We start from the raw sequence: 72,089 nt of genomic DNA on the forward strand, positions 1-72,089 counted from the left end.
GAATCAGCATTTTGGTTTGGAAAGGGCCCTTCAGGGAGTTTTTGCTGCTTGCTTTCTCTTCCTTGAACCTCTCACATGGCCTTCTGATGCTGTATTTGTTCATAAATTTCTATAGCATTAATTCAGGTAATATGAGATTATTTTAGGGTTCAGAGGTTTGTTCTGATGATCTTTAAACCTCTTAAACTCATTGAATCTGCTTTCTCAATGGAAGAATATAGGTGGTTATGACTGAGCATTTTAGGAATTGTAAGGAATAAGGGATTAATGTTCAGTAGTGCTTTCTTAGGTTACACACAGACAAATTTTGATATTTGCATTTCAGAGTTGGGTAATGACATAGTTGTAATTTTTTGGAAACCTAGTCAGATTTTTTCCCTTGCCCTATCAACATAGTCCCTGAGGTTTCACTGCTGACTAGGGAAGTGCTGAGGCTGGCTGAACATGCCTTTGATGCTGGGTGAGGTAGGGTCCTTCATAGAATTGGATTCTCAGAGCCACCCTAAAATGTAAGTCTTACGTGCTTTTAGGAAGAATGTTAACATTGTGAGTTGTCTTCCTTTTCAGGGAATTGGAATCAGCTAAATCCTAGCAGAAAAGAAAAGTTATAACCATGCTTTAAGTTTTTATGAGGATTAAAAATAGTAAATTTATATCCAAGGCCTTGGACAATGGAGTAAGTATTTTATAAATCACCGCTATTATAACCATGTCCCAAGGAGTCACCTTTCTTTACAGGTCATGAATGTGGGTGGGGAGGTTTGAGGAAATAGACTTTCTGCCCCTTCTCAGCCTTGACATGTGAGGAGGTTTGAGAACATGGACTTTCTCTTATCAGCCATGAGAACTTTGGAAATGTGGTTGTTCACTCATCCACAAGCCAGTCTCCTTACTTGAAAATCAGGGATAATGATACTACTACCTGTGTCATACAGTGCTCATGAGAATTAAATGACCCTATCAGTGTTAGAAACTAAGGCATGGTGGTCTCGAAAAGGGAGACATGCTGTTTCCATGGCTACGCTTTTAACATAGGAATGCAGCAATTAAGCCTTTCCAGTCAGCAGGATAGAGCTGTCCGGGCCAGGGAAAAATACAAGCAAATACACTTTGTAGTTTGAAAAGAATACTAAATCTTTGTACTTTGAGATAAGTTCTTTAATTTATGAGTCTTGTTAATGTGTAGCTACACTGCTTGTTATCTTGATAGTTGGAGTATATATAATGCCACATGTAGAAAATAAAGTTGTCTGAGGAGTGATTGCTCGCAGAACCCTGATCCCAGCTCTCTCTTTCTTTCTTTGTTTCACTCTCTCCTCTTCTCTTTCTTTCATTCCCGATACCCTTCAGGTCCAAATCGCCAACATATCAGACTATCTTATGCATACTGTCTCACATACCAACCTATCAAAACATTTTAGTGGTATAGAATATCTCTAGAATGATGCAAGTTGAGGAACTGAGGCTAGGGTGGAAAGAAAGCATTTCCCTGTATAACTTTTCCTCCTTTTGCATTTTTCACACAATTCAGGTATCTCCCATTCAAAAATATTTGCTTGTTATTAGCTTTATCCTAACACAGATTAGATTTAAGTCTAATTTACTGACCATAATCTTTAATCTTTTATTCATTGTCCTTACTTTGTAATTTGTGTGTCCTTATGGAATGGAGGGAAGAATGATTTAGATAATACCTCTTGAACAAACTTGAAGCTGATTCCTTTTCAATAAAACTTCCTGAAAAGCCAGGCATTCTGAAAACTCACAGAGGAAGATCTAGAATATAGATTACAAGGGGATGAGCGTGGGGGTAGGAAAAATGGAGTTAACGCTTATAATGTACAGAGTTTCTACTGGGATGATGGAAGAGTTTTGGTAATAGATGTTCATGATTGTAGCAAAACATAGTAAATGTTATTAACAGGACTGAGGTATGTATTTTAATGAGGTTGAAGATGGAGGTTTTAGGTTGTATATATGGTAAACAATTTAAAAAAGACATTGTGCTGACAGCACAATAGCAGGTACTTACATTTTTATGGGAGGAAATGGTAAAGTTTTTTGTGTTGGAAAGGCTTTCTGCATTTTGTTTATTAGTTAAATCAATTGTGACAAAATGTGTCCTGATATTTTTGTTTGGAAAATAAGATCATTTCATTCTGAGGGCTCAGGCTGTGTGTGCAAGCAAAAGAAGTAAAAAGAAGGGAGAGATGAGATGAGATTGGGATCATGATCAGGTGGGAATGGAGCAGGCAAAAGGAAGAAATATAGACTGGGAGAGGTGGCCAGGAAGAGAACAAGGCACCCTGGCCTAGGGAGTGACTGCAGCATTACACATGGTGGCAGGGTGCCAGCTGGGACCTGAGCCTCAGCAGAGTTGCAGCTTCTACTCTCCAGTTTGTTGGACTTGCACAGGTCGGCTAACAGGGAGGTGAAGATAATCAACCACCACACCTGGAAACCGAGAGTCCTACAACTACAGGCAGGAGAATCCCATCCATCAGCCATGTAGGATCTAAGCCCCCTCTCAATTTAGAGGTGGCATGGACATCACCAACCCAGGGTCCACAGGATGGAGGAATAAAATATGGATTAGAGTGGACTTATTGGTATTCTACTATAGAACTATCATGACTAGTAATGGAAGAAATGTAGCATCAGTCTGGAGAAAGTGGCCATGGTAGTTGCTGAGGGCAGGGAGAGGGAAAAAGAGATGAGGCGTGGGGGCACTTTTGGGACTTGGCAGGGTCCTAAATGATATTGCAGGGAAAGATGCTGAACATTATATATCCTGCCATAACCCACTGAATGTACTGGGGGAGAGTGTAAATTACAATATAAACTATAATCCATGTGGTTCAGCATGCTCCAAAATGTATTCACCAAATGTAATGCATGTGCCACAATGATGAAACAGGTTGTTGATGTGGGAGGAGGGGGGGTGAGGGGTGAGGGGTATGTGGGAAACTCTTATATTTTTTAATTTAACATTTTTTTTGTGATTCAAGTACCTTATAAAAAAGACAATTTAATAAAAAAAGAAAATTTAAACTTTAAAAGACTCAGTTCATAGATGTAAACAAATGTATAGTGTCATATATCTGTCATTGCAGTATCATACACAATAATTTCAAAACCCTAAAATGCTCTGTAAAATTATAAACTGTAAAGCACAATGTGCAAACCATAATGTAAACTATAGACCTTGGGTAGTAACAATGCTTCAATATTGGTTCATTCATTTTAACAAATATATCTCTCCAATGAAAGATGTTAATAACAGGGGAAATTGTGTAAGTGAGTGGAGGGTTATATGTGAACTGCTTCTAAAATTTTTGTGTTTTTCTTTTGGAATCCCATGTACTTTTGATGTAAATATTCTGTAATCTAAAACTTCTCTAAAATAAGTTTAATTTTAAAAATAAGGTAAAATAAAAAGCATTAAAAGGGAGGAGGAGGAGAAGGAGAAGGAGAATGGGAAGGAGAATGGGAAGGAGAAGAAGGAGAAGGAGAAGGAGAAGAAGGAGAAGAAACAAAAATTTGCATCCTAGGAAGCTCAATCTTATTGGGCTGTCACTGCTTTCAGTTCATCTCAGTGGACAGATATAAGGAATATATGAATATTTATACTGTGTATTTTTATATCTATAGATACTGATATAACTGTTTCTAAAGAGAATTACATCTACATTTATATATATGCAAAGCCAAAAATCCATCCCAAGGCCAACTATTTAATTTATAAGACCCAGTGCAAAATGAAAAGTCTGATCCTTGTTCTAAAAGCAGGAACAAAATGTGCCATTAGTGAAACTAAAATATAAAGCATTTCCCCTTCCCATACAATGTCTACTTTTCATGGTATTTATTGCTTACTACTTAATACCATTCTAAGTAAAGAAAAATTAAAAATGAAAATCATTTGCATGAATTTTTCTGTTCATTCTATTGTGCAGTGTCATTTTTAAATGTAAGTACAAGAGCACTTATATAACTTTTATGTGGAATCCCTAAATTCCACAATTCCTATTTCAAAGCTGTTATTTCATTGTGCATGTATTTTGTTCTTACTATAATAGTCAAAACTCTGCACAAAACTAACACAACTGTTTTTATTTTGCTTTTAGATATGTGCACATTTTACCAACACTCTCTATCTTTTGCTTAGTGATGAATAAGGAAAAACTGAACTATTAGTTGCCCTTTATTTCCCTTGTCTTTTGTCACCATTTTCACTGTAAGTGATGACTAATAGAGGGCAACATGATTAAGTAAGGATATGATAGGGGTCCTTGGTTGTTTTATGTTTTTTAGAAGGCAAATCTTCCTTCTATCTTAAAAGTAAGCTCTAGTTTGAAAGGGAAGTGTGGCCTCTTGGAGCTGTTGTCATCCCATTTACTAAAGAAGGAGATATGCTTATCTTTTTACTCACAATGAGTCTTGCTGGACTCCCACCCATCATAGGTTCATTGTAATTTTGTGCTGATGGTATGTTGTGAATGCTACATGCCAATAGGCAGGCAAAAAATGGTAGATATGCATATTGTTTCTATCTCCTCTGTTTCACTGCCCTGTTTGAGTTAACTTACAGAAGATAAAATGGTTAAGAAGTTCAGGATGATGAAGGCAGAGCATTAAACAAAACACAGAGAGTCCTGAACATGGTTCCCTGTGTATTTGAACAGTTCATGGGATCAGGGAGATGGCCTTAACTCTGGCTTCTGGCAACCCAAATAAAATCCAATTAAAATCTGCTATAAAAGATGCTATGGGTTTGGTAAGAAAAAAACCTCCTATCATAAATATATAAGTAGTAACATCCACATGTAAAAACCTCATTGTTAGGGAAGGGGGAAAAGGGAGAGGATGGTGGGTATAGGGGTCCCCCTATATTCTGTATGTAGCTTTACTGTGACCTAAATCTCCTTTGTAAACATAAAAAAAGAGATGAGACACTGAGGAAGAAATGGAAGACATTACCTTGCCACTGTACATCAGGACATCACATATTATAGTGATGAAATGCAAAACTTCAAAAATTTTTTGAAATATTTTTCATTTTTAATACCCCAATTTTTTACTTTATTTTTTTAAATTATGTTTTATTTCTAACATATAAACCTACCATTACAATTTCATTTTCATATTAATTCGATTTGGCAATATATAAGGCTACAATTTTTAAGAAGTTTTGGATCTCAGAGGGGTTCAACTATGGGGGCTGAGGAGAATTGCTGTGGGGTGTCATTGATGGGGGATGCATGGATGTGAGTTTGCCCAGGCATGCATAAAGTGTATATAGATATGTTTGGATGTTCATTGGGTATTGACACAGTGGATAGAGATTCACACAACTAAGAGAGTGCTGGATTCCCATCCTGGGAAGCTCGGTTGCATTTCCCAGTGGAACTGCAACAATCCCAAGTGTAAGGGTAATGACCAGTATAGAAGAATGGTCCAGTGATGGGCCCTTGATACTGATAACTATGATTATGAGCCTGTTGTGCTAGAAATTTCATCTTGGACTGATGTTGTAGGTTGCCTAGTATTAACCTTCTGAGAGCCACCATGTTGCCCAAATATGACCACTCTCTAAGCCAAATTCAACATATAAATGCATAACCATCCTGCCAGCATGGGGCATGACTCCTGGGAATGGGCCTCCCTAGCACTGAGAGATTACTACCAAGCACTGGCTGGTGATGCAACCAGAAAAAGACCTTGAATAAAAGGGGGAAATGGTAAAGACAAATGAGATCATACAGCTAAGAGACTAAAAAATGAAATGGGTGGTCATCAGATGGGTTATGTGTATGCACATCTCAGCAGGATCTCATAGTCTGCTAAAGTAGATACAATCCATGGTAGTGGTTTTCCTGAGGGCTCTGGACATACTCAGGTCCTGTGGTCAGGGCAGATGTCTTGGGAGTTAGGTGCCTTGCCACTGAGCCCTACTTTTGAATTTGTGCTCCTGCAGGTGATGAAGTGGAACTCAGGTATGAGTTTTCTACACATGCTCTGTCTGTCCCTTATAGTGAACCTGTGGTTGCTGCTGGGGTTGGCATATGTCCAGGAGACTTGCATCTCTGGGTTATCCATGTGGCAGCTGGGCCCTGAGCCTCAATGGTGTGGAAGCATGTACTTTCCAGTTTCTTGGACTTATCCAGGTCAGCTGACAGGGAGGGGATGATGGGAAACCACCACATCAAAAAATGAGAATCTACAGTTGTGAGCATGACAGTTCCATCCACCACCCATGTGGGACCAAAGCCCCCTCTCAATTACAAGGTGGAATGGGCATCAACAACCCAGGGTCCTCAGGATGGAGGAATAAAATATGGATTAGAGTGGACCACTGGTATTCCACTATAGAATTACTGTGACTCTAGAAATGGAAGAAATTATATCATTGATGTGGAAACAGTGACCACAGGGTTTTCTGAAGATAGGGAAAGGAAAAGGAGATGTGATATGGGGGCATTTTGGGGACTTGGAGTTTTCCTGAGTGATATTGCAGGGACAGGTGCAGTACATTTATATATGCTACCTTAATTCATTGAATGGACTGGGAGAGAGTGTAAATACAATGTAAACTGGCAGTTGGCTCTGGAGTTCAGTGCACTGTCAGTGGGTCCTACTTTGGAAATTGTGTTCCTGAGTGAAATGGAGTAGGATTCAGATATGGCCATTCTACACATGCCTCTTCTGTCACCTTTATTGAACCTGTGATTGGTGTTGGGATTGGTGTATACCCAAGAGACTTGAATCTCTGGACTGGCCATGTGCCAGCTGGGCCCAGAGCCTCAGCAGATTTGCAATTCTTACTCTCTGGTTCATTGGACTTACCCAGGTCAGCTAACAGGGAGATGAAGATGGCCAACCACCACACTAGGAAATGAGGATGCCTACAACTCCAAGCAGGAGAATCACATCCATCAATCATGTGGGTCTAAGCCCCCTCTCAATATAGAGGTGGAGTGGACATCACCATCCCAGAGTCCACAAGATAGAGGAATAAAATATGGATTAGAGTGGACTTATTGATAATCTATTATAGAACTATTGTGACTCTAGCTATTGAAGAAACTGTCTCATTGACATGAAGACAGTGACCACGGGAGCGCTGAGGGTAGGGAGAGGGAAGAACAGATGTTATGTGGGGACATTTTCAGGACTTGGAGTTGTCCTGGGTGGTAGTGCAGGGACAGTTGCTGGACATTGTATGTCCTGCCATGGCCCACTGAGTGGAATGGGGGAAAGTGTAAACTATAGTGTAAACCATTATCTATGTGTTGCAGCGGTGCTCCAAGATGTATTCACCAAATGTAATGACTGTCCCATGAAAAAAAATTCACAATATGATTACATGTAACCTACACTAGAATGTAAAAAATCCAAAATCATGTAGTAAGAAGTTTCATGAGGATGTTAAGGATGTAGAGCCCTCTTACATGGCTAGTGGAAAGGGAAATTGGTACAAGTTTGTAAAATCGTATGGCAGTACCTGAAAACGTTAAACATAGAGTTATTATGTGACCCATGCAAGCTCATTGTTAGAAATCTTCCCAAGAGAAAACATATGCTGATGCTAATCCTTAGATTGATAACAGCTTTATGCATAATAGCCCAAAGATGTAAACAAACCAAAATGTTCAACTGTTAAATGGTTAACAAAATATGACCTATCTCTATAAGACAGTGTTATATAAACTGGCTAAATGGGAGATTTTATGCTGTATATTCACTACTACGATAAAAAAGCATTGTATGAAAAAGAAAACTCTTTGAATAAATGAATGAATAGTACACAAACTCAGACCTCCAGGTCACTCCTGATTGCCTAGAGGTCTCTCCTTAACTAGTTTTGAGCAGAACAACGGGAAGTGCCTTTTATACTATGAACAAGAATAAATTCATCCTCATTCTATCACTAAATACTTAGCATTAATTTTCCTTATCTTGAAGTCATATAAGACTTGGAAAGTTGAACACTGACTATTCAACAGCCCTGACATAAGCTATGTGTTAGTGGTCATTTTCAATCATTTCATAGTCTCTTCCTGGGCTGACATTTCCTTTAAAGAAGTTGAACTTTCTGCACCTTTTCAGTTTGCCACAAGGAGGACATTGTTCTGTTGACTTAACTGAAAAAGCAAGAGCAAGAATGAGGAAAAGAAATAGAGATCAGTCACAAAGACAGCTAATCATGTTTTACAAAAGATTAGCAGAGAAGGCTAAGGTTGAGAAAAGTTACACTTGATAAAGCAGAATCCTATGATTGGCTAAGTGGTTGAGGATTAACCAGTCAAAAGGAATAAATGTGTAAAGAGTATTTATGATGCCTTTGAGAGGAAGACAGACCAGACAGGGGAACTAGATCACAAACAGATGTCTTGACACCTGCAACTAATGATGCATCTTCAGAGATGCATACTTATTAGCAAGCTTGGCAACACCGATGATAAATTTGAAAAAAAAAGTTCTATTTCAAATGCTTTATAAATAAACTTAGAAAACTTGCTTCTGTGTGATGTCCTTATTTCTTGCCCCCCAACCTGAAAGCTACAATTCACACAGAGAGTCAGATAGCCATATGAGCTAAAGGCTCCTTCCTCCCTTTCTCTTAGCCTTCAAAACCCCAAAATGTGTTCACTGAGTGCGATGAGTGTGCCACAACGATGGGGGAGGTTGTTGGTGTGGGAGGAGTGGGGTAAGGGGTGGGGGGTATACAGGAACCTCTTATATTTTTTAATGTAACATTTTTTGTGATGTATATATCTTCAAAAAATACAATTTACAAAAATGATGTGGTAGGGGGTTGGGAGTGGATTATATGGGAACCTCTTATGTTTTTTAGTTTTTTATGTTTTTTAATGTAACATTTCTTGTGATCTATTACCTTAATTAAAAAAAAAAAACCATCCCACACCACAGCCCCAGGAAGCATTCTCAGCTGCCCCCAACAGGCAATAATCCCTCCTCTGCACACACAAAATGCTTTTCCACACCAATTATATTTTGTCTATCTATGGTTGCCCCAAAGGAGCATGAGTTCCTGAAAAGCTGGGGGGTTGTGGTCTCTTCATTATCTTTGCATCCCCATTGCTTGGCCCCTAAGGAGGAATCAATGGTGCTGACTTCTTGATGAAGATGAGTTAGTGTAGGGAGCAGAAGACCTGAAGCCAGTGGGATGACACTAATTTCAGAGTCCTCACCCAGAGATGTCAGTTGAAACTGAAGGTGCACACTGGGGCAACCACCAGACATAGGCTGTCCTGTAAGCATCTCTCAAATAGTGAGAATTTAGCAAAGAAAAGCTTTCAGCAGGGAACAGCCCACCTAATTAACAAAATGCTATCTAATGAGTGCACTCAAGTACACCCCTCATTTGAAAACTAGGAACTCCCCTTTCATGTTTACTTAGCATGTCTAAAGTACTTTAGCATGTATTCTGAAGAGGCCCTGGAAGAGGCACAAGGAGACACCACATTTGATGGGAGTGATTTTTCCACCAACACTTCCCACAGAGAAGCTGGGTAGACTGTTGCTCCATCTGAAAGTGCATTACCTGATAAAGCCTCCAGTTTGCTTTCATTTCTAGGGCTCTCTTTTCATCAACTTTTGTTCTACAATAGGTTCTGATACTACAATAAAATTCCAACCACTAGCACTTGTCAACAGCTAACAGGTTAATGGCACAAAGAAGGGAAAAATGAAAAATCATACACTGCCTAATCTCTAAATCAGGGATTTTTTATATTTTTTCTTCCACAGACCCCTTTGCCAGTCAGATGAAAACCATGGACCCAATACTCAGACTACACTATGCTGTGTACTATTTAATAAATATATCACACCTGAACTGTTACATTCCCAAAGAATGTTTTTTTAATTTCAATTCAAACTCATGGACCTCTTGTTAAGAACCCCTGCCCTAGTTGCTCCCTTCTTCCAGCTAAGGAAAGCCTCTCCAAAAAGGCATACCTGTGAAGTCAGGATTCACCAACTGAGGGACATCCATTGAGTTGACCAAAGTCACAAAGGCAAAGAAGAGAGAAAGTGACCTGTAGGTTGTAAAAGTTGATGAGAAAGTGTTAAAGAGGAACAAAGTCAGCCAAGACCACCCTGTATTCTCTCTCCACCCCCAGAATTACTCATCTAATTCCAACATGGGAAAGTTCTGGCATCTGCTTATCACCTGCACCCCGTGGCCCAAGGCACAACCAACCAACAAGAAAAGGAGGACATGGGCTATTCTTTCTGTGCTTTCCTAGCAGTAAGGCTGGTAAGTGGCCCCAGCAACACCTCCCAACTGGGGGCACCTGTATATTCTCTATCCCTCCAAGCTGAGATGAGTTATAGGTGCAAGGAGTTTTCTAAGAAGCCTGAAAGAAGTACCTGCTCTCCATTGGGTACTTCCTGAAACTCTGCCTTAGGTATTCCACCTGCAGCTCATCATACCAGCTTCTTAAAACTGGCTCCACATGTGAATTGGAGGCTTTCTCTTGGACTTTGGGACCTGTGATCAACTAATCTTTCTCAGTATCTCACACTGCTTTTTGAGATGCCTAGTTGTCTGCAATCCATTTTCCATAACTGGTAATATAATTCTTATATCTTTTGCATGTATGGGGAGGTATTTGTCATTCAGGTTTTATGTATTGCCTCTGTGATGTTGATGTGGGCTATGGGTGGCAGGCTCTTTGTCTCTTCAGAGATAACCTAAACTATCTGGGACTTGTGGGTGTGGGATGATAAAAGGTTGCAGTCCTGCTCACCAAGGGCAGTTTAACAGTGAAACAGTTTAACAATGCAAGGTCTATAAACAAAGTATTCAGGGGAAATGAAAACAAAATATGTTGAAAGCTCATCTAGAATGTCTGGAGTCCATGCTAAAAGCTTACCTAAGATGTGGAAGACAGATATGCTAATTCAAGCCTATTGAGAACTGAAACAAAGGGACCATTTGGCCTTTCCTCTCTGTATAAAAGACATTTGAAAATCTTGTTCCTGGCTCAGGATTCGAACAGAAAACTCCCGAGTCCGGCCGGCCATAAATAAACCATTTTTCCTTCTCAAAATCATTCCTAAGTCCTGGCCTCTCTATACACAAATAATTGAACTTCTCTCAAATTCTACAACATTTTTGGTGACTCTGGTGGGACAGCAAATGAAGGCCAGAGATGGTAGCATTTTGCCGCCCCTTCCAAATCTCCGAGGAAGCCGGGAGGACTCGGGTGAACCCCAAATCTGGGCACCCCTGGATTAAATTTAATCCAGAAAAAATGTGGGCTCCATCAGAATCTTCCTGACAAAAATCGAGGACAATGGAACGTCTGAAGAGAAAGATTCTGGGAACGAAAAAGAACTACAAACATGGAAGAAGGTAAGACTCCCTGGGTGAGCACAGTCTGGAAGGCCCTAGCTTTAATTGGTAGGAAGGGGAGTCTGATCACTTCCCAAGAGAACCCTAGTAGCCCCAGAAAGTTGGGGGGAAGCCATTCTCTCTAGGCTTGGGAAAAGGAGAAAAAACAGGGAAAAGCCCTGGTGTTTTAGGTTTGTCTAACTGCATGTTAGAATCTGGTACTGGTCTTATATCCACTACAGGAGTGGAGTCTTGATTTTAATAGGAAAGGTTGTTTATACGTTCGAGTCCTAATGTCCTGGAAAAAAAACGGGAAAAAGCCCTGGTGTTTTGGGTTTGTCTAACTGCATGTTAGAATCTGGTAATAGTCTTATATCCACTAAAGGAGTGGAGTCTTGATTTTAATAAAAATGGCTATTTATAGGTTCAAGTCCTAAAGTCCTGGAAATTGGTGTAGATTAAAACAAAACAAAACAAAACAAAAACTTGGCTACAGGAAAATGGATCAGCTTTTCTGGTGGAGCTTGGTCTGGGTGTAAAGTTTAAACAGTGGAAAAAGTCTAGCTGAAATCTTTTATTATGGTGCTAAATTGTGAATGAATTCACTTTATACCAAATGTTAAGTGTTCTGAGGTTTGTGATGGCTGTGGGGGCAGCCATGGTGAAAATATATATATAAACTTGTGGGTCAGATTAGTGACCTTTTGCTTCTGTCTGTGTCAGCTCAATGCTAGGGTTGGAGTTGTGTCCTTATGTAAAGTAGAATTACAGCTGAGCTGGAGCCCTCCCTTGCCATTGGCAAGGGGGTGAAATGATTATGGGGCAAAATTGAGTGAGTCTGGATGTTTGCGGAGTCTAGATGTTTGTACATACTCTGCTGTCTTGTCTCTGGTCTGGCCCTTTGCCGGGGCTTGGAGGCCATCTGTGTCCATGCCACGCACCCAAGTTTTCTGGGGATGTCCCAGTCAGGGTGGCTGGGTCCCTGGGAGAGTTGCCAAATTTGAGTAGGTTCTGTCTGCCCATTTTGGCTGAAAGCTGGAAAGGGGGGAGCGGCTGGCCCATTTCCAGTGAGTCCACACCTTCTATTCATAAGCCGCATTCCTGTTTGATTGTTGTGCACTGGACTGCCTGGAAGGGGGGAAGTTAAGGGGGTGAAAAGCAGAATCAGAATAAATGCAGTAAAGTTCCCTCCATAGGGTGTCAAAGCCAAAATACTTTTGCATTCTGCGCGGTTCTTATAAGGTATTATAGTAACTTTAAGTAAGAGAATGTATTCTATGAAGATAAAATTTGTCTTAAAGGTATAAATAATTATAAAAGTTTTACAAAGCATTGTTTAAATTAAGGTATTTAAATGGCTAATTGCAGAAAGTCATTATTAAACAAAAACTGAATTGATAATAATAATAAAAGGTGATTTTATAACATTAATTCAGCGGCCAGCCTCCCCTGCCAACTTGCTTCCAAAGAAACTTTCTGGCATTACATGCTACTAAGTATTTAAAGTGAAGAAAACTTCATTATTTTAACAAGCTTGTTTAGTATTAATGGCAATTATATGTTGTAAGAAGTTTGCCTGGTAACTTAGTATGTGGGATATATGGAATGTGTTTTTATTGTTAAGGAAACAGAAGATGATTTTGTCCTAAGATAAAATGATTGATTATTGGAAAGAGTAGAGTGTGGGACAAACCTGAATGAATACTGAAAGTGTAGAAGGTTTGTGGAAGGAAAATTTTTGTGATTAAAATTGAGTAAGATCAATATACAAAGAAAATCTTTTATCAAAAAAGCTTCTTGTGCTTTAACCTCATCATTTCCTGTGTTTGAAGAAGAGTCTTACCTCTTTTAAAAGAACATTATGTTCTAGAAATCAAATCCTGAAAAGTATCTTTTTATTTCAAACTAACTGCAAGAGATTTATTCTTTTACTTTAAAGGAAAAATTAAAGTAATGGTTAAGTTCATTTAATATGTTATAAGTCGAATGAAAGGTATTTAAAGGTGTTATGAAATTAACAGGTTTTTAAAGTTAATAAAAACTGTAACTAAGAGTTAAAATCATTTATAAATGCATTTATATTATAAAACAGTGGAAAGATAATAACTGAAATTATAGCTGGGTGAATTTAGCCTGAAACTATTATTTAAGTGTAAATTCTAAACTAACCTTTGCTTTGTTTATGGTTACTTCAAGCCTAACGTCACCCTTTGCCTTTGCCTATGGTTATTTCATAATTGAGAAGAGCTGGGACATCACTGTCTCCTCTCCTGGTATTAGTAACCCTTTCTCTCATGAATTCAAGTGTAAACTAAATAAATTGCTGCCTGATGGAATAAGGTTAAATGACCACTGGAGTTTAATTATCTCCAAAATCAAAAAGAGGGTTGGAAGGGGAGAAGTCTCCTGCCTTGACTGTCAGTGTTCCTAAGAGTGGCAATTCATGAGAGAAACCATTCTGTCTCCCTGAGGCTTCAAATAGCCTCAGTAAATATATATAAAATTAATCTTGTTGCCTATCCAAAATTCTGCTAAATTCAAAGTAAAATATAAAGTTCGAAACAAAAAATAGTGCTAAAGCATTGAGAACATTTTGGTTACAATCTATTAGTTAAGAAAGAAAATTCTTGTGTAAAACTGCATAGTCATAGTATAAAATTGCACAGTCACAGTGCAAATTAAGAAGAGTTTCAGGAGTCTGAAATGTTTTGCAGTCACACTTATTTTGTAAGAATTAGAAGTTTAAAATAACTAAAGTTATGTTTTTGTGTCAAACTATTCATGTCTGCCTATTTGCTCAAATTGTTGAGGTTAAATATGCAGTTATAAGTAATATACATTTCGGGACCCCAAATTAAGCTAAACAGTATATAAAATAATGCAAATTATAAGTAATATCAATCAGTTTTGTTTCTGTGTCTAACTCTTTGCATCTGCCCATTTGCTCAGTGTATGTCTTCATACATCAGGATAATAATATCGAATTAACAAATGAAAATTCTTAAAAGAGCTCGATTCAAATTGTTAATTAAATATGCAGTTATAGATGTAAATAAATATTCTTAAAGCCCAAATTAAACTAAGCAGGATGAAAAGGTCATAGAAATCTGATTATAGAAACAATTGGGAAAGGGCCTCCTCTTTGCAAGAGCTTTAAAGGCAAGACTAGGAGTGGCAGATTAAACCTATCTACTAGGCTAGGGAATTAAGAATCAGTTTGCCTGGTAATTTCCCAGTTTAAACCTTTTGTCAGCCATAAAATGTAAAAAACAAACTAACAAAGATTAGGTTAGTTTTCACATAAAAGAAAAAAATGTTGATTGGTGTAACCTGGCAGCCTGGCAGCCTGCTGTCTCAGTCTCCCACTCCCGGGTTAGACAGCAGTGGAGGAGACCAGTTTAGGCCAGTCCTGTGGGCAGTGGAAGGACACCCAAGAAGGAGCCAAGTCAGTGCCATTTCAGCACTAAATTCTATTCTTTATTTAACAAAGGGGAACAGGTAAAAACTAAAATGGTTGGAATGTGAGAGAGGAAGCAGTTAAATCACACACTTTTGTGCAGGAAAGTTAAAGCTCAGATAAGCTGTAACTTCTGAAGTATCCAATCCATGGAAAAACAGAGGAAGAGCTTGCGTGCTGGCCTTAGGGGTATAAATTGTGTCATTTTTCTTTGTTCGGGGCACCAGCCATATCTGGCTCTGCACCCCTTCTTGCAAGATTGAGAATAAATTCTTTTCTTCTCCACAATCTGGTGAGCCTTATTTACTTCCAAAAGATTTCTTTCCAACAAAATAAAGGTAATTAGTGGTTCTGTTAACAAATTTCAGTAAGTAAAGAAAAGTCCATAAAAACTATGGAGAGATCTTTCCTGGGTTATGATTAAACAAATTAAGTAATTGTGTAATGTGTTTTAAAACCTGGTAGTCAGTATGCTTTTAAATTATTCATTTTCATAACTTAAAGAAAAGAAGTTTTTAACTTCCTGTAAGGGAAAAACAGAACATTCCTTGCATAAACTATAATGGTTTCAATTTTATTTAACTTGAGTGTAATCTCCCATAGTTAATTTATAAACTAAATTAACATTATGTATGAAATCTTTAGAGTAATGAAAATTGTGAGTTCACATTGGTGAAATTAGGCTAAAGGAAAAAGATTGTAGATATGCTCTCAAATAAATAGAGTAAATTTCTTTGGTAATTGTAATTTAATAAGTTTACTTAAACATGAGGTGGCTAGTCAATGTGGTTATAGTCAATTATAAGGAGTTTGTAAAACATCTGCCAAACTGAAAATGTTTAAATAGTTCTAGTTCTAGAAGTCATTGTTAACTAAAAAAAACTTAAGATTGGTATTGGTAGCAGAAATAAGTTAATGATAATAAAACCTGTCTGAAGGCCACTGCAAAGTATACATTTAAGTAAATGGTAATAAAAAGTTATCTTGATTCTATTAGAAATATTCTGTTTTCATTTTAACAATGAAAAATAATTTTTTTCCCTCTATTACTAAAGTAAAGTACCTACTGTTATCTTCATGGTAAAATTGTGTAAGTAAACAGTCATTTAATATATGTTGCATTAAATTGTTTATTATATATATATATAAACAAGGAATAAATTTTAACCTTATCAAACTCTTTTGTGCTTTCAAACCAGGACCTGTATACATTGCATTTTGCCTCTCCATGTGAGTTATTGGCTAGGCTGGTTACTGATCCCTCAGTTAAAAATATTTGCTATATCAGCCTCTGGTTCTGCTCCTGAAGTCAATGGAAACTACATTGCAGTTTCAAGCTCCTGCAGCAGCCAATGATGACTCGGTACAGCCAAGTGTACAATGGACATCACCTCCAGGCTGGCACTGTTCCATGGTCCCAGAGAGCACTATGCACCAGGCTAGTAGAATACTGGAAAATCTCTCTAAGATGAAGGATGCTGCGACTTGCTCACTGCATTGAAGAACATGCTAAGTGGAGCCATGATACCAGGATACTGTAAGTGAAACTTAAACACAATTGGCATTATGACCTGCTCTCATGGAGAGATGAAATGTAAAGTATTACAAACCTGAAACTCAAAACTAATAATTGCAACTCTGAATCCTTATGCATTAAGTAATACATTAGTTAATATTAAGTGCTGTACTTTTATCCTGTACTAAATATATGCCTAATAATTATAACATTATCTTTTCTATTTTGGATCAAGTGCAGAAGTATATTAGACATGTTAAATTCCTGGTAAAATCATTTTCTAAACAGTTAAAAACATGTCTATAGAATAAGGTGGCAGTCTCAGCCAGTCTCAGTCAACTTCTATATTCTACTGTACTCTGCTGTGTAGCAAAGGTGAGGCTTGCTTGCTGATGGTGAGTCACCTATTGAACAAGTCAAAATTGCTAGAAATTGTACAATTAAAACTAAGGTGTAAAAAAAAAAACCTTTATTCTGTAGTTCTGATCACTCTCACAGGTGAAAACAAAGAGAATTTCCAACTTAGTGTTCTAATCCTGAGTGAAGCCAGTTGCCCAAGGAGTGCCAGTTCACCAGGAGCATCTGACAAAGTGAATGAGTGCCAATCATTGAACAGTTTGGAATGTGTCTTCAGACAAAGCTAAGTGTCTGTTGCAATTTCTCTCTGAAGATGAATAACTTAAAAAAGAATATATATGCTGTTCCCACCAGCTTTTAGGAGTGCCATCTTTATAGGCACCTAACCTTGTCTACCTCTGCAATCCAATGTCCTCTTTTAAAAATGGGTATTAAGTTTGTTTCTTTCAGAGTGAACATCTTATTAACCATATGAAAACTTCATCCAACTTTGTACAGAATGCCAGATCCATCTTCCTCCAGTTAAAATAAATTAAGAGTTTTACACCTTATTAGGCAATGACTACAGCCCATGGCCAGCAGGAAGCAGTTACAGAAAAGAGATCATCTCCCATCAGCACCCCTTTTAAATTAAAGGTGTAAACTCTTCAAGGGTAAAATTAAATTAATAGATGGATCTGGAACCTGACTGGAAATCCACGTGAGCACCAGTGGCCACAGGATGACTGCAGGAGGCCCCTGCCCCAGGATTCTGCTGTCCAGAATGATAACTTCTAAACTTTTAAAAACAGTCCTGGATGCTACCCTAAAGATTGATAAATAATCAAAACAACAAACAGCCATCCACCTCATAGCTCCAACAATCATTATGCCAAAGCTTAGCAAGTTAAACTTTGGCAAAGGGGGGAAATGATGTGGGCTATGGGTGGCAGGCTCTATGTCTCTTCAGAGATAACCTAAACTATCTGTGACTTGTGGGTGTGGGATGATAAAAGGTTGCAGTCCTGTCCTTGGTGAGCAGGAAACAGTTTAACAATGCAAGGTCTATAAACTTTAAGTATTCAGGGGAAATGCAAACCAAATACGTTAAAAGCTTATCTAGAATGTCTGCTAGCAAAGGTATTTTCCCAGATTTGCAGGCAGGAAGGAGGTGCCTGCACCAGACTCTGAGGAAGGAGATGTAACCAACCACCTAGAGGCCCCAGAGCCAGCTAATGTCTGAACCAGCCAAGCTGCTACCACTGTGCACCCATGGCACCCACCAAGGACTCTCAAGAGGACTAGGACACTTCCACTGAGAATATAGATAAGTCCAACCACAACCCCCCATTTGAGCTGATTGTCTATCTTCCTGAACAAGAAATCAAAGCACTGGAGGAAGATGAAGAAGAACTTTTTAAAATGTGGGCAAAGTTGTTCTGATTTGCTTCAGAAAGTGACCTCCCTAAGTGGAAGGAGCATGACATGGTGATGTCAAGTTCCTGAAGCACAAGAAGGGGACCATCCACTTTCTCATGCACAGAGACAAGATGCTGAAGGTCTGAACCAACCACGACATCACACCGCTGAAGCCAAACATGGACAGTGAGCAGGCCTGGGTCTGAAATGCGCATGCTTACTTTGCCAATGAGTGCCCCAAGCCTGAGCTGCTGGCCATCTGGTTCCTCAGTGATAAAAATGCACAGAAATTCAAAAAGAAATTTGAGTAATGCAGGAAAGAGACTGAGGAGTGAGAAAAGAGAGACCAGGGCAAAAATGATAATGCCAAAAAGCATTATCTGAGAAGCTGGAAGCTTCTTTGGTAAAGGAGGAGATCCAGGAGACCCCTGGCAACAAGGAGTCTGGAAAGGAGGAGACCAAGATAAAAATAAAAAAAGCCCCATTGCCCCAAAGGCTGTTAGCTAGAGGAATTAATCTCTAATCACCTAATGGCCTTTTGATGGCTGGTTTAACTGGAAAACTCTAATATTGAAACTTAGCCTTGTATTATTGGTTGCCTCAGTGTTACCTCCTGAGAATCTCCTTGTGCTAAAATATGGCCATTCTCTAAGCTGAACTCTGCATATAAAGGCACGAGTTTCCACCCCAGCATGCAACATGACTCCTGGGGATGAACCTCCCTAGCCCCAAGGGATCACTACCAAACAAAACTTAACAATGCAACTGGAGAAAGACCTTGAACAAAAGGTGGAAAAGGTATTGACAAATGAGTTTATATGGCTAAGAGACTTCAAAATGAGTCAGGTGGTCATTTCAGGGGTAAGACTTGTGCACATCTCAGCATGACTGCATTGACTGCAAAAGAAAATAATACTGCAAATAAATGGGGCTCCTGAGGTCTCTGGAGACATCCAGACATCAGGGCCAATAGCTCAGGAGTTTGGTGACTTGCCAGTGGGCCCTTCTTTGGAATTTATGTTTCCCAGTATGACAGAGTTGGACTCAGTTATGGTTTCCCTACACAGGGCCCTTCTGCCCCTTCTGTTTGGAACTATAATTAGTACTAGAGGTGATAGGTGAACATCCAGTACACTTAAATCTTTGGGCTGTCCATGTGCGAGCTGAGTCCGGAGTCTCAATGAAGTTGCAAAACCTACTTTCCAGTTCATTGGACTCATCCAGGACAACAAATAAGGAGGTGGTGATGGAGAATGACCACCCTGAGGAACCAAGATGTCTACAACTGCAAGCAAGATAGTTCCATATGTCTGCCCCAAGGGATCAAATCCCACTCTCAATTAGAGGTGGAGTGAGCATCACCACCCCAGAATCCTCAAGATTGAGAAATGAACTATAAACTAAAGCAGATTTACTGGTATTCTTCTATAGACTTGTGATTCTAGCTGTGAAAGAACTTATTCATGTGGAGGCGGCAGGGAGAGGGAAAAACATGCTAATATGGAGGCATTTTTTGGGACTCGTGAATTGTCCTGAATGACATGGCAATGACTGAAATAGGCCATTGTACATCTCAACATAATCTAAAAAAAATTGTGTGGATGAGAATGCAAACTAAAATGTAAACTATAATCCATGCTTAGTGACAATGCCCCAAAATGTGTTCATCAATGGGATGAATCTATCACACTAATGAAGAATGTTGTTAAAGTGGGAAAATGAGGGAGGTATATGGAGCAGGGCATATGGGGATCCCCTACATTTTTTAATGTAACATTTATGTAATCTAAGTATCTTTTAAAAAATAAAAGAATAAAAAAACAACAGAACAAAACAAAAAAAAATCATTAAACACTAACATGCCCCAGTTCACAAAGAGGATGCCAGTCTTCCCTGTGTTCCAGAGGGCTCCATCTACTACCTGGACACCTCCAAGTCATGAGAACAACTGGCTGGCCATTCTCTGCCTTTAATCTAAACCCATTTTGTGGTGCATTACTTTTCACCCATTTCTGCCTTCTCCCAGTATCTAGATTTTGAAGGGATTATTTGTTATGTGTAGTCATGTAGTGAAGCATAGTATATATGGAAATATACAAATAATTGTGTATAATTTGATGAATTTTCAGGAACTGAACACAGCCCTGATAAAGAAGCAGACCCTGCCAGAACCCCAGAAACACCCAATGCTCCCTCCACCCACTGCTGCTGCAGGCTCTGACCACAATCTCCATCACCAACTTCCAGAGAATAATTTTGCCTTTTTTTATCTTCATAAAAATGGAATCATAAAGTGTGTGCCCTTTTGTGTCTTTTGTTTACTCTACATTGTGTTTGCAAAAGAGTAACTGTTACCCAATAATGTAAATGACAATATATTAGAAAGACTAACTAGTAACAGCTACTAAATGAGAGAGCAGCGTTTTCACCCAGTGTGGTTCTGAACTCTAAATCTCTGTGCTATACTGTCTCTTCTCAGTACAGAAATTCCAAGGGTTGTGGAGATTAAACATAGCAAAAATGTGCAAAGTACTTCATATTTAATCCCAACAACAGCCCTACATGTCTCCAAATACTGCATCAAGAAGAGTGAGTAGCATGTGCTATCTCTGTCACTTGGGGCCAAGACAGCAGCCTGACAGTTAATATCCAGAGTGGCAACTGGGGCTGGGAACCCGGTGTTGCTCTCAGCAAACAGGGGAGTCCTTGGTGCTGTCTAGGGTGCTGATGGATGTCTTGGTCATTTTCTCTCTCTCCTCTTGACCGGGGTCTACACACTTCTGCTTTCCTTTGATCATTAAAACTGGAATTTCAAGCTAATGTTTTCAACATAAACAGAAATTCTGGAAATGCTTCTTTCAGTGAATCATTCAGATTGATCCTCCACCTGAGAAAACTAGAAGAGCTGAATAAGAACAACCAAACCTTATCTGTTTGAAGGCACTGACAACTGGCAAGACAGTGAGTACAAGAGTACAAGAGATCCAAGACACAGCGAAGTCCAGAAATGTAACTCTGGCATTGAGGCCATTTTTATCTCAAAGTTACCTGCTCTTTCTGGTGGAAGTAACTGAAAAACTGAACTTTGCATTGGGGAATTATTTGAAGGAATGATTGAAGATTAATCTGATGCTACCCTCCTCTAGAAAGACTGTTTTCATTTCTCACAGGCACATGATATTACTTTCCTAGAGCAATGTGAATCAAAATTCAAAACCTGCACTTTTATCTTCCAGTTTTATGATTCAAAGTCATCCTGGTCAAAAGGAGGGCTGCTCTTCTGGTTCATGCTTGTTTCTAGAGTGCAGCCCTTTGGCCTTCCACCTCAGGCATGGCATGTGCCTTCAGCATCACTATTTTGGCAGGCTCTAGAGGATGATGGTGACCTCCCACTGAGAGGTCTCTTCTCATTATATAGCCTGTGCATAAATTCAAAATTGTTTCCAAGAGTACCTAGTCCCCAAGATGGCCAAATAAGTAATATAGGCCCTATAGTCTCTGAATGTTCAAAAAGGATGTAAGACAAATGTGTTTAGGGTTGCCTCCAGATGAGATGTGAGGGATATGCTAATTCAAGCTCACCTGAGATGTGAGCGATATGCTAAAGCTCACTTGAGATGTGAGCGATATGCTAAAGCTCACTTGAGATGTGAGCGATATGCTAAAGCTCACTTGAGATGTGAGCGATATGCTAAAGCTCACTTGAGATGTGAGCGATATGCTAAAGCTCACTTGAGATGTGAGGGATATGCTAAAGCTCACCTGAGATGTGAGGGATATGCTAAAGCTCACTTGAGATGTGAGGGATATGCTAAAGCTCACCTGAGATGTGAGCAATATGCTAATCCAAGCTCACCAGAGATGTGAGGGATATGTTAATTTAAGCTCACGTAAAATATAGGGGTACTATAAAAAACTTATCTGGTACTCAAACAAACACTTAACTAACAAGGAAAGTCATTTTCTTTCACAAAGGCACCATTTAACTCCCTACCCTGGTATCTTTTCTGTATAAAAGGGAACCCAAAATTCTATTTGGGGCTCGGTTTTTATTAGGACAAGAGTCCACCGAGCTCGCCTGGTCAAAATAAACCAACTTTCTTCTCTCTCATGTCCTGGCCTTCGATACCGCGCACACCCGATTTCTCTACAACATTTTTGGCGACTGTGGTGGGGCGCGCTGAGAAGGTCAGAGGCAGCAACAGTTGTTTGCCCCTACCGGACGTCTCTGGGGAGGCCGGGAGGGCCCGCATGAAACCCAGTGCTGGGTGCCCCTGGACACCCCATTTGAGTCCAGAAAGAGGTTGTGGTCTTCGCTGGAGCCCTTCTGAGGAGCCGGGGACACTGGAAGGTTTGAGAGACCCTGAGAACGAAGCAAGGAGCTCCACACGATGGATTGGTAAGACCCCCGGGGGCATAGTGCAGGGAAGCCTAATTCTAAAATTAGGAGGGAGTCTGATCAACTCTCAAAGAGGAGGCCCTAGTGCTCCTGAGAATACGGGAGGAAGCCATCTCCTCTCCAGGTCCGAGGAAAGGAAAGGGGGGTGGTTGTGTGCGCATGCTTGTGGCGACTGAGTGAGACGCAGAAAATCACTTCTGTGGCGCAAGTGCGTAGTCCCGATCTGCAGTTCCATGGTGACCTCATAAGATCAAGGGCGGTCTGGGGTGTCCCTGCAAAGGGACCCTCTTCCACACTGGGGGCTTATACTGATCTGCTAAGGTTAAGAGGCGCCTGAAAGCTCCCACAAGGGACGCGGCCAGAGACGGACGAAGCGAAAGGCTTGAGTGACTGTTGTACAGCATCAGCACAGGGTGGAAATGGGAAACACACACAGTAAAACCCCATTAGGTTGTATGCTGGAAAACTTCCCCCGTGCATTCCAGGGAGATATGTACGGTGTAAGGTTTCAGCCAGGAAAGCTTAGGATGCTTTGTGAGTTAGAATGGCTAACTTTCAGCATGGGCTGGCCCCAGGAGGGCACTTTGGATCCCGGGATCATCCGTAAAGTCCATGATGCAGTGACTGGAAATCCGGGGCATCCAGACCAATTCCCCTACATTGATGCTTGGGAAAACGCTGTGAGCCAAAACCCACCTTGGTTAAGGAAGCGCGTGACTAAGGAAGCTACAATTTGCTTAATGCAGAAACCAAGGAGTGAGGAGTGCCGTCCCAGGAACCAAACCAAACAATCACCGTGCAAAGGGCACAGAGAAAGTGCGTCCCAAGTCCAGTGCTAATCCGCCCATTTTGGAAGGGCCAGATGAAATTGAATTTCCCCCACCTTATGCGATGACTCCCACCCCGGCAATACTAAGGAATGAAAATGAGCTAGTCTCCCTAAGCAGTGCTCCGTTGTCTTCATCCACACAGGGAAGTGTGATGTGCACACCATCCCCGCCGCTGCTTTTCTCACCACCCCCGCCTCTGCTTTTGTCACCATCAGAGAGGGCACCTATACTATCCCCACAGTTGGCTTTATTGCCATCTGCACCTGAGAGCCCTACGCCATCCCCACAGCAGCTTTTACGGTCTCGGCAGCGGTCTTTGGCACCTTCGGCAGGGAAAAATGCAGACCAGCTGCTTTTACAGCCGGTTGCCCCTGGCAACGCTGCTGCAGGGCTGTGGGTCAGTCAGGGAGGAGACACTAAGAGTTTGCTGCTCAAACTACAGGGAGCCCCAGGGGCAGAGGGAGCAATGGAAAAGGCTGCTTTCCAGTTACCACTCTGTGAAACCCGGGCCCCAATCTTTTACGATGCAGATGTCCAGGTTCAGGGGAGAAGCCCGACAGTCATCTCTCAGCCCTTTACAACAACAGATCTCTTTAACTGGAAAAGCCATACCCCACCATTCTCAGAGAAGCCTCAGGCCATGACAGACCTTTTCCAGTCCATCATACAGACCCACAGACCCACCTGGGTTGATTGTAAACAACTTATAATGACTTTATTGAACTTTGAGGTGAGAGAGCACCCACCTGAGGGAACTTTGGACAGTGATCAATAGGCCCGCTTGCAGTTCCCAGAGGAGGACCCCCTGTGGGATCTGAATAGCGCTGTCAGGCTCAACCTACTAGAGACATTCCATAGGGCATTAGTTGAAGGATTCAAGGCGGGGAGCTGCAAGGCAGTGAATATGGCAAAGACCAGTCAAATTCTACAGGCCCTGAATGAGAGTCCTGCTCAATTCTATGAGAGACTGTGTGAGGCGTTCCGTGCATACATGCCCTTTAACCCAGACGCTCCTGAGAGCCAAACAATGGTAAATGCAGCATTTGTTGCCCAGTCACAGGCTGACATCTGGAGAAAGCTGCAGAAATTAGATGGGTTTGCTGGAATGAATATCTCTCAGCTCATGGAAGTAGCTACTAAGGTCTATGTCAACCATGATGAAGAAACAAAAAGGGAGGAAATTAGGAAGATGAGGAAAAAGGCAGATTTTCTGGTGGCAGCCATAGTGGAAAAGTCCATTCCTGTGACAAGGAAGGTAACTTGGCAAGCCCCAGCCCCAAGGAGAGGGAAAGGCCCACGTCTAGGGTGAAATCAGTGTGCATACTGCAAAGAGGATGGGCATTGGAAGCAAGAGTGTCCTAGCTGGCCACTTGACCCAGCCTCTGCAGCCAAAGCCAGAAAGGCCAGTGGGGCATCACAAACCAAACGCTGGGACCATAAAGGTTCAGGGAAGAAACCTGCAGATCAGATCATTGGGCTGGCGGGAATGGAGGACTCTGATAGAGATTATTAGGACAGACCGGGCTCCTATTCCCTTGGCCCCGAGGAGCCTATGGTCGGAGTTCAAATTGGGGGCCGTACCATACATATGATGGTTGACACTGGGGCTCAACATTCTGTAATAACCAAGCCAGTTGGGCCTCTATCAAAAAGACAAGCCACTATCGTAGTGGCAACTGGCAAAAGTGCCCAACGGCCTTTCCTTCAAGCCAGGACCTGCAACATTGGGGGAAAGGAGGTCACTCACGAATTCCTCTATCTTCCGGAGTGCCCAGTCCCCCTTCTGGGTCGAGACCTGCTGTCTAAACTACAGGCTCAAATTACCTTTAATGCCACAGGGCAATCCACACTGACCCTGAGGCCACAAGACCCTCCGAAGGTAGCGCTAACCCTTCCTCTGCAGGAGGAATGGAGACTGTTTTGCCTCAGTGAGACTGGCCAATCCATGGCCATGCAGCTCCCCTTTGAAGATGTGCCTGAAGTATGGGCAGAGGGTAACCCAATGGGGATGGCACATGACATTCCTCCAATTATTATTGAAATAAAGCCTACAGCCAGTCCTGTAAGCATAAGGCAGTATCCAGTTCCACACGAAGCACAAGAAAGGGTCCAGCTACATATTCAGAGATTGCTGAGTGAGGGCATATTGAAGCCGTGCCAGTCTCCGTGGAACACCCCTGTCTTCCCATTAAAAAGCCTGATGGAGATTACCGCCCAGTCCAGGACTTACGAGCAGTTAATTCGGCAGTAGTAGCCCTGCATTCTGCAGTTTCTAATCCTTATACTCTTCTCAGCTTAATACCCGCATCAGCAATCTACTTTTCATGCCTAGATCTTAAGGATGCCTTCTTCTGCATTAGGGTAGCACCCAGGAGTCAGCCGATTTTTGCCTTTACATGGGAAAATCCAAACTCAGGTGAAAAGCAGCAGTAGACATGGACGTGATTGCCTCAGGGATTTAAAAATGCACCCACTATTTTTGGACAAGCCCTGGCCAGTGATCTCAAATCCTTTAAGGCAGAAAGCCATAACTGTTTTCTTCTCCAATATGTAGATAACCTCATTCTTGGAAGTTCCACCTATCGGGACTGTGCTAGGGGAACCCATGCTCTTTTAAAACATCTACAGCAAAAGGGCTATCGGGTGTCTAAGAAAAAGGCCCAAATCTGCCTACCTCAGGTCAAATAGCTAGGTTACAAAATAACACAGGGGCGCTGTGAATTGGCACTTGAAAGAAAGAAAGCGATCTATAGTCTGCCTGAGCCCAACACTCGCCAGAAGCTGCGAGAGTTCCTTGGGGCAGCTGGATTCTGCTGCAATTGGATCCCCAATTTTGGGGTCCTCACACGCCCTTTATATGAAGCCACAAAGGGGGGAGATAGGGATCCCCTGCTCTGGGAAAGCCCACAGAAAAATGCTTTCACTGCTCTCAAACAAGCTCTAATGGGAGCACCAAATCGGACTTCCAGACCTCAGTAAGCCGTTCTACCTCTATGTTCACAACCGCCAAAGCATAGCAGTAGGAGTACTCACTCAATACCTCAGTTCCTGGCAAAGACCTGTAGCGTATCTAGCCAAACAACTGGACACTGTAGCCCAGGGATGGCCCTCATGTTTACAAGCTGTAGCAGCTGCAGCCATGCTTACAGTAGAAGCTATAAAATTAACTCTTGGGCAGCCTATTATTGTCCGGATTCCACATGCAGTAGTCACAATCTTAGAAGCCCAAGGAACACATTGGCTTACTAACAGCCGCCTGGTTAAATATTAGACCCTATTATGTGAAAATCCATCCATCCAGCTGGAACTTGTAAAAACCCTAAATCCAGCCACCCTGCTACCCATAGAGCCAGGGGTTCCAGCCCATAACTGCCTGGAAACATTGCAAGAAGTATATTCCAGCCCACCAGACCTCCAAGACCAGCCATTGGCAAATCCTGACATGGAGTTTTTTACAGATGGGAGTAGCTTTATGCAGGGCAGCAATCAGCGAGCAGGAGATGCTGTAGTAACATCTGAGACCACAGTAGAGGTGCAGCGCCTCCCGAAAAACACATCAGCACAGAAAGCTGAACTTATTGCCCTCACCTGAGCCTTGCAACTTGCAGCCGGAGCCAAAGTTGACATCTACACAGACTCCAAATATGCCTTTCTTACCCTGCCTGCGCATGGAGCCTTATATAAACAAAAGGAACTCATTAACTCGGGAGGAAAGAGCATTAAATATGGCACACAGATTCTGGAGCTACTAGATGCAGTTTGGGAGCCTGCCAAAGTAGCTGTAATGCACTGTAAGGGATACCAGACAAGCCACAGCCCCATTGCCCAGGGAAATCAGAGGGCAGATGCTGAAGCAAAAAGAGTGGTACGGGAGGGATCCCTATCTGAAAACCTGGCCGCTGCTCTCATTCCTCAACCCCTTGATTATCAGAACATCCAGTATACACTGCCTGTTCTTGCCCCGCAGCCTTTGAGTCACGGAGAGCCACAATATACTCAAGCTGAGAGAGAGTGGATACTCTTTGAGGGTGGGACACAAGGGGAAAATGGATGGTGGACATTGCCTGATCACAGAATAGTTGTGCCAAAAATATTAGCAGCAAATGTAGTTCAAGACTACCATGAGAACACACACTTGGGAAAAACCCATCTTAAGGAAGTGTCAGAAAGAGTCTTTTACATCCCAAGACTAGTCACTATCACCCATGCTGTATGCCAACGGTGTGTGACATGTGCAAAGAATAACCCTTGCCAGGGGCCCACAACAGCCCCAGGGGTCCAGAGAATTGGTAGTATGCCCCTCAAAGATCTAGTAGTTGATTTCACTGAAATGCCACGATCTGGAGGCTATAAATATCTCCTAGTCCTTGTTTGCACAATTTCCGGCTGGGTGGAAGCCTTCCCCACTCGAACAGAAAAAGCTGAAGAAGTAGCCAAGGTTCTCCTCAGGGAAATCATCCCTCGCTATGGGCTACCACTCTCAATTGGCTCTGACAATGAACCTGCCTTTGTCTCTGAAATCACTCAAAAGATTGCAAAGGCACTGCGCATCTAATGGAAACTGCACACCACTTACCATCCTCAGAGCTCAGGAAAGGTAGAGTGAATGAACCATACAATAAAGACTTATATTGCCAAGATTTGCCAAGAAACTGGGCTAACATGGGTGCAGGTACTTCCAAGTGCTCTCCTACAAATTCGAGCCAGACCAAGCCAAAAACTAAGCCTAACCCCTTATGAAATCCTCTTTGGGAGGCCTCCTCCCTTAATCAGAAATGTAGAGGGGGATCTCAGAGAAAGAGGAAACTTATCAATAGCTCAGCAGATGATAAGTTTCGGAAAAACCCTACATAACCTGCATCACTGGGCCCAAGAAAGGGCCCCCATTAGCTTAAGCAGCTCTGTACACCTGTACAAGCCAGGAGATGCAGTTTGGGTCAAGGACTGGAAGTCAGCTCCACTAACCCCTCGATGGCGAGGGCCCTATCTTGTCATTTTATCCACCCCTACTGCAGTTAAAGTAGCTGAAATCATCCCGTGGATACACCATAGCAGAGTCAAGCGAGCTGCCCCAGAGTCCTGGACCTGTATTCCAGATACCCACAGCCCAACCAAGCTCATCTTGCGAAAAAGGGGAACACCAAGCCCTGCTCCAGTCACACCCCGGAAGCTGACTGGTCCATGCAGGGCTGAAGATTGAGGAGGGAACACCGAGCCCTGCTCCAGTCACACCCCGGAAGATGACTGGTCTACGCACGGCTGAAGATTGAGGATGGAACACCGAGCCCTGCTCCAATCACATCCTGGAAGCTGATTGGTCTATGCACAGCCAAAGATTAGGAATCCGGTTTAATCTGTTGCAATGCCCCTTTGCCTATTTTTCCTACTTCTAGCCCTAACCTGGTCCCAGGTCGACACCACAGAATGTGAGCCATGTATTCAAAAGGTGCGTACAAGGGCCCATGTCAACACCAACCACATTAATATATCATAGTCATTACACCTGCAAGGGCAGGTAACCACCTGTCAGTTTCAGGGAACCTCCTATAGTGTCTTTAATGCATCTGGTCAAATAACCTTCTATGACACTAGACCCCCAACAGTCTCCTGTAAATGGGAAATAAGAGTGCTTGATCAAAATGGGGATCTACTTTCCTCCACCCCAGTCATGAGCCAGAACCAACGAGTGTCCCTCCTATTTGTTGCATGTCAGGTTATAGACTCTGGGATACCATGGAACACAGATTGTGGAGGGCTCAGCTGGGAGCAAACGTATACTCATAGCAATAAGTACATGTGCGCTCCAGAAATGGGAAGTGCAGCCCAAGGGGGGAGCTTTTGGTGCAAATACATAGGTGCATACTACTGCCCCTACTGGTCTTGTGTCACCTGGGCCACCTGGAACACAGACATAGCTAAACAGACAGCTATCCTCACCAAGGGTATGGCCCCGGTTAACTGTCCATGTGGTCAATGTAACCCTTTAGATCTCACCATCCTTAAACCTGAATCCTGGCTGACTCAGGGAGTCCAAATGGGCCTCCGCATTGATGGTAAAGGAATAGACCCAGGAGCCTACATCTGGGTTGGGTATCGAGAATACCCACTCACAAGTAAGGCCCATTCTGTGGTCCACTCCTTTTATGAAGAAATGGAAAAGCCCTTTTCCATCCCACAAGCAGCAACAAACCTCTTTATAAGCCTGGCTGAAGTGGTGGGGGCAGCCTTAAATGTCTCCTCATGCTATGTATGTGGCAGTACTAATATGGGAGACCAATGGCCATGGGAGACCAGGGAATACAATTACAGCCAACCATATAATGCAACTAACCTCCCGGCTGTCCCCTGAGATAGTATGTGGCCCTTGTAAACTTCTGTCATAAGAAAATATTGTGCTTCAAGGGCCTGCCTAAGCTCCTCTATAGCTGTTGGAAACCTAACATGTACAGGGGGAAAATTCCAAAATTATACCACAAATACAACAGAGCCTTGGGGAACATGGAACGAATCGGACCTCCTTCTCATAAATCGTACTTTCCCCAAATTAGTCACAGTGTGGAACTCCACCGCAAAGGGCCCCTTTACTGCCCCAAATGGTTTGTACTGAATTTGTGGGAAGGTTGCATTCCGAGAACTGCCGCGAAACTGGTGTGGAACTTGTATGCTTGGTACAATAAAACCCTCCTTCTTCCTTATTCCCTAAACAGAAGGGAAAGAGCTAAGCCAGCCAGTATATCAAAACATAAGGGAAAAAAGGGCTGTCATTACCTGGGGAGGTGAAGAATGGCCCCTTGAGCATATAATCCAATACTATGGGCCAGCAACTTGGGCAGAGGATGGCATGTGGGGTTACCGAACCCCTATCTATATGCTAAACTGAATCATCTGCCTACAAGCTGTGGTAGAAATAATAACTAATGAAACTGCCCATGCACTAAACTTACTAGCCCAACAGCAAACTAAATTCAGAAATGCTATCTACCAAAACTGTCTTGCCCTAGACTATCTCTTAGCAGCTGAAGGGAGAGTTTGTGGAAAATTCAATCTCTCTAACTGCTGCCTTGAATTAGATAACACTGGAAAGGTTATTGATGAAATTACAAGCAATATAGTAAAAATTGCTCATGTCCCAGTGCAAACCTGGAATGGTTGGAATTTAATCCCTTTGGAAGCTGGCAGTCAATAGTAGACAATTTCAAGCTTCTATTGGGAATAGTTGCCTTCTTCATAGGAGCATGCACCATCCTTCCATGCCTCCTTCCTTTCATCATAAACAGAATGCACACCCTAATAAATGGTGTAGTAAAAGGGCAAAGAGCTGCCCATCTCATGGCTCTATATACATACCAGTCAGTCCAGAGGGACTCAGACAATAGTAATGCCGAAGCTTAATAACTTAAGCTTGGCCTCAAAGGGGGGAAAATGATATAGCCTGTGCATAAATTCAAAATTGTTTCCAAGAGTACCTAGTCCCCAGGATGGCCAAATAAGTAATATAGGCCCTATAGTCTCTGAATGTTCAAAAAGGATGTAAGACAAATGTGTTTAGGGTTGCCTCCAGATGAGATGTGAGGGATATGCTAATTCAAGTTCACCTGAGATGTGAGCGATATGCTGAAGCTCACCTGAGATGTGAGCAATATGCTAATCCAAGCTCACCAGAGATGTGAGGGATATGTTAATTCAAGCTCACCTAAAATATGGGGGTACTATAAAAAACTTATCTGGTACTCAAACACTTAACTAACAAGGAAAGTCATTTTCTTTCACAAAGGCACCATTTAACTCCCTACCCTTATATCTTTTCTGTATAAAAGGGAGCCCAAAATTCTATTTGGGCCTCGGTTTTTATTAGGACGAGAGTCTGCCGAGCCCGGCCGGTTGAAATAAACCAACTTCCTTCTCGGTACTCTCGTGTCCTGGCCTTAGATACCACGCACACCCAATTTCTCTACAACACTCAAAGCTCCAAGGGCTGGGCACACAAAGGTGGGCACTATACATTTCTGTTCCTGCCAAGGAGATAGGGGCCTGGGTCAGAAGGATGAGTGAGCTCCCTGCAAGGAAGAGTTTTGTCAGAGAGATGTGAAATCTTGCTGGAGGAAAGAGGTTCCTGGCAGTGGAACAAATGAGCTTCCTGAAGGGTAGAGGTCCTAGTAGAAGGACATGTGAAACATCTGGCTCAGGGCTTTGGCAGAGGGACAAATGAGGCCACTGGATGGAGGGGGTCTGGATAAAGAAACATGGGAGCTCCCTCAAAGGAGAAGGTCCTGTCAGAGAGGTTAAAAAAAAAAACCTAGTGGGAAGTGGTCCTGGCAGAAGGACATATGAACTCCCTGGAGAAATGGGGTCCTGATGGAGGGAAAAGTGCCCTGGAGGGAAGGCATCTTGAAAGAGGGGCCTGTGAGGTACCTGGAGGAATGGGGTCTTGGCAGAGAGATATGTAACCCCCTGCAGGGAAGGCTTCCTGGCAGAGTGACACATGAGCTCCCCGGTATCCCAATCCCACGTTCTCTTATGAAGTACTCTATGTCTTACAACTCTTTTCTCAGGGTTTTTCTCAGGGCTCCGAAGAGGAGCTCTTCTTTCCCTACACTTCCCCCTCTCTGGACAACCTTACTTGTGTTCCTGACTTTGACTACCCTCAGTATTTCTTTCTTCTTTTTAGGTACCAGGGCAGGAATTGCACCCATGACCTTATTTGTGGGAAATGTGCTCAACCACTGAGCCACACAGCTCTCCTTCAGTATTTCTAAGTCAGATTTCTCCCTGGATATCCCCATCCATGTATTGAATTATCTACTGAAATTCCCAAGTCTTCCTCCTAAACTTTCCTCCTGGTTCCTGTCTGTGTGGGTGGCACACTCATCCTGATGGGACAAGGTCTTTACCCTTAACACTTCCCTTCCTTGTTCTCAATGAGCCATGATCATGTCTCTCCAACTAGATTCAATTATTGTATCTTTACTTTCCTTGACAAATCTGGGGCATCATAATCCAGGCATGAGCTTCTGCACCATCTTCCTAATTGGATTTTCTGCTTCCACTCTTAGACTTCTCCATCTAATGTATACTCTGACATTAGAACAATCTTGTAAACACAAATATGGTTTTATGTCCTCAATGCTCAATGTCATTCTTGGCTTCCCATTTCCCTTGCAATGAACTCCAAGACACTCACCTGAGCCAGAAAGACCTCTAAAGTCCTCTCCACCTCCCACCTTGGCTCACAGACCTTGACTTTCTCCTGTCTTAGGTTTGGGCTGCCTACCCAGGAACCCCAGATGCTTTTATGGGTTCCTAAATTTCACTTCTTCCCACCATCCCTCAGTGTCCCTATCTGGCTTCTTCCACCTGTCCACTCTTTCTCTGTCATCACCTAAGCCCTTTCCCTCTGGACTATGCCATATACTCATTCCATGTTTTCTGACTCTCCTCTGGCCTATCTGGGTCACACCTTCCCACTTTCAGGGGTGACATGACTAAAATCCCAACACTGACCTTCAGTTCTGCCATTACCTGATCCACTATTTATCCTTTACTTGACCTTCTGCCCTTCCCTTACCTGAAACTCTGCTCTTCCCCCACCTTATTCTCTGCCCTCTGCCTACCTGTTTCTCTGCCCATATTACCTCTGGCTAAGTCAAATGTCTCCAATTGAACACCATCTCTCTTGTTTTGTTGAGAAGAATGTCATTGATTTGAAATTTAATCTTCTTACCAGAAACCTCTACCTCTTGTAACAATCCATGTCATCATTTAAACTCATTTTTGTCTCTTCCATCTTAAAAAACTTTTCTGAAGCAATTGTCTATCAAGTTTGTGATCTGTTCTTCCCTTAGAAATCAAACTGAAAGTGTAGTGACTATATCTTAACACCCACCAAAACCTTTAACTTACACAAATCAGCACTAGTATCCTCATAAGTGGACCTTGTAAAATCACCAATAATCTCCCTATAAATAAATCCTTATTTGGTACCAAAGAATTGAATCATAACTTAATTTTGATAACTTTCATTTTCCTTAATTACTGTGATATCTTAGTCTCCTCTCTTCAAACTATTCTAGTTATTCTCTTTGTCTTCTGCAAATAACTGTAGACCTAACAATATTTAAATATCTCAAAATGACACAGAAGCCTCTTTTTTGCTTATATATATTTTAATGTTTTTACTTTTTCTAAAAAATACTCAGATTACATAAAATGTCACATAAAAAACATAAGGGATTCCCATATGCCCCGCTCCTCAAATCTTCCACTTTTCCCCACATTAACAACTTCTTTCATTTGTGTGGTACATTCATTGCCATCAATGTACGCATTTGGGACATTGCCCCTAAGGATGGATTATAATTTATACTGTAGTTTACACTCTCTCCCACTCAATTCTGTAGGTTATGGCAGGATATATAATGGCCTATATCTGTAGTTGCAATGTCATTCAGAATAAGTCCCAGTCCCAAAAGTACCCCCATATTACACCTCTTTTTCCCTCTCCCTGTCTTCAGCAACTCCAGTGGCCACTATGTCCACATTAATGATATAATTCCTTCCATTGCTAGAATCACAATGTGTCTATAGTAGAATACCAGTAAGTCCGCTCTAGTCAATATTTGATTCCCCAATACTGAGGATTCTGGGATGGTGATGCCCACTCCAGCTCTAATTGAGAAGAGGCTTCAATATTCCATATGACTGATGAATGGGACTCCCTTTTTTGCAGTTGTAGACTATCTCAGTTCCATGGTATGATGGTTGTACAACCTCACCTCCTTCTTAGTTATCCTGGGTGAACCCAATGAACTGGAACATAGGTGTTGCAACTCTATTCAGGCTCAGAGCCCAGCTGGCAAATGGACAACCCAAAGATTCAAGTCTCTTAGGCATACACCGCAAACTCCAGCACCTACTATAGGTTCAAATAGAAGGGACGGAAGAGCCATGTGTAGAGAAGTCCCAAGTGAGTCCAATTCTCCAAAGTACTGTCACACTGGCAAGACACCAAACTCCAGAGCTATCTGCCATGACAGTAGAACCTGGGTCTCTCCAGAGCTTTCAGAAACCCCACTATTGAGGGTAGTATCTACTTTGGTAGACTATGCAATCCTACTGAAATGTGCATAAGTGTTACCTTTGCAATGACCTCCCAACTTACATTGAAGTCTCAGCCATATAAACTCATTTGTCTTTGCCTTTTCTCCCTTTTTCTAGTTCCATCAACAGCTGGTGCTTGGTAGTAATCCCTCAGTGCCAGGTAGGCTCATCCCTGGGAGTTTTGATCCACACTGGGAGGAAGTTAATGCATTTATATGCAGTGTTTAGCTTAGAGAGAGGTCACATTTGAACAATAAGGAGGCTCTCAGGAGGTAACACTTAGGAACCTGCAGCACTAGGCTAAGTTGCAATTTCAAGAGGAAAAACTCATAAACAGTCATCAACATCAAGGGCCCATTAGTGGAGAGCTGGCATAGCAAGATGATGGAACAAAAAGAGACACAGAGGAGAGACAATATGAGATGCAGCAGACCAGGGAGCTGAGGTAGTACAAGAGATTGGGTGCCTCTCTCCCATTCCAGAAGGTCTCTGGATCAGTTCCTGGTCCCACTTAAGGAGAAGACAGTCAGACACAGAAGAACACACAGAGAGCAGACAGCCAGCAAAAATGAGTGGGGAAGAAATTAAATACGTACATACATACACACATACATACATATATACATCTTTTTTTAAAAAAAGAATGTCTGTATGTTTCCTGACCTAAGTATAAGCTGGATTCCTAATAACCCAGTGGATCATTTCTCTAAGAAGAACAGGGAATTGAACCAGAGATCTTGTATATTCAATGTGGGAACTCTTCCCCTGAACTAAATTTTCTTCTTGGATCAGTTACCCTTTGAGAAAACTATCCTCCCATTTTCTGTCATTCAGGTTAAATTCTTAGCAGTTTCAAGATTCTTGCTGATGAGGTGCCTTTTTGTCCCCATCCCCTTTCTATTGTAATTCATTTCTTTTCCAGGACAGATAGGCATGACAGCTTGTGTGAGCAGATTCCCCCTCCCCTCTCCTGGTCAGGTTGAGGTGCCTTTCAAGATTCAAAGGAGACCCTGGTGACTGAATTCACCACAAAGAAACCACTCTTGAACCTCTTGCAGAACCTTCCTTTACCCAGGACATCCTAAATAGGCCCTTGAATACTTATTGAGGATTTCTACTACCTGCCTCCCTTAGAGGAGTTGGAATTTTGATAGTTTTCAGTGCAGAACTAGTCTGTTGCCTGTGTCCACCCTCTCCACACCCAAGTTCCTTTCTCCCAGGTTGGCTGGGATGTCAGGCTGTCAGAGAAGATTCCCTTCTCCCCTCTTCCTGGGGCCACCTTCATGTCTGCTGGTAAGCTCTATGAAGTTCAAAGGGAGCCCAGGTTATCAAACCCACAGCCACAGGGGCAAGAAACTCATGTTTTCCCTTGGGTTCTTTATCTCTTTGTCAAGTTACCTCCAGAAGCCCCCTGTTCTGTGGGTTCCCAAAACAGATCAATCAGGAAGGATTTTGCCCCTTCTCAGCTGTTTTGTGTATGTGCGTGTGTGAGAGAGAGCTTGGGAGCACCTACCTAAGCCTACTCCATCTTGCTGGAACTCTCTGCAATTCCCTCTTATTGATGTAAGAGAGGGCATAGCCTTGCTAGCTCAGGACAGAATTAACATCACAGGCTAAGACCTTAGGATCATTAATTTTGTGCTACTCACTACTTCCAACTTTGACATAATATGGGTAATACCCAGTGTGACAAGTGAACCCAGCATAGAACAGCACAGCATAGAGATCATATAACAGCAGTGTGCCATTTGGCTGAGACATATAGACTCTCATGTTGAGACAATACAGATACTGCACATGCTTCACAATTTTGTTGCTTGTCAAATCTGAGGCATTTCAGGATAAGGATAAAGACCTTTGGTGAGGTGTCCAATGTCAAGGACTTAGATACCTGCACCTTCCTTTCACTCATGCTGCAAAGATAGGAACCTTCACCATTCAGTTCTTTGGACTTCATGAATGGTTCCAGAGCATGTTTTACACTCCGAGTCAGCAGGATATCTAGGAGAATATCCTGGGAAGAGTTAATGGTATCAAAACACTGTGGCAGTTGCAACACCTGATTTGAGGTTTCCAATTCCTTCCAAAGCCTTGACACATGAGGGAGTTGTATGAGGCATAATCATTTGTTTCCATAGAAGCATGCTTTCTGCATGTCAGCAAGAGAAATTCATGAGCCTCTTCCTGCCACTGCTTGGGCAAGCCCCTAGCTAGTGCAGGAGAGGGCTTGCACACATGCCCAGATTGACAAAGGGCTCACACAATGTTAGCTTGTATGGTGCATGTGTTGCAGGAGTCCTGCTGCTACAAAACCAAGAGTGCTCCTTTGAAAGCAGATAGCTGGAGGGGGAATGTGTACATCAGACGCTGTAGGGCCACATTCACATAGAAGGAGCTCTCCATATTCTGAAGCCCTACCCCAGTGCTGTGAGGTCTGTTTAACTCAGATGACATTTCTCAGTTGAAGCAAGATCTTCAGCTGCAGGAACCTATCAGTCATGCCAAATGGGATGTGTCTGTGGTGATGGTGTTTTCTTAGCCACAGAGGAACACAAGGGACCTGGGTACCTGCTGCTGGTACCTAAGATAGTTTAGGTTTTAGAAAAACATGGGTAGTCACACAGTGGCTTTCCCTGAACCCCCATGTTTCCCAGACCCATGTTCCTTGAACCTGCATTCCCCAAACCCAGCATTCTCCAAAGCCTGAACCCCAACGTTCCCTGAATCCTTCCAGTCTCCAAAAAAACTCCAAAAATTGATGGATTCTGGTGAAGAGTTCAGAGAGTTCTGATGAATGGGGTTTCAATTGACTGAACCCCCTTTAATATTTATTTATTTATTTATTAGCAAAATTGTGTTTATTCTGTTTTTTAAAGATATTTGGATCAGACAAAATGTTATATTAAAAATATAAAAGGCTCCTATATACCCCATTCCCATCCTCCCACTCCTCTCATATCAACATCTTTCATAAGTGTGGCACATTCTTTGCATTTGATGAATACATTTGGGGCAATGCTACACTGCATGGATTATAGTTTATTTCAGTTTACACTCTCCCCTAGTCCATTCAGTAGGTTATTGCAAGATATATAATGTCTTGCCTCTGTCCCTGCAATATCATTCAGGATAACACCAAGTCCCAAAAATACCCCCATATCACACTTCTTCTATCCTCTTCCTGGCCTAAGCAAATCCCATGGACACTGTTTCCACATCAATGAAAACTTTTTTTCCATTGCTAGTGTCAAAATAGTTCTATAGTAGACTACCAGTAAGTCCATTCTAATTCATATTTTATTCCTCAATCCTGTGGACCCTGGGATGGTGATGTCTGTTCTACCTCTAATTTTAGAGAGGGCTTAGATTCCACATGGCTGATGGATGAAATTATCCTGCTTGCAGTTGTAGACTCTCTCAGTTCCCTGGTGTAGTGGTTGACCATTCTCACCTCCCTGTTAGCTGACCTGGGTAATTCCAACTAACAAGAGAGTAGGTGTTTCAACTCTACTGAGGCTCAGGGACCACCTGGCACATGGGCAGTCCTGAGATTCATATCTCCTGAGCATACTCCAACCCCTGCACAAACCAAAGGTTCAGTAAAAGTAACAGAAGAGGCATGTGTAGAGAGTCCAACTCCATCACACTCAGGAATACAAATTCCAGAGTAGGGCCCACTGGCAAGTCACTAGTCTATGGAGTTCTCTGCCATGCCCCCTTGGCCCCAGCTACCTAGAACCTCCAGAAACCCAGCATGTTCCAGTCATACCCACACTTAAGACAAAGACACCTCCATGCTCCCCTATCTGTGCCTCATCAATCCTGAGGGCACCCAAGAATGCCAAATATGTGGCCCCAAATAAAAGCAGCTGCTAGATGCAGAATGGGCATGCCCCTCTTTCACCCTAGGGCTCTCTGGCATGGCCTGAACATGTTCTTGGCCAAGTGGGTTGGGAGCAGGGGCAAGACATGGCGAATGTCCTGGGGGACAACTGGGCACCACTGAGGGCAACTGCCTGGAAAGCACAGACTCCCCTCTCAGATCTAGAAAGGCTGGTCTCTATTTCTGGTGTGGGAGGTGGCATGGTGGAGGAACTGCATGGGGACTTGGAATGATTTTGGATGAATAGACCAGTGGAGATTTGGGGATGTCTTTGCATGGAGAGAGGGTCTCAGGCAAACCAGGGATGCTGCTGTCCTTACTTTCTCAAAACTCTATTGGATGGGGGGGGGAATGCTCTATTTTTACAGGGATAGAATGTGGCTTAGAAACAAGAGGGGATAATTTCCTGACAGACTTGAAATCCAGGGTCTTATTCACATGTTTACAAATAACTCTTAAAAACACTCAGATGTATTCTAGTGAGGAACCTACACAGATTAGCACAAGCACATACTCATGGACACCATCTTACACATGGATTACACTCATACTAAGTAGGACCAACTAAAGTACACAAGGGTAGTTTAACATTCCCAAACACAAGAGAAAGATGAATATCTTTCATATATGGACATACATAAATATGAACTGTATAGTAAAAGTGTAAACTTAAAAAATAAACTACTGCAAAACCATACAGGGGTCCCCTACATCACACCTCCAAATGCCTTCCATTCTTATGATACATTTGTTATGAACTATACCAGAGCATCATTGCACTATTACTAAAAACTATTGTCCATGTCTCACACTTCATGTATTTTTCCTCTCCTCCTTCCTATTTTTTAAACAAATTATTTTATTGATATATATTTTAAAATATCCAATTTTACAAAGTATACAATGAATGGTGTTTCATATATTCAAGGAGTTGTGCATTGATCACTTCTATCATTATTAAAACTTTTCATTACTTCCACAGGAATAATAATGATAGTGAAAAAACAGACAAACAAACCAACAAGGAAATTATTCTCCCCTCAATCTCTCTGTTTCCTCTGCTGTATATAGGTGCTATTCTATCTAATCTTGCACAAATATTTTTTAAGATATATTCACATACCATATCATCTTGGCAAGGCATATATTCAATGTCTTTTTACAGCTGTTGAAAAGATCTTTCTTGCAAAGTTGTAAAATAAAAGAGAAAATAAATGGAAAGAAATAGTAAATTTTAAAAGAGTGTGTAAGTTAGGCTAGATTTAATATAATCCATTATAAGAAAGAGAATGTATGGCAACAAACATTTATAAAGGTAAGTAATAATTCTAATATAGGAGAAATTAATTATAACAAAAATTTAATTTTAATTTTCTACCTCTAATAATCAGACACAATAATCTTTAAGGATGAAATTTACTTATTCAATTTCCAAAGAGGCCATCATTCTTTCCATGTAATCAAATTCCTACTTGAGAATTCCTCACATCTTATGGACACAAATAAGCACATAGAACAAGCTCACTAGGAATACCACAATATTTCAAAATGGTACCCCTCAGAACTCAGTAATCAAAAGTTTGAGGAAGAAATTACCAAAAAATATGAGAAAATATTGACAACACAATGAAGAGGTAACCATATTAAAAGCCACCCAATACCAGATACTTCTGAGCTTAGTGCAATGGATAACTTGCTCAAGGAACATGAAATTGACCTTCAGGCCCTGGGTTACAAATGGCTCCCCACAGGGCAGGCTGGCATGATAGGATGATGCTCACCCCCAACTTTGCTAGCCCTCAGAAATGCAGCTGCCTGGTGGTGCTTAGCAACAAGCATGGAGCATCTGGTTGTTCTTCTTCCACAGTAGGGATCATGGTGGGTGTGGCCCATAAAATTCTACCACCAAATTACTTGGAGCCTGGAGTGGGGGCATGGAGGAAGGACTCTTGAAAATAAAGCATCTAGAGAAGAGGCAATGTTGAAAATGCAGCCAAGAAAGCGAGAGAAAATAAGTGCATCCTAGAACAATATACCTAAGCTGTAGTTCTGTTTTGTAGTGCAAGTATGGTGGTGGTTCTAATATGCAAGGAAAATAAATAAATGACTAGTCAAGTACATCATTGGGGGGGAAGTAAAATTCAGTAGCTGTCTTAAAAGACACAGGAAAAATACATGCAACAATCATCATTTGTTGATAATAGGGGAGTGTGGGAAAAGTGTGCCAAACTTATGGTTTGGACTCTGGTTAGTGGTAACTGTCTGATGATATTTTCTCAAAATATGTAAGAAATGGAAGGGGTTCCCTTCCATTCTTTCTAGTGAGTTTTGGTTTCTGGTTCTGAAAAGGCTGGTATTGGCATTTATGCAGCAAAAAGATGCCATTTACATATTTTTAAATTGTTGATTGTATGATTTGGCATGTGAATTGGATGAGGAGCTGTTAGAGATAAGGACTAAAAAAAAGAAGCAGGATTAATATCAGTAGTGGTGTTATAATGTGTAAAATGATTGGTTTCAGGGGTAAGGAGAACTAAGAAAAAATAAGGATAGCCATGATGGAGTGAGTTTTAGGTTTGGGGCACTAATGGGAAGGGTATACTGAGGAATATTTGTCAAAGAGTAGGGTTTTTTAAAGATTATTCAGAAAGGGGAGTTGTATGTCATGACTGAAGGGGAACTAGTGTTTCAGACCTGGGGATGTGCTTATATGTCTGCAGTATGAGAGGGATGTCAGAAGGAAGTGGGGATGATATGAGTATGGTTGATAAAAGGAGAAGGATGGGAGAGTAAAGGAGATAGAGGAGTGAGTTTGGATAATTTGTCTTGGCCTAAAAAAGGTGAAGGGCAAATAGGGTTTACAAGGAACTGGTGGGAAAATGTGAAATTCATTAATGAGAAAAAGTGAGACATTCTCTAATAAGTGTATAACTGATTTGGTGATTAAAGGAGAAGAGTGGAAGTGGATGCTGTTAACTCCCACAATAGAGATTGAGGAACTGTATAAAGATTCTGAATATTCTAGGAGAACTGAATATGGAGCCCAAATGTTAATGAAAAAGGGGATCAGCTTAACTCCACCCTTGATACTAACCCTCAGTTTGATGATGGAGAGGTGGGGCTGTCTTGAGCCAGGGGCCCATCAGTTGTCTGTTGTTAATCTGAGGTGATCTGGAAAGGAGGATCCCATCTGCAGATCAGTAGGGTATGCTGGAGGAACTTTTCTGTAAATGGGGTTTCCAGGCAGTCCAACTTCAAAGACCTTTGCAATGACATATGTGGCAAGACCCTATTAGAGTCCTGGGATTGGGACAGGAGCATTCCTGGTGTCCTTCCTCTCCACACAGAAAACAGGGTTCTGGAGGTGGCTGAAGAGAAGAAGGGGGATTAGGTTTCCGAGAATCAGATTTGAGGGCAGCAGCCAGGAGGGAGGCTTTAACCTGATCTTGTTCATGTTTTTCTAATTTGGCTTCCTTTTCTCTATTGCTAAATACTTTAAAAGCTGTTTTAGTGGGGTTTTTCAGATGAGTTTGAGGGTCCTCTTCTAATCTCTTTACATTTTTAAAATGTCTGGATAAGATTCTGTGATAAAGTTGGAGTGTAGGTATAGCTGACCAGAGTCTGACTCTGGATTTAAATTGTTGTATTTCAGGAGGGACTTGGTTACTCTATTCATAAAAGCAGCTGGATTTATAGCACCCTTTGTGAAATCACATTAATTTTATCATAATTACCTGCCATAAGGGCAGCCTTTTTCATGCCTTTTATTATACATGTTAAAAAGTAGGCCATGTGAGGAAGGTCAGTGGACTCTGGCTAAGTCTCAGGCTGGATTAGTCGTTGGAATTCTGGTGAAGCTTGCTGGGTGTCCATTGATTTTTTTTAAAGATATGTTTTATTTGTTTATCACTCCCCTCATTGTTTGAGGTCGCTGTCTGCTGCTCTCTGAGTCCATTTGCTGTGTGCTCTTTGTGTCTTCTCATCTTCTCTTTAGGAGGAACCAGAAACTGAACCTGGGACCTCCCATGTGGGAGAGAAGTGGTAAATCACCTGAGCCACCTCAGCTCCCTGTTTTTTTGTGTCTCTCATTGTCTTTCCTCTTTTAGTCTCTTTTGTTGCATCATCTTGTTGCATCAGTTCACTGCGCCTTCCTGCTGCACCAGCTCACCTTCTCCAAGAGGCATCAGGAACTGAACCCAGGACTTCCCATGTAGTAGGTAGAAGCCAATCACTCAAGCTACCTCTGCTTCCCTCCATTGGGGTTTTGAGTGTGCATGGAATCTGCAAAAGTGGTAGCAGCCACGCAAATGTGGTTTTTATCTTAGGTGAAGTTGAAGTGGTAAAGATAACATACATGTCCTGATATGTGAGATTAAAAGAGTGAGTAAGGTGTTGGAATTCTTTGACATACATGACAGGGCTTTCAGTAAACAAGCCTAACACATTTTCCATGTAACTTAAATTTGAGAGGGAATGGGCACCATAACTATTTTTTCAGCTTCTGCTATTTCTCTGAGTGGTAAAAGAGGGCATTGATGTTTGTGTAGAATTAATATGTGGAAAAGGTTAAATTTCGTATATACACAGGTTGAGGAGGAAGAGGAGAATGTAGTCCTCATGATCAAGTATGAGGAAAGGAGAAGGGAGGGGTTGGAGGTAGTGGTGACAAAGGGGGGAGGATGAAGGGGAAGAGGGTGAGTTTAGAGATAACACTAGAAGATTATATGGAGGAGGTATGGGAATTGTGATATGAGGGATTAAATCAGAGTGTTCATAAGTTTTAGGGGGTCACAGTGATGAGGAAGATTTCTGAGGAAGGTTCTGGTATAAAAAAAGAATTTTGTAGGAAGAACAGGATTGGCAGAGGGAGGGGTGATTCCCTCACTGGGCTTGCAGGTAGAAAGGAAGTTAAAAGAAAGCCTGAATGTAAGGGACCTCAGACAATCTGCTGCTACACTGGATGTAGTTTTCTAAGTTTTGGGGAATTTGGAAATAGAAAGTGCCATGTTCTGGCCATTGACTTTCATTTTTTGGCCACAGAGAGGCTGAATAGAAAATGAGTTTTTTTAGTCTGATGTCTCCTTCTGGGTACAGAACTTTAAGGTTATGAAGGAGACTGCCCAGAGGCATGGTTTTTTGGGGGACTGAAATTGAATTCCCCATTTTAGGATTTTAGGTGGCTTGGGAAAGAATAAGGCTCTTTAGAAGGGAAAGAACAGGGGAGATTCTGAGAGAGACAGGTGTACCCAAATCAATCAGAAATCTGCAACAAAACAGGAAGCCATGCTTGGAGTCATACATCTTCAGAGTCAGGGGATTTCTTCCCACAAGGATGCAAGCCTCCCATCCAATGTGGCCTGTGGGAACAGTGAGAATCACTGACTTAGCACAAGGATTTTTTTTCAGCAGGTTGTCCTCAACAACAGAAAAATGTGAGAGAGAAAGAACAGGAGGCTCTGGTGGAGAAATCCTTAACTCACCCAGCTATGATTCAGTGTCCAGTGTTGGATGGTTCTCAAGAGTGACAGGGAGAGATTCCTCTCCAACCATTTAGTCTCAACATGACCCCTGTGCTAGTTTTAGGCACCAAAAGGTAGAGAGAGAAAGTGTTCACTGGGTCACAGAGACTGATGATTGCAGGCATAAAGTTTATTGGGGAGTTCTCCCAATGTAGAGGGTCTGAAGAATAGACTCCAGCACCCCCAACAGCATGGTGGGTGTCTGAAGGGAGACTTCAGCCCACCTCTGGGAGAAGCAGTGATGAATTTAAACAATACATCTACAGGTGGGAAAATGCTTAGTCAGGGGAGTGGGTAGGGGTTTGGCTAAGACATGAGGGCAAATAGGGATTGCTAAGGGGTGGTGGGCTAGGGGTAGTGGGATAGGGGTAGTGTGGTAGGGTTTGGTGGTGCCATGTGGCTCCTTTGTCTATTGTTGTGTGGAAATGAACTGCATGTGAGCACATAGGCTCTGGATGGGGGTCTGTTCTGTGTCACAGGAATGCAAGTAACCGTTTTGGTTTTCCATTTTGTTAGCTTTTTAAAATTTTTTATTGTTTTTTAAAGATGTATAGACCACAAAAAAAAAGTTTCCTTAAAACTATGAGGCTCTCATATACCCAAACCCCCACCCCCCACTCTTCCCACATGAACAACATCTTTCTTCACTGTGGCACTTTCATTGCATTTGGTGAATACATTTTGGAGCACTGCTGCACCACATGGATTATAGTTATGTGGTAGTTTATACTCTCTCCCAGTCCATTCAGTGGGTTATGGCAGAATATATGATGTCCAGCATCTGTCCCTGCAATATCAATCAGTACAACTTCAAGTTCCAAAAATGCCCCCACACCTCATCTCTTTTTCCCTCTCCCAGGCCTCAGCAACTACCATGGCCACTTTCTCCAGATCAATGCAACTGTTTCTTCCATTAATAGTCACAATTATTCTATAGTAGAATATCAGTAGTGCACACTGATCCATATTTTATTCCTCCATCCTGTGGGCCCTGGGTTGATGTCCACTCCACCTCTATTGAGAGGGGGCTTAGATCCCACATGGTTGATAGATTTATATTCTCCTGCTTGGAGTTGTAGGCATTTTCAGTTCCCAGGTGTGGTGGTTGACCATCTTCACCTCCCTGTTAGCCAACCTGTGCAAGTCCAACAAATTGGAGAGCAGGAGCTGCAAATCTGCTGAGACTCAGGGCCCAGCTGGCACATGCCCAGTCCAGAGATTGAAATATCCTGGGTATACACCAACCCCAGTGCTAACCACAGGTTCTGTAAAAGTGACAGAAGAGGCATGTGTAGAAAGTTGACATCTTTGTCCAACTCCATCACACTCAGGAACACAAATTCCAAAGTAGGGCCCCCTGACATGGCACTGAACTTCAAAGCCAACTTCTGTGACTGTAGAACCTGTGTGTCTCCATGGCCCTCAGGAGCACCAATACCTGGGGTTGTATCTACTTTGGTTGTGTTGGGATCCTGCTAAGGTGTGCGTAAGTGTGACCTCTCTGATGACCTCCTGACTCTTTTTTTGAAGACTCTTAACCATATATTCTCATTTGTCTTTACCATTTCCCCCTTTTATCCAAGGTCTTTTTTCAGCTGCATCACCAGTTAGTGAATGGTAGCATTCCCTCGTGCCAGGGAGGCTCATCCCCTGGAGTCATACCATGGTGGGAGAAGGTAATGTGTTTACATGCTAAGTTTGACCTAGAGAGTGACCACACTTGAGCAACTTGGTAGCTCTCAGGAAGTAATTCCTAGACACCCTGCAACTCAATGTTTTTTGATGTAATGTTTTGCATGACATATTTATCTTTAAGAAATACAATAAAAATGCATATGAAATAAATGTTTTAGGGAGAAAACATATCAAAATATCTGTAGCAGTGTTAAGATGGCATTACTAAGCATGTCCTCTTACTTTTAAAAAATTTCTGTCAGGTAACTCTACATTATTATTCAATAAAATAAAGTATAATTTTTAAAAAGTACATTCTTTAAAAACTATGTATTCGATATCTAACCTTTAAATCCATCACTATATTCCATTTTTCTATTAAAGGAACCTGGCAATATATTGGGCTTCCTTTTTGAAGAAGTTTTGGACTACAGAGAGTTCAACTATGACAGGGGAGGAGCACTTGTGTGGGGTGTCATTGGTGGGATGCACACGGTTGGGAGGGTATTCTCCAGGGCATGTATACAGGGTACATAAAAAGGTTTGGATATTTTCATAGTGGTTGCAGTTGGAAATGACAGATGAGAGAGTACTGAATTCCTTACCAGGGGAGCTCTATCACATTTCCCAATGAAAAACAATCCCCCAAGTGCAGTGGCAAAGACCAATAAAGATGGATGGTCCAACGATGAACCCTTCATACTGATGGCTCTGATTATGAGCCTATGTGCCTGAAACATGAACTAGGCCTATAGCTGTGGGGTGCCTAAGAGTTACCTCCTGAGCCTCCATGTTGCTCAAATGTGGCCACTCTCTAAACCAAACTCAGCATGTAGATACATTGCCTTCCCCCCAGCATGGGACATGACTCCCCGGGATGAGCCTCCCTGGCACCAAGGGATTACTACCAAGCACCAGTTGATGATGTAACTACAAAAAGATGATGAACAAAGAGGTCAACTCAGATCGGCAGAATATCTCAGCCTACATGTAATATCAGGTGTTAAAAACTGCTTTTTGACTTTGGATAAAAAGGACAAGTGAGTTCATATGGCTAAGAGTCTCCAAAAAAGAGTCAGGAGATCATCAGCGGGTGATGCTTACACATGCCTCAGCAGGGTACCAGAGACAGGCAAGGTAGATGGAAACCCAGGTGCTGGTTCTCCTGAGGGTTGAAGTGACCCACAGTTTCTATGGTCAAGGCAGATGGCTCTGGAGTTCAGGGCCATGTCAGTTGGCCCTACTTTGGAGTTTGTGTTCCTGAGTGTGATGGAGTTGGACTCAGATATAACCTTTCTACACATGCCTCTTCTGTCACTTTTACCAGACCTGTGGTGGGCATTTAGGTTGGTGTATACTCAGGAGACCTGAATCTCTGAACTGTCCATGTGACAGCCAGGTCCTGGGCCTCAGCAGACTTGCAGCTCCTACCCTCTGGTTTGTTGGACTTACCCTAGCCAACTGACAGAAAGGTGAAGAGGATCAACCACCACACCAGGGAGCCAAGAGTGCCTACAGCTGCAAGCAGGGGAATTGCATCCATTATCCATGTGGAATCTAAACCCCCTCTTGATGTAGAGGGGGACTGGACATAGCCATCCCAGGTCCACAAGATGGAGGAATAGAGAATGGATTAGAGTGGACTTACTGGTGTTCTGCTGGGGAACTATTGTGATTAGTAAGGGAGGAAATTATAGCAGTGATGTGGAGAGGGTGGCCATGGTGGCTGCTGATGGTCAGGAGAGGGAAGAAGAGATATGGTGTGGGGTCATTTTTAGGATTTGGAGTTGTCCTAGGTGGTGCTGCACAGATGGATACTGGACATTGTGTGTCCTGTCATGGCCCACTGGATGGACTGGGGGAGAGTGTGAACTACAATGTGGACCACTGTCCATGTGCTGCAGTGGTTCTCCAGAATATATTCACCAGGTGCAGTGGATGGGCCACAATGATGGAAGAGTTTGTTGATATGAGAGGAGTGGCATGGGTGGGGTGGGGGGTATATGAGGACCTCATATTTTTTTAATGTAACATTTAAAAGAAAATAAAGAAAAAAATAAAAATAAAAACAATTGTCTCCAATGATATTATTCCACAGGGAAATCATCATTTTTATAAAAATTTATTGACAAGTTTTACATTGTTTTAGTTAATGAAATAATGTTATCTTCACTAACATGGGAGGATAAAGATAAGCAATCCCCAAGTGTTTTTCTAGAATCCTTAACTTTTTAATAATCTCACTTCTGATTTGATACTTCAAAGTTGATTTTTTAAAAATATTTTAAGAAAGTTTACCAATTGAGAGCAAGCCCCAGCTTTTGTTCAAGGAAATCTATTTTGGTTTTTATCCATATTCTGTGAATTGTTCTAGAAAACAGAGGAATTCTGAGGGAGATACCCATATATAAATAACTGCTGGGATGTCATATTCTACTTATTAAAAATGTTTCTATATTAAATATAACATTCTTACAAAGAAAGTGGAAAACAGAGACACAAACAGTGAAACACTGTCCTAACTGCCACCCACTCTCATCATTTCTCCTCGGCATGTGTAAACCCCTGCCATATCCCAAGAGGGCAAAGACACTTGTCGGGTGAATGGGAGACATAGACCCATGGGATTATTCCCAATATATCTGTGCAGGGGTGTGATGCATATGGTTCAGAAATATCAAGGACTTAATCGCCCAGGCAGGACATACATCCCTCCATCTCTAGGCACCTGTGATCACAACCTCCATCTTTCAGGAGCAACAAATTGAAGACCTTCCTAAAGAATAGGTAAATCCAAAACCTTTATATATGACTCTCACCACCCCCTTTCTCTTAATATATTTTTTATTGAAGCATACCTTTGATACATATTATATTAGTCAGCCAAAAGAATGCTGATGCAAAGTACCATAAATGTGTTGTTTTTTTTCCTTATTTTCTTTTAAATGTTACATTAAAATATAGGAGGTCCCCATATACCCCCCACCCTACCCACCCCACTCCTCCCACATCAACAACCTCTTCCATCATCATGGCACATCCACTGCACCTGGTGAATACATTCTGGAGTACCACAGCACCACATGGACAGTGGTCCACATTGTAGTCCACACTCTTCCCCTATCCACCCAATGGGCCATGGAAGATTGGTTTTTATAAAGGGTTTTTATAAATTTGGGTTAGGAGCTTACAATTACCAGGCCATAAAGCCTAAGTTACTTCCCTCACCAAAGTCTATTTTCACATATTGGAACAAGATGGTTGTCAACAGCTATGATGGCTCAGGTTCCTGGGATCCTCCATTCCAGGTTCTTGCTTCTCTCTGGGTTCAAGGTTCCTTTCTTCCTGGGGCTTGCTTCTCTTTACTCTGTGAGCTTACATCCCAGACCTCCAGCTTAAGTCTTCAGTGTCAAACTCCAACATCAAAACTCTAACATCAGAAACCCTCAACTCTGCTTTTTGCCATGCCTTTTATCTGTGAGTCCCCCCCCCCACCAAGGGGTGGGGATTCACTGCCATAATCATAACTCAATCATGCATAGGCATAGATCAGATAAAAAACATAATCCAGTATCTATTCATGGAATTCATAACCATAACAAACTGCTAAACTCCACTGTCTGAATTCCAAAAAGACATCACAATATTTGAAAAAAAACTTAAATCAGTAACAGTGCAAGTACTAAATCATATCAAAATCAATTTGAAGAAATACAGTTTGTCTTGGGCAAAGTTCTGTCTGCTATAGACCTCTGTAATTTAGCAAACTATTTATTTGTTTCCAATACACAAATGGACAGATATAGGACAAACATTTTCATTACAATAAGGAGAAATTGGGAGGGAAACATGAGTCATGGGTCCTCTACAGTTAAGTAAACCTGCAGGGCATCTTCCATTTGATTTCAATCTGAGAGTCATTCTTAAAATGATGATTTCTTCTCCTCAGTGCCTTATGGGAAACCACACTTTCCACATGCTTGCCTAATGGCCATTGTCTTGGTTTCAGTCTCATCAAGCATTTGGATGTTAACAAAGGTCCAGAACTCTCTCTCCAAGAGTGTTGGGGTGATTGCCACACCTCATCCAATCTTTGAATTAGAGTTTAGCCCCTCCCCCTTTTTACAGTGATGTGAAGATAACATTTCCCCTAACCTTTGGCATACAGACTCAACCCTATCAGAGCAATAAGTGACCCTCTAGCCTTCCTTAATATTTGGGGGGACATGTTCACCACTCTTAGACCTGTGAGATATTGACCTTAACTGTCCTAATCCATGCGGAATGTGCGCCACCTTCTCTGTACTCTGTGGTAGCAAAACTCTCTTGGAACATGGGACAGAAACATCCACTCTCTTCAACTGCTGGGGAAAACTCACTCTCTCTGTACACATGAGTGGAGTTCTTCTCTTGGCCCAAAATGGAGTCTTAATTCCAGATCTCAGCTTCCATGGTTTTCTTCATAGAGCTGTTTCTCCTTCAGTCTCTCCATTCAATGTCCCTTTTACTCCAGGCTGACAGTGGTTTTGTTCATACACGTCTCTCAAAAAGTCAATTGGTTTAGCATGCAGGAAGCAGGGGTCCAAGCCATCAGACAGTAAGACTTTCCACAAGTCTTTCCAACATAACTGTATCTTCAATCTTGACTTACCAGTTCCAAGTTTAGTTAAGTCATCAAATGGGGCACTTTCATCTGGGAGCTTGATTTTGAGAGGCTTGGAATTTCCAGAATCAGTTTCCATTTTTTGTTGTGCCCAGCAGTTCAGTCCTCAGTATATCTCTCTTCTAGCATTTTGCTATAAACTGCAAGCAGAAGCCAAGCTGCATTCTTCAGGTTTACTTTGGAAATTTCTTCAGCTAAATGCCCATGCTTGCCATTTTCAAATTTGCCTGCCATAAAACACCAGGAGTTGGGAAACGGACTTTGGCCCAGTGGCTAGGGCATCCGTCTACCACATGGGGGGTCCGCGGTTCAAACCCCGGGCCTCCTTGACCCGTGTGGAGCTGGCCCATGCACAGTGCTGATGTGCGCAAGGAGTGCCGTGCCACACAGGGGTGTCCCCCGCATAGGGGAGCCCCACGCGCAAGGAGTGCACCCATAAGGAGAGCCGCCCAGCGCGAGGGAGGGAGCAGCCTGCCGAGGAATGGCGCCGCCCACACTTCCCGTGCCGCTGACGACAACAGAAGCGGTCAAAGATACAAGACGCAGCAAGAAGACACAGAAAACAGACAACCAGGGGAGGGGAGGGGAAATAAATAAATAAATAAATAAATAAATAAATAAATAAATCTTAAAAAAAAAAAAAAACACCAGGAGTTAATCTTACTACGTTCTCTACAACTTTAAAACACAGATCACCTTTCCTCCAGTTTCCAATAATAGTTTCATCATCTACTTCTAAGTCATCAAAAAAAAGTCTCTTTAGCATCCATATTGCTATCAACAGTCTCTTCAAAGCATTCTAGGCCTTTTCCATTAAGCAACCCACAATTTCTACAAAAAATACCCCTTATCTATTTATAAAACCATTCCAGCACTTTGGTAATTGCAAAAGCACTTCCCCACCCCTTAGGTACATATCAGATTACAAACATAACCCAATATCTATTTTTGGAATTCATAACCATATCATACTGCTACACATGGTTATGGCTAAACTTGAAGTGTATAGTAAAAATTGTAAACTTAGAAAATAAACAGGCATAACACCATACATGTGTCCCATACTTCTCCTCTGCACCAACACATTGCATTGTTTAGATCCATTTTTTACAAACCAGGCTAGAGTGTCATTGCAATAACTGTAGTCCATGTTTCATATTTCATGTATTTTTCCAGGCAACACCCTATTTTTTTAAAACACAAATGTCTTTTAATATTATATTTAGAAAAAACATTGAATCTATCCAAAGTGTAAAATGAATGGTGTCTGATATATTTGAAGAGTTATGCATTGATGACTTCAATCATCATAGCTTTTTCATTATTTTCAAATGAATAATAATAATTATAGGAATAAAACGGAAAAACAAATCAACAAGAAAATTATTCCCCTCTCAGTCTCTCTGTTTCTTTGCTGTACATAGGTGTTATTCTATCTAAACTTCCATAAATATTAATATGTATATCGAGCAGTTTTATTGAGATATATTCACATACTGTATTATTAGGCAAAGTGGATTTTGAATGGGAATTTTTTAGCTGTTGAAAAAATCTTTATTGTAAAATTGTGAAATGAGTGGAAAAACATTGAAAGAATCAGAAATTTTAAAAAGAGACTCAATTTAATATAATCCATTAGAAGAAAAAGATATTATGGCAACAAACATTGCAAAGGTTAATAATAATTCTGGTATAATAGAAACTAATTTTAGCAAAATTCTAATTTTTATATTCCATCGCTAACCATTGGACATAATGATCTCTAAGGATAATACAAATTATTGGTTTACTTACTCAGTTTCAATGGAGGCCATAATTCTTTGGGGTAATCAAGTTTCTATCTGGAATTCTTCACATTTAATTGTCATAAATTACCACAGAGAACAAGATCGCTAGAAAGACCACAATATTATAAAATAGGGCCCCTTACAGTTCAGCAAGCTATGGTTCTAGGAGAAAATGACCAAAAAATGAGAAAATAATGACAACGCAATGATGAGCCAACCTTAACAAAGGCCCCCCAATACCAGATAATTTCCAAGCTTAGAACAAAGGGTAATCTGTTTAAGGAACATGAAATAGACCTTTGGGCTCTGGGTTCCAAAATGGTTCCCCACAGTGGACCCTGGTATTATACGATGAACCTCACCCTCACATTACCTGGATGGTGATCAGCAACTGCATGGAACATCTGCTTTCCCCTCCTCCATGACAGGTTCCTGGTGGGTGAAGTCTGTACAATTCTGCTGACAAATTACTTGGAGCCCTAAGTGGTGGCATGCAGGAGGGACTCTTGAAAAGAAAGCTCCCAGAGAAAAGGCAATGCAGAATATGCAGAAAGAAAGAGTGCGAAAATAAGAGCATCGTAGAATAAAGTAACTAAAGTTTCGTTCTCCTTGGTAGTGGGGATGTGGTGGTGTCTCAAATATACAAGGAATATGGAAAAACAACTAATCAAATTATGATTACAGAGAAAAAGTAAAACACAGCAGTGGTCAAAACAGATAAACCCAAAATACATGCAACAATAATTTGTTGTTAATGGGGGAGTGTAAGTAAAGTATCTCAAGCATATGTATTGGAACATGGTTAGTGGTAAGTGTCTGATATGTTCTCATCTCTAAGAAATGATATGCCACAGTATGGGTGATGATGGAGGATTGTTGTAAGGAAAGTATGATTTAGCACATGATTGTTTTGTTAGTTCTCAACTCCTGTATAGAAAATATATTTACAAAAATTATAATGGGGTGTATTGGTGGAAAATACACCAAATGAAATGTATGGAATCTAATTATGAGAAAGATTTTGATGATTTTCTCTCATGCACATATTTGGTGTATTTAAAACAGAAAAGTCAGTTTTCAAATATCTAGCAAAATACTTTCTTTAAATAAGAGTTAACTATCTATTATCATTTTCATATTCATTAACAGCTAAGATTGAAACCCTTTCTCAAAATATAATGTAAATGCTATGAGGAAATAAAAGTTGTTAGCTCTTTTTATAAGTAAATTCTTTAAAAACCAGAGGCTCCAAATGCTATTATTTCATAGGGAATGCATTTTCACAAAAATTTCTAGACAATTTTTTTTTTTTGGGTAATGAATCAATGTCAACTACAATAATGTGGGAGAATAATGATAAGAAATCCCCAAATGTTTCTCTATGATTCCTTAATTTTTTAATAATCTCACTTCTGGTTTAATAATTCAAAGTCGATCTTTTTGGATTATTTTATGGAACTACACTCAACTGAGAGCAAATTCCATCTTTCATTTCAAGGAAAGGACTTCTGATTTTTCTCCATATTCTTTGAGTTGTTCCAGAAAATAGAGGAATTCTGATTTAGTTACCCATATATAAATAACTGCTGTGATGTTATATTATACTTTTTAGAAGGTATTGAAACAAAATGAAACATTTTTACAAAGAAAGTTGACAACAGAGACACACACAAAAAAGCACAAAACCACTGTGTCCCAACTACTGCCCATCCTCAAAATTTCTCCTATGGCATGGTAAAGCCCCTGCCCAAACCCAAGAAGACTAAACCACTTGATGCTGAATAGGAGATTTGGACATACTTGACTAGTCATAACATATCTGGAGGTTTTGTGATGTGAATAGTTCATAAAAATCCAGTCTGAATATTCCAGCAGAGCATACAGCTCTCCATCCCTAGGCAACCTTGATTCTAGCCTCCATTTCAAAAGCAACAAATTGAAGACATGATGGATAAAGGGTCTTCAGTATCCCAACAATCTTACAAACTCCATTAACATGAGAAAACATTGTACTTTATCACTTAAAGCAGAAAGTATAGCTTTTGCCTTACCAAAACAAATGACATTTAACATTTTGATAGAATAGCAGGAACTTTGCAGCTTATCCCAATTTTTTGCCCATTCCAGGCCCTTAAAATAAGAGACCATTGAATCTGATGTTTTATTTAATTCTGAAAAAGTGATTACCATTTAACATAATATCATCAATAAGGTTATAGCCACAGGTCCCTTCAATTGAAGCCAGATTCTTTGCCACTATGCCAGGGCAGATGGTTGGTTATTCAGACGGTTTGGGGGAAGCACTGCAAATTTCCATTGTTGGCTTTTCTACAGGTAGGGGAATGCAAACTGGCTTGATTTGCTTCAGGAGATACTAAAGAAAGCCTTATCATGTTTTAAAACAAAGTGATAGTGATGCAATTGGATATTAATTTTTTTGCAACAAACTAGCAATATTTGGAACTGCTGCATGCCACAGAGGTGTTACTTTAATTTATAAGAGGTTGTTTCTGTGATACAATATTTTTTAAATAATTGAAACTATGATTAATAACATTATACTTTTATCTAATATTATGGCAAAGGATTATTAAATTTTCAGGAATTGTATGCACTCTTTAAGTATTCATATGAACGTTTTACTCATACAACTTTCAATTAACAAATAGTGTAAGAATCCCCCTTAATTTAATAACCCTTTTAAATACTTTCTATTCAATTTATAACATATTAAGTGAACTCAAATATTTTATCATTTTACATTTTTCAGGTGAAGGAACAATATTTTTGCAATAATTTAAAAAAGATACTTTTCTGGATTTGACTTTGAGAAAGCAAAACATTAAAAGTTGTCAGGTTTGAACATTATGTTCTTTTAAAAGTGATAAGACTTGTTTCTCTTAAACAACCAAGGAAATGATAAGGTTAAAGTACATGGAGTTATTTTGAAAAAAACAAACTTTCTTCTTTACTGATTATTCATGAGAAAAACTTTTTATAATGTTTTACTAAACAGATAGATGATTTAAGAAATTTTGAGAAAGAACAAAATTTTAAATTTGAATCAGTATACTATTTGATACTGAACCTTTTATCTCTTAATAGACCCATCAAATCTTACTAAACTTTATCCACAAAAATTCCTTTTTCACACACTCTCTGCACTTTCTGCATTCATTCAGATTTTGTCCCACATTTTACTCTTTCTTAATAATGAGTTATCTTAGGACAAAATTGTTTTCTTTTTCCTTAATAATAAAAACACATTATATACACCCTACATACAAAAGTTACCAAAATGATTTTGAAAACTCTCCAAGCAAACTTCTTACAATATCATGTTATTATTCATACCCACAGATTGTAGTCATTTCATCTCAAGACAAATTTCACCTTCACAGAACACATTCTATTAAACTTACCAAATTTTAGTAGAACTCTTTTAAGAATTTTCATTTCTCAATTTAATATTATCATTCAGATCTATCAAAATATACACTGAACAGACAAACACAAAATGAATTATGAAAGCAAGGTCAACACAGAATCAATCTTCATCTGTCCGGTATCTTGGCAAAAATACATCGGGCAGCCATTTCCTTTTTGTCCTTTACTTGGTCTGATCATTATCTATCCAATATTTCAACATCCTCTCTAATGGGCCATCTGGAAAAATGTCCCCAGGGGGCCTTACAGATACACCCTTTTCTCTTTCCTGGCCAGTCAACAGTCCATATTCCCCATTCTGAGTCTTGTCTGGGTTTCTTTCTCTCAGATCCCTTCACTTCTTCTGTCTCTGGCAATCTGGACACTCACTTGCTTCACACAGTATGTTGCACATCTCATATACAACCAACCTCAGATTAATCAGAATCTCCTGACCACCAAGACTACACTTAATACTCCTTTTTCTTAACTTGGTCAATGCACAGAGTTGACTGGTCAATGAGATAAAGGATTTTCCCTTCCTCTTTTCTCATCCACAACCAGCAGATTTAAGAATCTTGTCTTGGGGATTTCCACCTGTTAGAGGTTGCCTCCAAGTGGCAGAGTACAAGACTGCTCAATTAGAGGTGTGCACCTTCCACTCATCCAACCCAGCACACCCCTCTGAACCTTCAAATCCCAGAGCCCCCAAAGTTGTTAGACAGAAAGCTGTACCTGAAAAAGAATAAATGCTCATCCAGTTGTGTGGGGGAAAAGAATTATTTATGATTTTGCAATAATGGGCATGAAGCCAAATATGATGGCTGACTGGTACCCTGAAAGACAGAATACAGCAAAATTTATTCCCTAAACTTAGCAAACAGTCAACTCCCCTGTTTCTCAATTTGCTGGGTATGTCAGTGGCTACAGCTTATGTGAGAGGTATAACTAACTTACAAATGGCTTAATTTCCATATTTTGGTGACCCTGACCTTTACCTATGTCAGGAGTTGGAGCTAATCTTAGGCATACATTAGAGACTACCCCACATCTTTATAACCACAATAACCACAGAGCCAGTTTGAGTTAGTTTTTAATTTGACTGGGATAATAAACCATGAGGCTATTTTGAGCTTTCAGTTTTTTAGTTTCCATTTCCCTGATTCCACATCAACTTTATGTGAAAGATAATCAATTCTCTTCTCACACAACTCTCCATCTCTAGCCACCCATGATCACAGCATCCACTTTCAAGAGCAATGAAATGATGATCTAACTAGAGCAATAGGTAAATCAAAAATTTTCATGTATGACTCTCCCCACCCACTTTCCATTAAAATATTTATTGAAGGATATCTCTCACACATGGACATACATAAAATTGAAATGTAGAGTAAAATATTGTAAACTTAAAAGATAAACAGGTATAACACTATACAAAGGTCCCTTACATCTCATCACCAACACCTGGCATTGTCGTGATCCACTTGTTTTAAACTAGGTTAGAGCATCATTGAAATATTACTAATAACTGTAACCCATGTCTCATATTTTTTGTATTTTCCTGGCATCCCTCCTATTTTTTAAAACAAATCTATTTTGATACATATTTTTTAAAAATTCAACCTATCCAAAGTGTACAATTAATGGTGTTTGATGTATTAAAAGAGTTGGGCATTGATCACTTTAATCATTGTTAAAATTTTTCATTATTTCCATGGTAATAACAATAAAGATTGGAAAAAGACAAACACATCAACAAGGAAATTATTCCTTTCTCCATCTCTCTGTTTCCTCTGTAGTACATAGGTTCTTTTCTAGCTAATATTCCACAGATATTACTTTATCTGGTTTTTTTTTGAGATATATTTACATAATGTGTCATCTAGACAAAGTGTATATTCAGTGGCATTTGCTTTAGCTGTTGAAAAGGTCTTTATTGTAAAATTGTAAAATAAAAGCACAAATAGATTGAATGAAATGGTAAATTTTAAAAGAGGCTGTACATTAGGCTTGAATTAATATAATTCATTATAAGAAAGAGATTGAGGTGTGACAAGATGGCATCAGAGTAAGAGCACCCATATCATTGCTACTATAAAATTGGCTGAATGAGGCAGCAGACTTGGCCCAGTGGTTAGGGCATCCGTCTACCATATGGGAGGTCTGTGGTTCAAACCCCAGGCCTCCTTGACCTATGTGGAGCTGGCCCATGTGCAGTGCTGATGCCCGCAAGGAGTGCGGTGCTATGCAGGGTTGTCCCCATGTAGGGGAGCCCCACAGGCAAGGAGTGTACCCCCTAAGGAGAGCCATCCAGTGTGAAAGAAAGTGCAGTCTGCCCAGGAATGGCACAGCACACGGAGAGCTGACACAAGATGACTCAACAAAAAGAAACACAGATTCCCATGCTGCTGACAACAACAGAAGTGGACACAGAAGATACAGCAAATAGACACACAGAACAGACAACTAGGGTGGGGGGGAAGGGGAGAGAAATAAATAAATAAATCTTTTTAAAAAAATTTTCTGAATGGGAACAAAATCCTGCCTGAGTGAGCTGTTTTGGGAACCCACAAAATAGGAGGCTGCTGGACATCCATCCAGAGAGCATGACAAGAAGAGTGATAGCTCAAGGTAAAACAATGGGTTTCTGTCCTTCCCCCAGGTCAAGAAGGTTCAGCTTTCCCAAATCTCACCAGTCACACAGCTGGAGGAGAAAAACTTCGAGAGTGAGAAGGTTCTGGTGAAGGGTGGAGAGGGGTTTCACAAGTGCAGTTCAATTGTATGGCTACTCTGTTTTGAGGTTTGGGGAGGATAACATCAGGCTAGAGGAGAAACTAGGAAGAGGGGAGAGGTGAATCTGCGGAGGCAGCATGATGCACGTAACCTCTATGGGTTACATCTGGGAGGAGGAACAAGGCAATTAGCTAATCCTGTGCAACAAACCTCAGGGAGCGGAACAGTGAAAAGTGCTTGGTAGGCTACCAAGGGCATATACGGAGTTCCCAGCAAGGTGTGGGTGCTCTCTCAAACAGACTGAGAGTCATTATTTTCTATGGTGATTTGGTTCACCAGGGTCCCATTTGAATTTGGGAGGGGAGCTCTCACACAGGCTTCCAGCTGCCCTGAGAGAGAGGGAAGTGAGAAAGGGAGAAGGGCAGTTCCTAATCAGTTTATTCAGTGGCAGAGTTGATCCTGCTTCTGGAAGGGGACTGTATTTGAGGAGCAGTATGATCCTGAAGGAGGGTTTGGCTTAGTGGAGGAGTTTCAGCAATTGAAAGTGCAAGATCTCAGGTTCAGGTCACAGATCCTTAGAGTAGTAATCCAGTGGAATATTAGCTGAATGATATTGCAGGGATAGATACAGGACTTTGTATATCCTTCCATAAATCATTGGATGTAGTAGGGGAGAGTGTGAACTACAATGTAAACTGATGGTCCATGAGGTGTGGCAGTGGTCCAGAGTGTATTCACCAAATGCAATGAATGTACCTAACTGTTGAAAGGGGGTGTTGATGTGGGAGGAGCAGTGTTGGGGGGTGAGGTATATGAGAACCTCTTATGCTTTTTAACATAATGTTTTTTGTGTTCTATTTATCTTTTAAAAAGACATTAAACATATGAATGAGATAGCATGGCAACAAACATTTATAAAGTTAAATAATAATTCTAATATAATGGAAATTAATTTTAACAAAATTCTAATTTTTATGTTCCACCTCTACCTATCAGACTTAATCTCTAAGAATGAAATAAATTATTGCTTTAGATATTCAATTTCAGGGAAGGCCATATTTCTTTCAGGTAATCTAGTTCCTATTTGGGAATTCTTCACATTTATTTGGCATAAATTATGACATAGAACAAATGTCACTAGGAAGACCAAAATATTTTAAAGTAGGGTCCCTTAGCATTCAGTTACTCAGGGTTCTAGTAAGAAATGACCAAAAAATGAAAAAATACTGACAACACAATGATCTGTCAACCTTAAATACTGTTCCCCAATATGAGATACTTCCAAATGTAGTGCAATGGATAATCTCTTCAAGGAACATGAAATTCATCTTTGGATCTGGGTTCCAAAATGGCTTCATGCAGGGGAGTCAGACATAGGGTAACACTCACCTTCGACTCTGCTGGCCCACAGAAATGTGGCCACAGGGTGGTGCTCAGCAACAGACAGGCAACAGACACTTGTTTTTCCTCCTGCATGGCATGGTTCCCTGTGAGGGTTTCCCCACATAATTCTGCTGACAAATTACTTGAAGCCTGGAGTGGTTGCATGGAGGAGGGACTCTTTAGAAAAGAAAGCTTCTGGAGAAAAGGCAATCTAAAAATGCAAAAGGAATAAAAGAGAAAATAAATGAATCCTAGAACAAAGTAACTAAGTTCTAATTCTATGTTGTAGTGGGGGTGTAGTGGTGGTTCAAATATACAAGGAAAATTAATAAACCAATAGTCAAACTCATGATTATGGAGAAAAGGTAAAACACAGCAATGGTTAACACAGACACACCCAAAATGCACACAACAGTCATCATTTGTTGATAATGGTGGAATGTGGGAAAAGTGTGCCATTTGTATTTTATGGACCATGGTTAGTGGTAAGAATCTATGACATTTTCTCATTATCTATAAGAAATGATGCACCACAACATGGGTGATGACAGAAAATTATTGTAAGGAACTGTGACTGAGTGCATGATTGTTTTGTTAGTTCACAACTTCTGTAAGGACAATACATTTACAAAAATGATAATAGAGTATGTTGGGGAAAATACACCAAATGGAAGATACGGACTCTAGATAGGAGTAATATTTTGATGATATCCTCTCATGTACTTGTTTGTTGTATTTAAAACAGAAAAGTCAGTTTTCAAATATCGGGTAAAACGCCATCTTTTAAAATAAGTGTTCAATATCTATTATCATTTTTATATAAACTATTAGCTAAGAGTGAAAGAATTTCTCAAAATATAAAGTCAATACTATCAGGAAATGAAAGTTGTTAGATCTTCTTAAAAGTAAATTCTTTAAAAAGAAGAGGCTCCAAATGATATTATTTCATAGGGAAAGGATTTTTACAAAAATTCCTGGACAGATTTTTCTTTTTTTAGTTAAGAAATAATGTTGACTACATCAACGTGGGAAAATAATGATAAGAAATCCCCAAATATTTCTTTTTGAATCCTTAATTTGTAATAATCCCAATTTTTATTCAATTATTCAAAGTTTGTCTTCTTTAATTATTTTATGAAACTTTACTTGATTGAGAGTGAACTCCAGCCTTCATTTCAAGAAAATTTGTCTCCATATCCTTTGAGTTGTTCTAGAAAATAGAGGAATTCTGAGGTAGTTACACATATAAAAATAACTGCTGTGATGTCATATTTTACTTTTTTTAGGAAGTATTGAAATATATGAAACATTCTTACAAAGAAAGAGAACAACAAAGATGAAAAAAAAAAAACCCCAAAACCCAGAAACTGTGTCCCAACTTCCACCCATATTCAAAATTTCTCGTATGGCATGCTAAAACCAATGCCCAACCCCAAGAGGACCTAGCCACTTAGGCTGAATGGGACATATAGTTCCCTCAATGGCTCACAAGTTATCTGGAGGGGGTGTGAAGCGGATGGTTCATAAAAATCAATGGTGAGGGAAGTGGATGTGGCTCAACTGATTGGACTCCATATGGGAAGCCCTGGGTTAGCTTCTCAGGGACTCTTTGTGAAGACAAGCTGGCCCACCCCTGCAGAGAGCTGACAGCCCACACCCACCAAGAACTGGCACAGCTAGTTGATGCAACAAAAGGGAGACAAGCAGACACAGAAGAACACACAGAGAATGGACACAGAAAGCAGACAACAAGCAAGCAGCAAGGGGGGTGATAAATAAATAAACTAAATCTTTAAAAAGAAAATCAATGACTGAATACTCCAACAGAGCATATAGCCCTCATCTCCAGGCATCCTTGATCACAGCCTCCATCTCAAGAGCAACAAATTGAAGATGTGACTAGAGAAAGAGGCAAATCCTAAACCTTCATTATGACTCTCATCACCCTCTTTTGCTTAATATATTTTTCATTGATGGATATATTACATGGACTTGAAAAATATAGTAAAATTGGAAACATAAAAAGTAAACAGGAATAACACCATACATGTTTCCCATACTTCACATCTCCACCAACACCTTGCATTATTGTGATCCATTTGTTACAAACTAGATCAGAGCAAAATCACAATATTACTAATAACTATTACCCATGTTGCAGATTTCATGTATTTTTCTGGGAATTCCCCTATTTTTAAAAACAAATCTATTTTATTGATACATATTTTTAAAACATCCAATGTATCAAAAGTGTACAAAGAATGGTGTTTGGTATATTCAAAGAGTTGTGCATTCAAAACTTGAGTCATTATTAAACTCATTATTTCAATAGGAATATTAATAAAGATAGGAAAAGAACAAGCAAAAATGAAATATTTACCCTCTCAATCTCTCTGTTTCCTCTGCTGTATATAGGTGCTATACGATGTAATCTTCCACAAATATTTGTTTATCAAGCAGTTTTGGGGGGGGATATATTCACATACCATATCATCTAAGCACAGTGTATATTTAATGGTTCTTTTTAGCTGTTGGAAAGATCTTTATTGTAAAATTGTGAAATGAAAGAGAAAATTTTTAGAAAGAAATGGACAATTTTAAAAAAGAGTATAAGTTAGGTTAGATTTAATATAATCCATTAAAAGAAAGAGATAGTATGGCAACAAGTATTTATAAAGGTAAATATAATTTTAATAAAATGAAAATTAATTGTAAAAAAATCTAGTTTTTATATTCCACCTCTAATAATTGGACTTAATCTATAAGGATGAAATAAACTATTGGTTTACTTGTTCAATTTCCAAAGAGACCATAATTCTTTCTGAGTAATCAAATTCCTATTTGGGAATTCACCTCTTCTTTGTGTGATTTCCCGCAGAGAACAAGATTCCTAGGAAGACCACAATATTTCATATTTGGGCCCCTCTGAGAACAGTAAGCCAAGTTTCAAAGAAGAAATGACAAAAAAAATGGAAAATATTAACAATGCAGAAACAAGCCACAAATACCAAAGGATCCTGGATACCAGATACTTCTGAGCTTAGACTAATAGATAAAATGTTCAAGGAACAGGAAATTGAAGAAGATGGGGCCAGGTGTCCCAGCAGAGCACCCTGACACTCTCAGCCCTCGGCGCCCCTCTCCTCTCTGTCCCTCCTGTCTCCTGCCATGACCCACAGCCCTGGCAGTATTGTTAATCTCCGCTCTATTTCCTACATCATCAACAAAAGGCTTTCACCTGGAATGTGCAAGACCCTCCAGCGCTCTTTCAAACTACAACTGGGAAAGTAAAATCAGGACATTGTGCTGCTTAGAAACCCTGGGAGCAATTTATTTGGTCCAAAGAAAGTTCCAGAAAGAGGCTTCAGTAGCTCAGGGTGATTGCAGGGAAGAGAAGAACATTAAGCATGAGCCCAACTCAGAAACACAGGCCAGAAGATGGGGTGCCCCTGACTGCTCTTAATTTGGGGAGAGTTCTTGAGATGAAAATTCTTTCTTTTTACGTTGAAGCAGCTGGGCACACTTCTGGAAATCCAGAAGGAATGGGCCAACCTGCCCAGTCTGAGGATTAGGTATTTGCCCCTCAGGCCCTCACTCCCCAACTCTGAGGCTGGTAGAGTCACCACAGGCCCAGGTCTGCCAAGATTAGATCGGGGAGAAGATGAAATTCCGAGGCTGCAGTGGGCCTGAATCACCAGGTAGGCACCCACTTGCCCTGCTACTGGTCCACTGCTGGGGCCTGGACCCTCTTCTGGAGATGTGCTCCAGGGCTTCACACAAGCTGGGTCATGATTCCTGCACATAAAGAAACTGCACAGCCTCCTGCCAGGAGGAAGGAACACAGACCCTTCAGGCCTAATCAGGACCTGAAAGCAGAGTGACAGGCTGTACCATGGATGTAGAATGTGCCTGGTCATGGGAACCATCCTCACTGACTCCCATGGCTTCAACATCTCTGAGAAAGACCCAGTCACTCCAGAAACCTCCCCTGCTTTTCTGCTGTGTCTTTGCTTCAAGGGAACACATTACTTCAAATTCTGCTTTGTCATAGGTGTGATGAGGAAAAATTCCTGGCCTCATGGTTGTCCTGGTCCTAGGAACTAAAGAGTAGATGCCTTGCACCCAACCCCATCCTCAACAGCCATAAGAAATGTGTGGCTCAGGACACCAGGCCCTTCCTTTGTGGCTACTTCCTCATGTGGCTATGCCATCTGCATTTTGTCCTTTCCATCTCACCTGCATTAAGCATTTTACCTTATCTTTTAATATTTTCACCTTAAGTTTTACCTAGTCTAACTTAAGTATAAGGTATGACTAACTTACCTTGACCTCTCAACTTTCTCTCTAACAGATTTTGTAGTTTCTTTCATTTGTAAACCCAAGTTGCCATGGATTTTAACAGTTCTGGGTGAAAAGAAATTTAGAAATAGTTGAGATTCTAGGATCTTTTCTATCCTGAGTCTACAATGTTTTAAATATATATATATGTTCCCTGATCTCAGACACACATAAAAACCAACAGCTGCCTGGTCAGGCCTTCAGCCCTTCTCTCCTCCCTGTCAAGCCTTCATGTCCACAGAGTGATCACACCTAACTCCAGGGACCAGTTGTGCAGGATGCTCCAATCAAAAGAAATTTCATGGCTATTTACTTTCCTCTGCCTTCTCTTTTCTGGAAATAAAAACCCACTCATGTAAAAGAAATGCAGTTTAAATGCTAATTTGATCATGTCTGGCTCAAACATAGTAGAGGAATGTATTCTAGTTTCTCCCTCCAAGAGAAAAACAAGTACACAGCCATGAGCCCAGAACAGACAGGTGTGTAAGGTCAGGTGTGAGGTAAGCAGGAGATGTGAGATGTCCAAAGTTCTGCAGAATCAAGAAGCAAATTGAAGTTCCATGGGCAATGAGCATCTGAGACAGAGCTTCAGAACAGGGCAGGGGACAATGTGGCACAAGAGCAAGATAACTGGCTGTGGTAGTTTGGAACTAGGTACACCAGAAAAACATGTTCTTAAATGTAATCTATCATGATGATGTTATATCGGTTAAGGCAGGGCCCAGTTGAATCAGGATGGGTCTTAATCCTATTACTGAAGTTCATATAGGAAAGGTCACAAAGAAAGAGAGAGCCAGAAGTAGCAGCCAAAGGTGAAAATCAGGAGAACCTGAAATAGAATGGAGAAGCCAGGAGATGCTGCCAAGTGCATTGCTATATGACAGAAAAGCTAAGGAACAAGGATTGCTGGCTTTTAGTTCCAGAATGCCTCAGTTTCTAGGAGAAAGCATCAGACTGATGACAACTTGATTTTGCTATTCTCCTTGAAAAAAGCGAATGTTACTGGATTTTGTCTAGGTTCTTGACTATCCTGCAGAAATGAATTTCAAGAGCTATCGGGTGAGTTTGGCCAGTAATTTATTCAGGTAGGGAGGGATGAGAAATAGGAGAAGAGAACAGATCAGTGGTCACAGGTAGAGAGGAAGGGTTTGAAATGTTATAAATCAGGATGATTTACAGACTACAAATTCCCATTATAGATTATAAATCCCCAGGTTTACTTGCAGAGTGATCCAAGTGAGGGAGAGACAGCCAGATTCAGGGTCCAGAGGTGAGAAGGAGTGAGCTCAGGCTTGTGCCAGTTTTTTGAACTGTTAATTATCCCACACCTTTGCTAATGGAAGGGGAGGAATTATGCTGCTTGCTATTTTGATTGTTTATTTCACCCATCAAACTCCCCTGAGGCCCCAATGGTAAAGAATTGGGGAATATCCCCTAGGGCTTCTCCTGGCTTGTAGAGGAAGTCTTTTTCTGAATGGCAGAATCTTGGGGAGGGTCTTTTAGCAGCCATCTTGGAGGTTATTGATGTCCACATGGACTCTCTGCCAGGTTCCAGATCCATCTGTTGATTCCCTATCTTACTAGCCTACTTCACTAAAAGTAAATAAATTCCCATTGTTCAAGCCAACCCACTGGCTGGCAACAAGGAACCAATCATTGACCAAGGGTACTTATGTTTCCCAGTACTTGGGCAGTCAGGAGGAACCCCCAGGCAAGGAATTCTACAAACTTGGTGAGAACAATATTGGAAGAACAAGAAAGCTAGTGTAATACCAGAAAAATCCCCCCTCACATTTGCTGGTCCCTGGCAGGTGGTAACAGTTGAGGCCAGGTGGCACTAGAAGTGAGGCAGAAGGGCAGCAGCTCCTTTCTTTAATTTTAACCCTTTCTATACTGTCTTACTCCTTAGTGATGTTAATATTTCCTTGTGCAAAATAAACTAAAATCCATCAAAAATAACTGTGGGAAGATGCTGTTCCAGTGGCACAGATTATGGTTCTAATCATATGACAGTGGAGGAAAGTGAACATCCTGGTCCTTCCATTCTTCTAACCCCTCAGAAAGAAGTGAACCATCTGAGAAGCCATGAGAGATTCTGATGAAAGAACATTTAAAGAGCAAGAAGGAGCAGATGCACAACAGCAGCAAGGGCAGGGCAGGATGGGCCTTGGGCCTGGCTTGGGTCCAGCCCTGCCCCAGTCAGCCACATGGGCCACCAGCACCTTCATTATAGTGGCTTTGAACTCTTCAAAGGAAGAGGAGAGTGGGCAGAGGAAATGCTTGGAAACAGCATCTGGGGCAGAGAATGGACTCAGAATAGGTTAATTAACCTAACGGCACTTGAAAACACAAAATACTAATAGGTGACAGTGACAGCTGTATATTACATTTCTTTCTAAGTCTGCCTCTCATTGTCAGAAGGAAGCAGCCCCCACCTGTAGCCATGGGGGCTCCCTCCATCCCGGGGTACAGCTGTCTTTGTTCTCAGCCTCCATGGTTGACTCTCTTCAAGCCCCTCTCTCATGCCCTGAGGGTAGAGCCGGAGCTGAAAAGGGGACTAGCCATGCTAGCCATGGAGAGAATAATACATGGGATCCAGTGGCTTTGAGATGTTCTCATCTCCAGGAAATTCTGGTACCAGGGCCAGCAGTTCCCACAGTCCTTGGGAAGCTTCTGGGGAACACGGAGAGTCATTTTCCTGACTTGCTGCTGAAAGCAAAGCAGAGTCAGAGGGAAAGGAGACTAGGAGCTCTAATGTACTGTCTCCTTCCCGTGGCATAGTTAGGTCTTCTGAGCAAGGAAAAGCATCTGCTGACTGGAAGATGTCATCACCACTGCTTCAATTCACTGTCCTTTATTGCTTGGTCTCTCTTCAGTCTTAACCAACAAACCACAATGTGAATCCTGGACACTCCCAAACCATTACACTTGGTTTACCAGCTCCATTCCTCTGGCTACATGATGTTCCTGTCTCCTGCCCAACTCCTGGCCCTTGCTGCATATTAACCTCAAAACACAGAGTGGTTGCCACAGCCTCACCTGGCAAATACTCAGCCACACATGAGTCTTGAACCTCAATCTGTTGCCAGCCTCAGCTGCATCATTCTCACTCTGATAACAACTTGACTCAACACCTGATGATGAATTCTATGGGTGGGCATAGATTTGTCTATGAATTATCCTGCTTAACCTTGATAAACTTCTGAAAACATGAAAACTGTTTTTTTACCCCTGGGGTGTTATTTCCCCCTCCTATGATTTATATTATTTTTACCTCTCTCCATTCCCTCTGTTTTATATACAGCCTGTTAGATTAGAAGTTATATTTATGGCTTTTTAAATACATGTCTTTTAACTTTTCTTTCATTCTCCCTTTCTTTTTGCTTTTTGCACAGTGTTCTCAGAGGATTTCTTTACCCGATATTTTCCTTTATTTATTAGCTGTATCCATTCTGACATGACAGTCCATCTATCTATTGCTTTTAGCCCAACAAATTTTAAATTTTCTAGGACTTTGTTTTTCCAGTGATATTTTAAATTTTTCTTTTAAAAATATCTTGTTTGATCCATAGATTTTCATTCTTATAATTATATTCTTCTGATACATTTTATAGTATTTTTCATGGTATTAGGTTTCTTTAAATATTTATTTGTAGCTGTGTGCTTGTATTTGCTATATTCTTTTTGTTTGTGTAAGCATTTCTGCATATCCAGAGTTTAAGGAAGGGGAATTAGATGTATTGCTAGGTTGAATTTGTCATTTCACACTTTTCTTAGGCAAGCAAAAGAACAGATTACATTGTGGTGTTTTGTCTCATTTAAATAAGTGAGATTATAAAAAGGATTCTTAGCATTGGTTCCAAGTGAGGCCACAATAATTCTGAATGCAAAAGAAAATTTACTTTGCTTAAGATAATTATAAATAGATATATTTGCCTTCAGAGGCAGATTATGTAGAAAGAGAAATTAACTGGAACCCAGTTATTATCCTAAATGTCTACATAAAACAGTTGAACACTTCAAGAAAGAGCCATATATTAAAATGCATTATTCATTTTTATTGTGTAAGGGATTATATGTTTTTTGTTAGGGTTTTGAAATGCCCTTTGAATTTTAGAACTGTGTTTATTTGGACAACCCTAAATGTACTCCTTATTTTTTTCTCTTTATTTTTAAAAAAATATGAGGTCTCCATATATCCCCACCCCCCTCACCCCCTCCTCCTACATCAGCAACCTCTTTCATCATCGTAAGACATTCATTACATTTGGTGAATACATTTTGGACATTCATTACATTTGGTGAATACATTTTGGAGCACTGCTGCACCACATGGATAGTGGTTTTCACTGTAGTTTACACTCTCCCCCAGTCCACCCAGTGGGCCATGGCAGGACATACAATGTCCAGCATCCGTCCCTGCAGTACCACCCAAGTCAACTCCAAGTCCTGAAAATGCCCCCATATCATATCTCTTCTTTCCTCTCCGTACCCTCAGCAGCTACCGTGGCCACTTTCTCTACCTCAATGCTATAATTTCTTCCATTACTAATCACAGTAGTGTATTCCTTATTGATCCCATGAGGGCCAGGAGCTAGAATTCCCAAACCTGATCCTTGGGATCTGTTGCCAAGAACTCTGGGGAGGAAGGAGGAAGGAGCGCAGGCATCATGGACCCTCTCGGGAAGAGGTTTGGGCTAACTCTGGCCCAGACTCCCCTCTAACCACGCTTCCAGCGACCCACTCCCGCCTGGCCCTGGCCACCTCGGGTGTATCGTCAGTAGGGACACCCCCTCTGTGGGAGGGAACACCCTGCCCAGCCAGTCACCAGCGACCCAGCTCGGCGAACAGCACTTCCTGGTATTAACGACCTGGCCAAGGATCGAGGTGGCCCCAGGCCTGCCTTTCGCTGTGTTCTGGTCCTCTCACCGGAGCCCTGCCCCCACAGGTCCATTGCCTGGCATCCAGTCACTCACCCCAACCCGCCCCCTCGGATGCACCATGCTGCCAGCAGGATCCTGCCCAAAAGCCGGACTACAGTTTTCTTTCTTTTTTTAAAATTGTCTTTTTTTTTTTAAAGATACATAGATCACAAAAAATGTTACATTAAAAAATATGAGGGTCTCCTATTCCCCGCACCCCTATATTCCCTGTATACAGGATATATAAATATGTTCAAATATTTGGTGGTTATTGTCATAGTAGGTAGAATTACACATGATAACTGAGGGAGGGCTGAGTTCCAGGGGTGGAGCTCTGCATAATTCCCCAATGGGGCAGCAACAATCCCCCAAGTGCAGGGGCAGAGTCCAGTGAGAAGGATGGTCACTGATGAGACTGACTGCATGTGATTGGATGCCAGGTGCTCTCCATCAGGGTAGGGCCACGCCCTCTTAGGGGCGCTGAGTCCTGGAGCGGGACTGGACCTCATTGGCTGGTGGTTCCTGCAGGTGTTCCTGGCCCCTCAAGTCCCACCCAGTCCACGCAGCAGCGGCCTCTTTAAAAGATCAAGGTGTTTTGAGAGTGCCAGGAGCATTTACTGCGCTTCTTTCGGCTTTGCCGCCCCCAGGACCCAGGAGGACAGCAAAGGACGTACTGTCTGGCCCGTGACGTGGGCAGGCTGTGGAAATCATTCCCGGACCCACACCTTGGGACCCTCCCTGTGTTCCTGGCAACATGGCAGCGGTAAGTTTCCAGACCCAACTTGGTTTTGGGCGGGACACAGGTCGGGCGAGAACCCCCCCCCCCCATAGGCGTGGAAAAGTGGGCGAGTGACCCTCCCCTAGCGCCCATCCAGCGCCCCCATGAAGTTCCCGCTAGCTCACCACTAGATGGTGGGATCCTTAAGAGTCTCGTTTCCCCCATTGGTGCTTTTGGCATTTTCTCAGGTGTTTTGTGTTGAAGGGATGTTACTTTTGTTATTGGGGGGGGGCGAATTAAATGCCCATATTTTTTTTGAAAGTAGTTCGAATTTCTCAATGTTTGATTCAAAGATAGCGTAAGCACAGGATCATGTTCCTGAGTTTTAGGCTGGGGGAGATTGGAAAGAGGTCCGTGCTGCCGAGAGAGGAAGAAAATGAAGCCTGGGATCATTCAGAGTATGGGCTCCATGGAGACTGGTTAGGATCTCTTGCTGGAAAGGTGCCAGCCCCAGCTGGGCTAAGTTATCCTGGGGAAGGGGTGAGGTGGGGCAATGGGAAATCCCAGTACTAGGCTGCTAGGGCTGCTTGCTTATTTCATATCAGAGAGGTCATGTAGTATTTGTCTTCAATGCCTGGCTTGCTTCAGTCAACATAAGGTCCTCAAGATTCATCCATGTTATCCCATGTGTTTGTACTGTATTCCTTCTTATAACTGAAAAGTAATCCATTGTATGTATACACCAAATTTTACTTAGGGCATTTAGGTTATCTCTGCCTCTTCAAATCTGCTGTTATTTGCTGAAAGCATAGATTTGATTTCTTGGATTGTGCCATTCATTACCATCATATCCATTATCTTTTTGCATACATTTACAATTTCTTCTGTATTCTCTCCAAGTGTTTTCTTAGTATCCTTAATCTCTTCCTTCATGTCATTAAGTTGGCCAATGATATTTGTTTGGGGAGCTTTGATTAGTTGCTCAATGTTCTGCTCCTCTTCCCGGTTTTTAGTTTGTTCATTGGATTGGTCCATGTCTTCCTGGTTATTGGTATGGTTTGTAAATTTTGTTTCTGTCTTGTCATCAGTTTATCTCGATGGGTTTATTCAACTGATCAGCTTCTCAGTCTTGTCTCATGTTTTATGTAGGTGCTGTGTTTTTGTGTGTGTTTATTCTTCTCTTTGACACTTTGTTCTTACTCTATTTCCTTGCTGTTGTCTAAGTTCCCTTGATGGAAAATGGTTGGGGCCAGGGAAAGCAAGAGAGGTAAGAAAGGATAAAGTAAAACTGTACTACTGATAGTAAATGTTAGCAGAAGAACCACGTAAGATGTAGCAGAATGAATATTAAACTCATGTAATCTGCATAGAGTTATAAGAATGAAAAAGTGGAGTACCTACAGTGAAATGGGAAACAGAATATGGAGAAGAATATAGTATGAATTAAAAGGCCAGTGTGATCAGGAGGGGAAATATAAAAGAAAGAACAATAACACAAAGCGTGAATAAAAGATAGAAAACAGAATAGAGGTGTTAGAAATAAAAAGTCAGAAAATTTGGGGGCTAAACAAAGAGAGGTGTAATTTAATGGTAACAACAGAAGATGGAAGTTAGAAAGATGTAAAAGGAGAGGGGATAGCATTTGTAGCCAAAATCCATACACACAAAAAAGTGGAAATTGAGGACAGGAAGTACAGCAAACAAGCCTGTAGCACCTAATAGAAAAGAAGAAGAAGAAAAAAGGAAGATGGGAGGATAAAGTGCAAGGAAAGACAAGAAAACAAACAAAAAAGACAGACAAGCCCTCAAGCAAGGAGTCCTCTTTGCAATTGAATAAACTGCTCAGGAATCTGTGCTTCCCCTTTCTCCCTCACTTCTCTCTCTCCCAGAGTAGCAGGAATCCCATATGAGAGCACCCCTTTGAGATTCAAATGGAACCCTGGCATACCAATTCAGCGTAGAAAATAATGACTTTTGGTCTCTTTGAGAGCAAGCACCCACACCTTGTCAGGAACCCTGAATATGATACTGGAAATCTACTCAACACATCCTACTGTCCCCCTTCCTTAGGTGTGTTGCACTGGACTAGTTGTTTTCCTGAATCCACATTCTCCCTGACTTATTTTCCCTACCCCAGGGCATTTAGATAAATCGGGCTGTCTTGGCAAATTCACCCCTTCTCTATTCCTAGTCTCTAACCCAAGCCAGCTGATATGCTCCTCCAAGATCAGAAAAGGGGGATGAGAAAATTGAACCTGCACTCCTTGGGCCCCTCTGCACCTCCCACCAGAACCCTCCCACTCCAGAGTTTGTCTGAGACTGAAGAGCTATGGGAATGATGGGATTAGGGGAGCACCTGGTTCAGTAAACGTGGGCTCAGGGTCCTTGGGCTTGGGGAATGCAGGTTTGCAGAACACGGGATACAAAGCACATGGATTTCAGGGAACATGGGTTTAGGGATCATAGGTTTGGGGAACAAGGGGCTCAAGAATGCTGCTGTTCAACTGGCAGTGTTCAGGGAATGTTGCAGCTATCAGCCCTAGGGGATGATTTAGGTTTCCCACAGTTTTGGGCAAAAGTGCCAAAAACCCATGATTTTACCTTGAGAAAGCACTCCTTTT

The 72,089-nt window shown here is 41.2% G+C and overlaps 1 pseudogene; it reads left to right on the forward strand.

Moving 5' to 3' along the window:
* Positions 1–17,946: 17,946 nt before the first annotated feature.
* LOC131276385 (ran-specific GTPase-activating protein pseudogene) lies at positions 17,947–18,616 on the forward strand (annotated as a pseudogene).
* Positions 18,617–72,089: the final 53,473 nt, after the last annotated feature.

The sequence above is a fragment of the Dasypus novemcinctus genome, chromosome 28, assembly GCF_030445035.2.
Source record: "Dasypus novemcinctus isolate mDasNov1 chromosome 28, mDasNov1.1.hap2, whole genome shotgun sequence".
Taxonomy (NCBI): domain Eukaryota; kingdom Metazoa; phylum Chordata; class Mammalia; order Cingulata; family Dasypodidae; genus Dasypus; species Dasypus novemcinctus.